The sequence below is a fragment of the Callospermophilus lateralis genome, chromosome 11, assembly GCF_048772815.1.
Source record: "Callospermophilus lateralis isolate mCalLat2 chromosome 11, mCalLat2.hap1, whole genome shotgun sequence".
In the NCBI taxonomy this organism is placed as follows: domain Eukaryota; kingdom Metazoa; phylum Chordata; class Mammalia; order Rodentia; family Sciuridae; genus Callospermophilus; species Callospermophilus lateralis.
The window spans coordinates 40,179,327-40,251,415 of record NC_135315.1 but is presented as its reverse complement, the minus strand read 5'-3'; the positions used below and the strand labels follow the sequence as shown (position 1 = coordinate 40,251,415).

At 40.1% G+C, this 72,089-nt stretch overlaps 3 protein-coding genes across 4 annotated transcripts; 1 reads left to right on the top strand and 2 right to left on the bottom strand.

The window, feature by feature from the left end:
- Positions 1–25,366: 25,366 nt before the first annotated feature.
- Coprs (coordinator of PRMT5 and differentiation stimulator) lies at positions 25,367–31,073 on the bottom strand. Of its 2 annotated transcripts, none has more exons than XM_076870743.1 (4): positions 30,929–31,073; positions 28,398–28,468; positions 26,469–26,683; positions 25,367–25,790 (listed from the first exon to the last, which is right to left on the bottom strand). In XM_076870743.1, the coding sequence occupies exons 1-4, from the start codon at positions 31,025–31,027 to the stop codon at positions 25,621–25,623; spliced, it is 555 nt and encodes a 184-aa protein (XP_076726858.1). In that variant the 5' UTR covers positions 31,028–31,073; the 3' UTR covers positions 25,367–25,620. The 2 variants fall into 2 exon arrangements, with proteins under 2 accessions (XP_076726858.1, XP_076726857.1); XM_076870742.1 differs by having other exon boundaries at positions 26,469–26,639; positions 28,402–28,468.
- A 3,704-nt stretch (positions 31,074–34,777) lies between these two features.
- Positions 34,778–69,803, bottom strand: Utp6 (UTP6 small subunit processome component). Its single transcript, XM_076869775.1, has 19 exons — positions 69,603–69,803; positions 68,207–68,291; positions 62,633–62,674; positions 62,304–62,396; positions 60,867–60,914; positions 60,371–60,434; positions 58,773–58,891; positions 53,686–53,763; positions 50,479–50,560; positions 49,174–49,255; positions 47,906–48,090; positions 47,119–47,198; positions 46,641–46,718; positions 43,245–43,424; positions 42,102–42,182; positions 41,814–41,923; positions 41,005–41,071; positions 37,127–37,199; positions 34,778–35,048 (listed from the first exon to the last, which is right to left on the bottom strand). The coding sequence occupies exons 1-19, from the start codon at positions 69,692–69,694 to the stop codon at positions 34,894–34,896; spliced, it is 1,794 nt and encodes a 597-aa protein (XP_076725890.1). The 5' UTR covers positions 69,695–69,803; the 3' UTR covers positions 34,778–34,893.
- Positions 57,460–57,824, top strand: LOC143410157 (large ribosomal subunit protein eL37-like). Its single transcript, XM_076870870.2, has one exon. It carries the CDS (start codon positions 57,479–57,481, stop codon positions 57,770–57,772), a length of 294 nt encoding a protein of 97 aa, XP_076726985.1. The 5' UTR covers positions 57,460–57,478; the 3' UTR covers positions 57,773–57,824.
- Positions 69,804–72,089: the final 2,286 nt, after the last annotated feature.

Genomic DNA, 72,089 nt, shown 5'->3' with positions numbered 1-72,089 from the left:
GTGTACGTTGATACAGCAGGAGTGGAAGCCGTTTATTGTAGGACAGGAGCAGTATTTATACATTCCACACAGCTTATCTTAATTAACATAAACTAGATACATCAGTCATTTTGCCAGGCGCCATCCAGACTTGTTTACAGACTCTAACAACACACAATTGGGATATTACTCAACCTTAAAAAGGAAGCCAACCTTAATATATACTAAGACAAAGGTAAAATCCGAAGACACTATGCCAAGTAAAAAAAGCCACACACACAAAAGGGCAAGAATTGTATGATCCCATTTACAGGAGGTACCAAATGCTCAAAGTCACAGAGGCAGAACGGTGGTTGCCAAAGGAGGAGGGCAAGTACAGCCGTGGGTACAGGATTTCAGTTTAGGACAATGAAAAAGTTTAGAGGAACAGTGATGATGGTTTCACAACCACATGAAAGTACTTAATGACAATGAACTGTACCCTCAAAAGGTTTAAGACGGTAAATTTTATGTAGATTCTACCAAAATTTTAATAATAAAGGTAATTTTTAAAAACCTCCTTGGAAATGCAGTATTATTATTGTTTCTTACAGAGAAGCAACAGATTGCTTGTTCAATCCACTGCATTTTTCATAAATTATAAAAATAAGAAAGCCACAGTACATAAAATTTTGAAAATAAAGGGGAAAAAACCCTCATAACCACATTTTTACAAAAACACCATAAATAATCTGCTATAAGCAGAAGGGGAGGAAACAAAATTTTAATAATAAAGGTAATAAATAACCTTTACAAGCTTATTTTTAATGGGGCTGGAGGTATAACTCAGTGGTTAGTGGGTTTGATCTCCAACACAAGAGGAAAAAAAAAGAAACAACCTAGTTGTTACCGTAGTATATAAGACACTATGTGTTTTGAGGACAAGTCCCCAAAATGGCTTCCAGAAACCTCTCTGGCAATGCACGGGGACAAGGGGGATATTATGATTCCTCTCAGAAATGTGCTGCACCCCGGGTGGAAAGGGTCCACATTCCTCATAGACGTGAAGGAAGGGTCTATGAGGCTGTGATGGCGGGAACGGAGAAGACTAATGCTGTTTCCTTTATGCTGTTGCCAGGACACACGGACACACACGTGTACACACACAGTCCTCTCCATGCTGAGGTCATATCACCTACTCACTGTGTCGCAAGGAGGAAGAAACTGGTTACAGAGGTGGCCGCAGGCCCTGGACCTTAGAACCATCGGGCTGACAGCTGAGACCCTCTCAGGGAGCCCAGGAATAGGAATGCTGGGGAAAATGAGGCAGAATTATGGCCTCCGTTTCAGTTTGACTCCCACATAGACAACAGAGCAGGAGTCTGGAGCTGGTCACACCTGCTTAAGCAATGGCTTCATGTCTCTGAGCCTCCGTTTCCCTAGCTGGGAAATGGGAATCATATTCCCCACCTCTTCATGGTGTTGTGAGGCCTGTGAGAATCCATGTAAAGTGCCTCTGCACAGAGTACGTGCTCACTACATGGAGGCTCTGTCGGATACTGTAAGGCCCCAGCAGCAACTTCACTGATGCAATCAATGACCAAAGAACATTGCCACTGTGGACCTGTTTGTGAACTCATGTGGTCGAGTGCCCCCAGGTTCAATCCCTGGTACCAAAAAAAAATTTTTTAAACTGACCATCCCAAGTGTTGATAAGGGATGTGGAACAACTAGCACTGTCATACCATGCTGGTGGGGATGTAAAATGATAACTCTTTGGTAAACAGTTTGGAAGATTTTTCATATAAAAAAGATATTTAACTTTTTAAAGGGATAGATACCACTGTACCCAATTATTTCACAATATACGTTTTTTCCTAGAAAAACATGGAACATTTCAGAGATTAAACTAAATTCAGATCTCAACAAACTCCTAAGGACTGGTATTCTATGTAGACCACTTTCTCTGACCACCATAGAATTAAAACTGAAGTCAATTACAAACAGAAACCTAGGGGGAAAAAAAATCCAAGGGTTTAGAAGTGAAGAAGCACATTTTTTAAAGCTATGGGTTACTTATTCAGTGGAGCCGGGTGCAGTGGTGCACACCTGTAATCCCAGCAATGCAGGAGCCTGAAGCTTTTTTTTTTTTTTTTTTTTTTTTTTTGCTGAGACTGGCTTTGAACTTGTGATCTGCCTGCCTCAGCCTCCCAAGCCCCTAGGATTACAAGCATGAGCCAATGTGCCTGGCCAGTTTTTAAATCTGAGCCATTCTAGTGAATGTATAATGCTGCTCATTGTGGTTCTATTTGAATTTCTCTGATAACCAATGATGTTAACCTTTTTGTGTGTGTGTGTGTGTGAGCGCACACGCTAGAGGTGAAACCCAGGACCTCTTGCATGCTAAGCACATGCTCTACTACTGAACCACATCCCCAGTCCTGAGCATCTTTTTATGTGCTTATTTCCAAGTTTGAAGACAGCCTCAGCAACTTAGCAAGACCCTGTCTCAAACACTGAAAAGGGCCAGGGATGTAGCTCAGAGATAAAGCACCCATGGGCTAGATTCTCAGTACTGGAAAAAAAAAAAAAAAGAAAAAGAAAAAGAAAAACACTACTTTATCACTTTTTTTTTTATTATCCAGATTAAAGGAGAGATATTATATCTTAGTAAACAAAAATTTTTAAAATAAATTTTACTATCCATTTATAACAAATAGAAACATAAAAATAAATCCTTAGGAAGCTAAAATAGAATCTCTTACCTCCTAAAGTGTATATCAGCAGCAAAAATTCCAGTTCATGGTGAAGAGTTGAATGTTTTCCCTTTCAGACCAAATAATTCCCCCACTTATAGCCTTTGTATTCAACATTATATTAGATGAGAGAAACAAAGGTATAAGAATTAGAAAAATGAAACAAACATTCATTACTCATATATAATATTGGCTTCATAGAAAATACAAAAATCTATGGAGAAATTATTAGTTTTATTGTGTACTACTTAATAAAAAATAAATATACAAAAATCACTGAATTTATATAAATAGCAACAAATTATTAAATAAACATTTTTAAACATCATCTATTAGTTCTTTCTTTCTTTCTTTCTTTCTTTCTTTCTTTCTTTTTTTTTTTTTTTTTTTTTTGTGGAGGGGAGTTCCAGGGATTGAACTCAGGGGCACCCAACTACTGAGCCAAATCCCCAGCCCTATTTTATATTTTTTATTTGGAGATAGGGTCTGAGTTGCTTAGCACCTCACTGTTGCTGAGCTGGCTTTGAACTCGAAATCCTCCTGTTTCAGCTTCCCAAGCCACTGAGATTACAGGCGTGCACCACTGCACCCAGCTTATTTATTTATTTTTATGTGGTGCTGAGGTTCAAACCCAGTGCCTCACACATGCGAGGCAGGCACTTTACCACTGAGCTACAACCCCATCCCCAAATAAATAATTTTTCTAAAAGATAATCATAGCCAGGAGCCATAGCACACAACTGTAATCCGAGCAGCTCAGGAGGCTGAGGCAGGAGGATCCCAAGTTCATGATCAGCCTTGGCAACTTAGTGAGACCTTGTCTCAAAGAATATAAAGGGCTGAGGATATAGCTCAGCCCCTGAGTTCAGTCCCTAGTACTGAGAGAAGGAAGGAAGACAAGATGGAAAGGAAGGAGGAAGGGAGGAAGAAAGGATAGAAGAGAGAAACAGAGTGAGGTGGAAGGGTGGGGAATAAATAAGCTGAGTTAATGCTGGATTGGACTTCCAGTGCCTAGCTGAAGAGTGTGACATTAGAGCCTGTCAATGTTAAGACTGAATGAGTACCATTAAAAAACACAGCCTTAAATTTCATTGTCTCCTCTGTGTCAGGTGAATGCAGTGAGTACCACTTGTGGCAGGAGACAGTTGGCCAGTGAGGAAGCCCCCAGCACACAATGACCTGATCTTAAGATAGGTGGCTAGGAGTCACGGGGGGAGGAAGATGCGGTGACAAGGAATGAAGGAAGGTGGATGGGGCTTACGACTGACTCGTTGGCTAGCCAATGACAACTAGGTAAGAGAAAGATGAGCAATACTAGAATAGAATCAGGAGTGCACTGCAGCCTTTGAAAAGACTAGTTATGGGGCTAGGGTTGTGGCTCAGCGGTAGAGCACTTGCCTAGCACATTTGAGGTCCTGGGTTCAATTCTCAGCACCACATAAAATAAATTTTAAAAAAATAAAGGTCCATCAACAACCAAAAAATATTTTTTTAAAAAAATGGTAGTTATGAAGGGCTAGGGTTGTGGCTCAGGGGCAGAGCACTTGCCTGGCATGTGTGAGGCACTGGGTTCAATTCTCAGTACCACATATAAATAAATAAAAAATAAAGGTCCATCAATAACTAAAAAAAACACTTTAAAAATGGTAGCTATGAAAACTATAGCAGTATGAGAAAATGCTTATAATATATTTTATATTATAAAGAATATATTTATTTAGGAGCTGGGGTTTGGCTCAGTGGTAGAGCACTCGCCCAGCACCTGCGAGGCCCTGGGTTCAATCCACAGCACCACATAAAAATAAATAAATAAAATAAAGGTATTGTATTGAAGGCCACAGCCGAGTCAGGATGATGCATGGCATTTTTACCAGAAGTAGTGGTTGAGAGGTGACACTAGCGAGCCATTAAGATGATGACTTTTGAGTTCTCGTGGAGTGCCCGTTGAGTTCCCGGTTGAGCTCTCGCGGGAATTCCTGAAGAGTTCGCATTGGTTAGGGAAGTATCGGAGGAGGGATTTCCGGTTGGTGGTTCCTGGAGGAGCCGCGTGGCATTTGGGAGAGTTCCTGGGGAGCGTGTGTAGAGTGTGCTGGTGGAGTTCAGAAATAAAGTTTGTTCCTCTTGAGTGGCTCGTGATTTGTGCCCAGCCAGACTGCAGCAGTATTGCGTCCATCTACAACTAAAAACTTTTTTTAAAAAGAATATATTTAGGGCTGGGGCTATAGCTCAGTGGTAGAGTGCCTGCCTCACATGTGTGAGGCACTGGGTTCTATCCTCAGCACCACATAAAAATAAAATAAAGATGTTGTGTCCACTGAAAACTAAAAAATAAATATTAAAAAATTATCTCTCTCTCAAAAAAAAAAAAAAAAAAAGATGGGGTCCTAGCTTCACAGGCCTGGTGTCTACCACAGAACTAGAAAGAAACACCAGGATTCCTCTCCCACATGACCAGAGGGGGAAAAGGCCATGTGAGGACGAGAAAGCACCATCTGCAAGATGAACGGAAAGGCCTCATCCGAAGCCTGCCGGCACCTTCATCTTGAACGTCCCAGCCTCCAGAATTGTGAGAAACCAAATTTCTGCTGTTCAGGCCCCCATCTGTGGTATTTTGTTATGGCAACATGAGCAGAGGAACACAGTTAGCCAACAGGAATTCTTCCTCTGCAATTCTCCTGCAACCATCGCTCCCTCTCCATTCCATGGCCAGTGTGGCTCAAGATCACCATGTACCCAGATAAATGCAGCAAACGCCCTTCTCTTCTTTAGCTTTGTACTTCCCGACATGCTCCTCATATTCCCAGCAACTGATTCTTACCTTGCTCCAGCCTATCGTCTCAAATACCTGCAATGTTTGAATCCGACAACCGATATTTTCCTCTAATACAAACCCTCGGCTCCCTCTTTCTAGAACTTTCTGTGCTTATCTCTTACATATAAGCTCTCTGGCCCCTCCAGGTGCACTAGAATTTTTCCATTGTAAAGGCAAAATGAAATCCAATTCAGACCAGCATTCATGGCTTGGCATGGAGACCATCCCTTTCCACCTCCCCTGCCACATCTTTGTTTGCTTTTCCTTAGTTTCATAGTCCCAGGCTTCAATTGCAGGTGCAAGTCACTTTTTCCACATGATGGGACTAGAGAAGTACCACAGCTTTCCACCTAAATCATCCCGGTTTACCAAGCTTCATGGGAATATAGCGTATGTCAGCATTCCTAGGTCAAATCCCATGAAGGATTGGGCTGGTCATTCTTGGGTCAAGTGCCCACTCATGAGTCAATCATTCTAGCCAAGAGGAAAAGGGATTTCTAGCCAAAAAGGAAAGGCCAGGGTTAGATCAGGATACAGTAGTTAGAGAGAGAGAGAGAGAGAGAGAGAGAGAGAGAACGAACCCTTGATTACCAGAAGAGGAAAAGAGATGTTGAGAGACAAAATATCTACTCTTCCAGGTAGTACCTGTTCTAACACAGCCCAACACACAGAACTCTTCCCCAAGGCCACCCTCACTGATTTTGTCACATCCCAGTCAGTGAATCAGATGGCAGAGCCCAACACCTGAGCTGCCCCTCCCCTCCACGGCCATGGATAACTCTTCCAACCCATAATCCAGCAGAGAAATACTGAAGCACTTCTTGGAACAATGGCAATGTTTTTCTTCTATACTGATTCATGCAAACTTGGCCATGAGGTTTTACAAACAAAGGAAAATAGAAGTTGACAACTCCAATGCAGAACTCTAAGTCCTTACAGAATAAAGCCAAGCCTCAAATTGATGGGAAGGATTTGGTTTGCAACTCAAAGGGGGAAAAGTCTCCTAGCTTTCAAGGTTAGATTAACACTGGATTAGAGCACGACATAAATCTACAGAAGCTGTATACTGGGAGATTTTTTTTTTAATATGGGAAGCCACTGCTGGCAATGGAAAGTGAATTGAACACATTTCTACATTGTTGGTGGGGTCATAAACTAGCATAAGCCTTAGAGCAATTTGGCACCCTGTCTTTAAAATGCCAAAATTTAAAGTAAAATATGAATGCCCTTTGATCCATAAATTTCATTTCCAAGAATTGTTTCTAAGCAACCAATCCAAAAAATTAGAGGTTTATGCAAAAAGATGTTCACTATAGTATTATTAATAATAAGGAAAATTTAGAAAGAACATAAAAGAATGGCAAGATACACTGTGGTAAGTCCTCTCTACAGAGTATCTTTCAGCAATTACAAATGATGTCTTGTTCAGCTCAGGGTAAACAAAACGCAAGTGGCTTTGAAAGATTTTTTTTCAGCCTTTCTTTTAAGAAAAACTTTCTTTTAAAACAAGATTGAAGCCAGGAATAGTGGCTCACGCCTGTAATCTCAGTGGCTCAGGAGGCTGAAGCAGGAAGATGGGGCATTCAAAGCCAGCCTCAGCAAAACCAAGGCACTAAGCAACTCAGTGAAACCTTGTCTCTAAATAAAACACAAAATAGGGCTAGGGATGTGGCTCAGTGGTCAAGTGCCCCTGAGTTCAATCCCTGGTATCCAAAAAAATAAAAAATAAATAATAGACTATATTATTATATTATTACGTATATATATATATTATTATATATGTCTTTATAATCCAAATGCAGCAAGCAAAATCAGAGAAAATAAGAAGGAAATGCATTGCTCAAGGTCTCTTTGAACTCCATGAGTCTGCATCAATAAAGTTTCTTGTGGTTTCTTAACTCCTCTTTACTTCTTCTGACTGGCAACTGCTCTGATGAAGATGAGACAATGCTCATAAATCAACCCAAAGAAAATGGTGTCTGTAATACCCAATTACCAATGAAGTTGCCACTGAATGAGCAATATTGGGCCTGACTGCATTATAAATGGATACCACCTTTTTGGAAAGCAATTTGCCTATATGATTCTGAAGCTATAAAAAGTAATTTGACCCAGCAATTTGACTTCTGGAATCCTCAGGGGGAAAAAAAAAAGTGAAATAGTGGAGAACTTTATGCATAAAGATCTTAAGAATGGTATGCAGCCATAAAAGATTACAATTATAAATAGCACGTAGAAACATGAGAAAATGTTTATGACACAGCATTTAGTACTAGAGAAAGAATACAAAACTGCATGTATCCTATAATTATGATCTCTTAATAAAATACACGTGAAAAACCTGGGAAGGATACCAACAGGCTACCGGTACTCATGTTTAGATGGTGGGATTGTGAGGGGGTTTCATTTTATCTTCCTTTTCCTTTTCCAAAGTGTTTATAATATATTCTCTTTTAAAAACAATGTTCATGTACTTTAAACTATGAAATCTGGGCTATCCCAAGGAATTGATTCTTTTTTTATATCACTTTGTCTCTATTTCCTTTTTTAGGAAATAAAGCCCCTGCATCTCATATAGAAATACTCACTAATATTTATCAAGCAAACCACTTTTTTGTCTTTTACAACCAAATGAAGTAGAAATCCTTACTGCCATTTGGCAAATAAGGAAAACGTAGGCTTAGACAGATTACATGACACAACTAAGAGGTGGCAGTAGCATGCTTGAAAACCAGGTCTTCCCAGCTCCAAGCCCAGTTCTTTCCACATCACCATAACTATGCAAAACAGTTCTTGATGTCCTACATGTATCAGAAAGAATGCTAACACTTTATACCCATTTTCTCATTTAATAACCCAGTGCATGTATATAGGGCCCATAAGGACACAGCAGCTAAGCTATCAAGTTCACACTAGATGCCCAAGGCAGAAAGAGATAGAACTGAGATTCTAAGCCAGGTGGGTTGGTGTTGTAGCCACTGGTCTGTGTGGGTAGCCATACTGCTGTCCTGATTACCATAAGGAAAAACCCAGAAACTCTGAGCTTGGGACAGAGGGTAGCCAAGATCTAAAAAGGAATGTCCTGGCAGGAAGATGAAGACAATAGGAGGTGGGCTCTGGGGCTGTCCTGAGCCGGGATCTGTACACCAGCACACCTGAGGCCCCGGGCAGGATGAGCTGGCATCACGCACAGAGACGTCCATGTGGCCTGGCCTAGGGCCAGCACAGATGTCATGTCCTCCTGCCAGCACTGACAGTGCCGGTGCTAACCCGCCAAAAGACCTCAAGAAAAGTTGTTAAATCTCTCTTAAGGATTCCTGACTATCAGCAGGGTGGGAAGGGCCAGAAGAGAAGACAGATAACACATCTCCTCTATGGTGGAAAATTCCGATGCTACCTGGCTTAGCATGAGAAAATGATGTCTAACTTCCTTGACCCCCTCAGATCTACAGGGCCCTCCTGGAACCCAGAATTCAGAGCCATGGCGAGAGCTCTGTGCCTGGACCCAGAGCCTCAGCCAACAATCCAATCAAGGGCTCAAACTCTCAGGAAAGCAGGAAGTTCGGGTCAGCCAGGGGTTGGTGTTGGGCTGGCTAAACAAACCAAAGGTACTCGGGACAGAGGCCAAGTGAGGTCTGAGTATGGCCAAGGGCCTCTGAGATATGGACACACACAACAGAGGTGGGACACAGGCCAGCACCAGAGAGCTCTGAAGAGATGGAGTGCTGGGCGTCCCATACACTGCTGGTGGGAGTGCAGATGCCCCATGCCTTTGGAAAACAGTGGGCATTATCAAGTACACACACTCTGTGAGGCACTAATTTTACTCTCCATAATGTACCTAGAGAAGCTCTCCTACCACATAGGCTCAGACGGCTCATAAAAATAAAAACCACAAACAGCTCAAACACTCATGGACATGAGACTGGATTAGAAAATGTATGTTGTATCCAGACCTTGGAATAGCCTGCAGCGGTAAAAGTGAAAGAATACAGTTGCATGAAGGAATCCTACCAACACAATGTTGGTGGAAAAAAAAGCAAATTATGATCTGATATATGCAATGTGATTTCCTTCAATAGAAGCACCCAAACTCTCCAGACTGAACAACGTACTGACATCTGGGACATAAGCCTATGTGGTAAAACTCTAAAGAAAGGCAAGAAAATGACACAGCATTCGGGATAGTGATTACCTGTAAGGGGTGAGGGGAAAAGGAGACATTGGAGGGAGCACGTGGGTTTCTAGGATGATAAACATTGTCTGGGTTGAGTTGAGTTCTGTGCATGGGGATTACATTTTCATTATTCTTCTTTACACTGGCCCCATATATAGGGAAACTGGTGAAGCATATATGGAAACTGTGGCAGTTTCTCAGATTTTTCTCAGTTGTTTCTGTTTTGTTTGATTTTTTTAAAGTGTGGCAAAACAGTCATGACATAAGATTTACCGTGATACTATTTTTAATCGCACATTTCACACTGCTGTGCATCTACTTAATAAAATCTATTAAAATTATGCAGACACATATATATTTTTCAAACAAAGAACAAAGGAGACTAAAGAAAGGAAGGAGGAAGGCAATGATTTCTATCTTTAGGACCCTCCTTTCCAGAGACTGAGTGGAAGATCCTCACCCCACACAGACTCACTGTGTCCAAACTCCTGTTCCCAACTATCAACCCAAAACAGGGACCCTCATGTCATGTGTCACGTCTCTTTTCTCTATGTCCCTCTCCCCCCAGTTGTTTTTAGTTTTGTTTTGTTTTGCAGTAAAAAGGATTGAACCCAGGAGCCCTTCACCAATGAGTTCCACCCCAGCCCTTTATATTTTTTTATTTTGAGACAGGGCTTTGATAAGTTGCCCAGGCTGGCCTTGAACTTGTCATCCTCCTGCTTCAGCTTCTCAAATCTCTGGGATTACAGGTATGTACCACCACACCTGGCTTCCTCTCTCAGATCTTGGGGAATCAATTGTACTTTATTTTATATTTTTTACCTTTCACATTCTAAATCTGCTCTTTCTTCTTTTATTTCTTATTTTGAGACAGGGCTTTGATAAGTTGCTGAGGCTGGCCTTGGACTTGTGATCCTCCTACCTCAGCTTCTGAGTCACTGGGATTACAGGTGTGTGCCACGGTGCCCAGCTGCCATCTCTTCTGAACAAGACGCAGGGCCTGGCATGTCACTGAGAATACCAAAAGGCCACCTGAACTGAGAGTTTTTCCTCACACACGCATAAACTCCATCAAGACAGAGACACGGAAAACCCATAGCCAGGAATCACAGCCTCGTTGAGGCCACCCTATCCCCCAGCCCTCATTTTATCAAGTAGGCAGCTGAAGCCCAGAGGGGACAGGGACTTTCCTAAGACCACAGTTGGTGAAGGCAGAGCTGGGATTGGGGCTGAGTCGTCCTGGACCTGTCCACCTCTCCGGTCACATACTTCCTTCCTCCAGCACACAGTCAATGGACTCCTGTTTCTGACAATAGAACAGTCTGGACACTCTGATCTGTTTCCTGCTGAAAACATTAAAAATGCTGGATGAAAAGTTTCTAATCCTTCACAGCAGCAAATGAGCCAACAGAAGGGTTAAGAATAGTCGCAGGGGGCTGGAATCGTGTGGCTCAGTGGCAGAGCGCTCGCCTAGCATGCATGAAACACTGAATTTGATCCCCGACACCACATAAAAATAAACAAATAAAATAAGGTATTAAAAAAAAGAAGAAGAAAAGAATAGTCACAGGCCAAAAAAGAAGGGAAAGCGGGAACTCAGGAAGGATGTGGAAGCTGGCTTTCTCCCCAAAGAAATGCACCACGGCCAAGTGATCTTGAACTTCAGCATCTGAGGCCTCCGAGCAGATGGGAGAGATGAACCCAAGCCCCACCAAGATGGAGAACCCACCAGGAGAACCCTCCAACAGAGTCAGGACACATCTTCAATAATAGGTCAGAAATAAATGCACATCCTCAAAAAGCATGAGGAAAATGGCCTCTGTCAGACTTTGAAAGTGGAGGAAAGAAAAACATTGGAGCCTCATGCAGACCAAAAGCCAGTTTTCAAGTTCATAGATACTAAGCAGAAATCCTCAAGGCCATTGAGCGGGGCTTTGGGGCAAAGGGATTTAGCTATGAGAAGACCTGGGGGAAGAGTGTCCAGGCAGGCAGCAGAAGAACCACCTTGAAGGGCCTAAGGCAGGGACATGCCTGGCTTGGTCCTGGAACAGGAGAAGGCCCGAGGGTGTGGCGTGAAGAAGCCAAGGAGAAGCAGGAGATAAATACAGGAGGTGGCTGCACAAGGCCTGGTGGGCCATTGCAAACCTCAGTTCCTCCTCTGAAATGTGGAGCCACTGGAGGAAGAGTGAGCAGGGGAAGAAGAGGGCCTTAACACAAAAAGCACCACCTGGCTTCTGGGCTGAAATTCATGACAAGAAGCAGGAAGACCGGACAGTAAGTTATTTCAAAAATCCAGGTGAAAATTGCTGGCGGCTCTGGCATGGAAGGCAGGAGCAGGAAGCAGCCATATTTGGACGTGTTGGAGTACAAGAGCAATTAGGCTCCTGAGATTGGCTGTGAGGTATGAAAAAAAGGGAAGCTCAGGATGACTCCAGGATGACTTTTCTGGAAAAGCTGCCATCAACAGAGACAGGGAGCAGTTTTAGAGGAAGAGAAGTTGTTCTGCCAAATTTGAGATATCTACTGAACATCTGAGGGGACATGTCAAGCTTACAATTATATAAATTGGGGTGATCCCAGTATAGGGATGGTACAAGAAGCCGAGATGCTGTTTGTGATCGCTGGAGGAATGAGCTAGAAAGAAGGAAGATCAGGTCCTGAGCCCTGAGGGTCACCTAACAGTCAGAGGTCAGAAAAGACAACCGTGGAGAAATGGGGTGGCTGAGAAGGAGCAGCCAGTATGGAGAAGGAAGGCCAGGAGAGGGGGCCCTGGGAGCCACGCTGAGGCAGGTGGGTGTGCAAATCTGCTACTGGCTGCAGGTGGTCAGTGAGATGGGGACTGAGCACTGACCACTGGCAAGAGCAGGGGTGCAATGAATGGATGAGGGGAGCACCTGGCTCAAGGTAAACCCAGAGGAGACGACCACGCGCCAACAAAGCTAAGATCAAAAGCAAAGACTGAAAGCCACGTGTTGGCAAAGGTGGGCAGCAAATGTGACTTCCACACACTCCTGTGGGAGTGAAAATAGGAAGGCCTGGGGAAATCCTTTAGTGGTACCTACAAAAGGTAACATGCACAATCTGTGGCCCAGCAATTCCGCTCCTAGGCATCCCTCCAATAGCAAGCTATACCTGGATTCATCAGAAGACACAAAGGAAAACATCCATAGCAGCATTAGCATAGCAGCATAACTCCAAACTGCAAAGAACCCTTCAACAGTAGATTAGCCACGTGTGGTGGGGCACATCTGTAATCCCAGTAGTTTAGGAGGCTGAGGAAGGAGGACTGTGAGTTCAAAGCAGCCTCAACAACTTAGCAAGGCCCTGAGCAACTCAGGGAGACCCTGTCTCTAAATAAAATATAAAATGGGGGTGTGGCTCATTGGTTAAGTGCCCCCAGGTTCAATATCTGGTACCCCCCACACACACAAAAAAAAAAAATAGATTAGCCAAATGGCCACACAGTCATATAGTGACATGAACGAAAATGAACAAACAACTGTTATGTGCAACAACATGGAGGAGTCTCATACAATGATTTTGATATTGGTAGACTATAAAGTCAGACAAAAAAAGAATATAAGAACTTCAATCCTCAGCACATTAAAAAAATAAATAATAAATAAAGGTGTGTCCAATAAAATATTTTTAAAAACTGGACATTAATATTCATAGCAGCACTATTCACAATAGCCAAGGGTCAAAACAATCCAATGTCCATGGATGGATAAATGGTTAAACAAAATATGGTACAATCATACAAGGAATATTATTCAGCCTTAACAAAGCATGGAGTACTGCTACATTCTACAACATGGATGAACCTTGAAAATATGCTGAGTGAAAGAAACCAGACACCGAAGGCCATATATGACATGATTCCATTTATATGAGACATCCAGAATAGGCAAGTCCATAGAAATTCAAAGCAGACTAGTGAGGTTGCAAGAGGTTGAAAAGAATGGGGACTGGAGAATGGCTACAAATAAGTATGGGTTTTCTTTCTCTCTTTTTGCAGGGGTAGGGGGCAGTGCTAAGAATTGAACTTAGGGCTTCATGCAAGCTGCCAGGCAAGTGTTCTACCACTGTGCTACATTTCTAGCATTTTTTTAAATCTTGAGACAGGGTCTCACTTAGTTTCTGAGGCTGGCCTCAAACTTGTGATCCTCCTAACTCAGCCTCCTGAGTACCTGGGATGGCTTGGGTTTTTCTTCTGAAGTGATGAAAACATTCTGAAACTGTGAATGGTAATGGTCGCACAACATTGTAAATGTACAAAACACCAGTAAATTGTACACTTCAGAGTAGCTGAAATGATAAATTTTATGTTATACATTTTTAAAGATATTTTTAGTTGTAGATGGACACAATATCTTTAGTTTATTAGTTTTTTTCATGTGGTGTTGAGGATTGAACCCAGTGCCTCACATGTGCTAGGCAAGCGTTCTACCACTGAGCTACAACCCCAGCCCCATGTGGTACATATTTTACAGTAAAATTAAAAACATAAGCCAAATGTATGGCATAATAAATCAGGATAATAGTTAATTGGGGCATGAAGGGATGTAGAGTTCCTGGGGTACTGGTAATATTCTTTTATAAAATTTGGTAGTATTTATATAGGTATGTTCAATTTGTGAAGATTCACTAAGCAAAAAAAAAAAAAAAAAGATTCACTGAGCTAGAAAAGACAATGAGTACAGATGATTCTTTCAAGCAGTTTTGCTGAGAAAGTGGGGCAGTAGCTAGAGGGGAAAGTAGAATTAAGGGAAAATTATTTTAAGATGGGAAAAATGATAGCATTTTTTAAACATTTCAGAGGCTGGGGGAAGTGGCACACTCCTGTAATCCCAGAGACTTTCAAGGCTGAGGCAGGAGGATTAGAAGTTAGAGGCCACAGCCTGAACAACTTAGCAAGACTCTATCTCAAAACACAAAAAGGGCTGGGTATGTTGCTCAGTGGTAAAGCTTCCCTGGTTAAATCCCCAGCACAAAATAACATAAGTAACTAAGATAAACATCTGAGCACTATCTGGTAGAGAGCTGGTAATAGGTGATGCAGGAGACAGGAAAGTCACTTGTGAAGTCCTGGAGCAAGGAGAGAAAATGAGACCTCATGCATTCACCAGTCTGCAGTTAACCGTACTGTACCGTCTACAGTAACAAGCAGGAAATGGAGTCAGAAGGGTGGCCTGTGCTGGTGGATGGGTAGAGCAGTGGTTAATCTGCATAAATTTCCTTCTGGTTTTCTAACAGATTTATAACCCTCAAAACTACTAATGAGCAATCTCAGACTCACAATCACGAGGCTGGAGCAGGAAGTACACCTCAAGTTCACCTCTCCACCCTGTAAAACAGCGCTTTCTATTGTTTGCCCTAAAACAACTTCTCAAACTTTTAGAAGTACCTCTCTGAGCTTCTAAGAACCCTGGGATCTGGTGAACAAGTCTGTTCCGCCTTGCCAGGATGTGTTAGCATACAGAGGACTTGGATTACATTCCCTCCTCAGCCTGCACAATTCTATCTGGAGCGCCTGCCCTCATGGTCAAAGCCCTTCATCACTCCAGCGGCTGGCCCTTTTCCAGTTCTATTACGTCTTTCTTGGAATGCAGAGGCCATAACAAAAGAAACCACACTGGCTTCCATTTTGAAGAGCCTTTTGCAAGGACAAGGGCCCATTTATATTCAAACTGATGGTCAGCAAAGCGGTGGCTTGTCCAAGGTCACTCAGAGTACCAACGTAGAGCCCAACACTTCCGGGCTCTTGCCACCATCTCTCGACCACACTCAACAGCCTGTAGGCAGGACTCCAGATGGACACTGTGTGTCAATTAGGGCACATTCAGCAGCTAGTGATGGGGTGGGCAGGGGTCAAACTGTGTCAAATTGGATCAAAGCAAGAAAGAGGGTTTGCTGACTTCTGTTACAGAAAGCTTAGGAGCAAGCCATCCTCTGGACTGGGGCTCAACAACGTCATCCTGGTTGCAATTTTGTTGTTCTGCCATTTAGAGGCAACATTATGCTACCTTCCCACCTCTGGGAAGTGAGTGTGACCTTTTTTTGAAATGCCATTAAGGCTCTTGAGAAAAGACTATCGTAGATTAATCTAGTGAGTTCTAAATCTAATCCCAAGCATTCTTATAAGAAAGAAAAGAGAGTGGAAAGCCATGTGAACACTGGCAATCACCGGAAAGAGCAGCCAGTCACAAGCCAAGGAATGCTGACCGTCACCAGAAGATAGACAAGGCACAGACTTGAGAGAAGTCAGCTGACACCCTGATTTCAGACTTCTGCCCCTCCCCCTCCAGCACTGACGATGAACATATTTCTGCAGCCTTAAGCCACTAACTTTTTGGTAATTTGCTTTGGCAAATCTAAGATATAATGGCCAAAGAATGCAATTATAAGCACTAAGTTAGGCCTGAAACTATGCCCAGCTCTTATATTGGAGGATGGGATGAGCTTTTCCCAAAGCCCACAGGCTTTATGGGTAAGGTCTAGTCACCAAAAAAAGGAGAAAGGGTGTAAAGGAGGCACCTGGGGTGTCCACTGCAGGCGCCCTGTGCAAGGCAGGCACCATGCTGAGTGTCTGCTCTAAGAGAAAAGAGAGCACAGGGCAAGCAGAGGGTTCCCTGGAGGCATGACATTCACATCTTAGGGTGCAGGGCTACAGAGTCCTGAGAGACCCCAAACTCTGAGAACACAGATGTGCGTCTGAAATGTTGAACACCGTCCTCTTGAACTAATGGCTGTAGAAGTGCTTTTGAATGATGAAGATCACTCACACTTAACAGATTGTTCCATCCACCTGGCTGCAGAAGCTAGGGTCTTGAGGTCGTCCCAGAGGCTCCTCCCCTTGCCCCCACTCTCACCGGCAATCCATTCCCACTCCTGTCAGCCCTACCTTCTCTACGGAGTCCCAACCATCCCACTTCCCTCCACCTCCATCACTGTCCTCTCTTGCTGGACAACTGACAGTCCCCACCAGCCTGGCCTCCCTGCCTTCAGCCTCCTACCACTTCTCCCCACCAGAAACTAGAAAAATCTTCTTGAAGTGAAAATTTGTCTGTGTTGCCTTCCTACTAAGAAACCTTCAAGCTGTTGGCATAAAGTTCAAGGTCCCTTGCTTACGGGACTTCATCCCCCACTCTGTACCTTGCCAGTTCTCCCTAATACGTCAAGTCTTCTCATACCTGAGGTCTTTGTACACACTGCTCCCTCAGGCTGGGTGACGTCCCCACCACCACTTGCCTGACCAAGTCCTTAAGGACTAGCTTAGGGGCTGTCTCCCTTGAGGGGTCTCCTTGACCTCCCAGCCCTTCCTCTGAGTTTACTATTATCATGGTCCTTCCACAGTATTTTAAGGGCCTTTGTGTGTGCTATCACCTTCCCCTCTAGAGTCTGAACTCCCTAAAAGCAAGAACTAGGTGGGGCCTCTGCCTCTTCACCCTGAGTACACAGTATATAGCAGAAGTTCAGAAGTAAATGAATGAATAAAGGCCAAATCTACAAACAAGTCCTTTTGCTTTGTGTGTAAGTCCTAGACTTCTGCTAAATCTAAATGTTTCCCACTTTGGCAGCACAAATGCACAAGCCCAAAAACTTAGCATCAGAAAACTTTGAGTTCCATCTTATCGAACCTTTGCGACCTTGGGCTAGCTATCTGGCCTTCCCCAAGCCTCTGTGAAACCTGCTTCATTAGAACAAGCACCTAGCATATAATGTGGTAGAGGAATACAGAGCAATACGTTTACCATTCTTTGCATCTGCACACCTTTGAAGTCAGAATTGAAGGTAGGTATTGGAGGCAGGGTATCTGATGTCCCTTACCTAAGATCTCACAGTAACCTTTTCTGAGAACACTTAGGTATAAAATCTGGAGTAAATACTAAGAATGCACAGGTGAGTCTGTCAACTAGCAAGAAACTGACTAAACCGGGAAGTAAACTTGAGCTGGCCTAAATTTCCCCATAGGACACTCTGGAGACTGTGGGGTCAGTGGGTCTTTAGTGCCACCTGCTGGATGAGTGGAATAAAACCAGAGGCCGCAGCCAGGAGAAATTCAGGCCCCAGCCTGGAGTTGCCAAACACATGGCTCTAACTTATATCTGCCACATTTGTTCAACAGCTAATGAAAAGTTGTCAGAGGAGATTGCTTTTGAAATCAAAACCACCTCACCAGAAAAAAAATAAAGAAAGAAAAGGAAAACCTACTACACCTTGCAATGGTCAGGAAGTGGAAGCTTGCCCCTGGGATAAATTCCGATTCACAGGAAAGAAGAACCAGAGAAGCCTGTGAGGTGCAGGGAAGGATCTTCCTTAGAAGAAAACACAGCCCTATTTTACCCCCCAGGTCATCACCAAGTACAAATCCTGGTGGAATTCTCCAAACCTGAGTGCTCTGGAACCCAGATGAACGTCAACAAGGCAGAATCTAGCTCAGTCTGGGAACCAGCTCAAAAGAAACTGCCGGAAGCAGGGAGGCCATTCTTTCCAAAGGCCTTGGCTTTGCAGTCAGACTTGCTAAGTCAACAAAGTGGGAGCCAGCCCTGCCCTTGCCTTCCTGTTACACCCTCCAACTACTTCTCCCTCCAAGCTGGTTCTCCTTGGTCTGCCACGCTCACACCAGGACACACACGTGCTTACACACAGAGTACTCCAGATTCACCTTTCCCAGTTGTCTGGAAGAACTGTGCAGGGGGCACACATGAGCTGCAGCCAGGGTTAGTTTTTCTCTTTCTCCATATTCCAACCATCCTGGGAAAACAATGCAAACTTCAGAAAACCAAGGGCAGAGCAGCACCAAGTATTTACTTAGCCAATGAGTTTGCTTCCTACTCCCAGAGAGGCAGTCTCAGATTTCCTTGGGACAGCAGCACTTGAAGGAGTCTAGCCAGTTGCTTCCGTACCTGAAGAATGGTCTACACAGCCTCTACAATTAACTTTTTTTAAAATATTTATTTTCTGGTTAGATACAATACCTTTATTTTGTTTATTTATTTATTTTTATGTGGTGTTGAGGATCGAACCCAGGGCCTTGCGCGTGCTAGGCGAGCGCTCTACCACTGAGCCACAACCCCAGCCCTACAAGTAGAGGAGAGGGGAAAGGCTCCTCTAGACCCAGGCACAGAAGTCTGGGAGTGAAGGCAGGGGAAGCCCTGTCCTGCGCAACCTCCTATACAAGGGTCTCATGATGCCCAGACAACCATGGTAACACAGCAACAAACTAAGGGATGGGGTGAAGGGGTACATTCCCCCAGAACCACCCCAAAACAAGAAAGCCATAAGACAGAAACAAGTGGGAGCCATGAAACATACACAAAATTACCTATACAAATTGGAAACAGCCAGGGCTGGAGTGTAGCTCAATCGTATCGAGTGTATGCTTAGCATGAGTGAAGTCCTGAGTTCAATCTACAGCACACACCCCTCAAAAAATTGTGACTAGCACAATTCTGTTTGTCCTATCACAGAACAAAAATTGCAAGTTTCTCATCAAGATAGAAAATAAAAATAATAAAGACTTAGGAGCACCTTGGTATCAATCAACCAATGATGATACCTCAAATACACCATTTCTAACTCCTTGATGATTTGTCCCCAGGCCCCTGGCAGAAATGAGTTTACATCCGGGCTTCTGTAACTTTGCATCTCTTACATCCTGGGGATCAAGAAGCAAAACTGTCATTCTTTCCAATCATCCTAATTTCCTGTCCCCAGCTCCCACTCACTGTCTATAGAGTTGTCACAGCCTTAGAGCTGTGCCAGGGCCTCATGCAGTGAGGCACATGCAGGTGGACAACAGGTCCTCCAATGTTCATCTTCAAAGGTCCGCCATATTCTCAGGGCCCATCTGGGTCCATCAGGTTCTTGGAAAGTTCAAGGAATGAGCTCTCTTGAAAGATGTCCTGCTGTCCAGAGGTATCAAAGCCTAGCCCTCCCAGAGGACTTGAATCCCCAGAGGCTTTTTTTCCTTTGCCCTACGGAAAACACTATCCCTCCAAGTCTCCTCAAGAAGCACAAAGCCTGGGGAACAATGTGGTCAAGTTATACAGTGATATTGTTTGCATGTACAGATATACCACAATGAATCTGACCTTTATGTACAACTCTGATGCACCAATAAAAGAATGGGAAAAAAAGTTAAAGAGGATACACAAAACCCTAAATAAATCCCTTTTGTAAAAGATTTCTTGGTATTCTGTACCCTGCCACATGCCTCTGCACAACGCCCACTGGTCTGCTTGCACAGGGAAATGGACAAACAACAGAAGATAAGCAATGGCTCATCTCCAATGTCATCCAGACACACTTGATGAACATATATCTACTCTCCCTTCCTTTATCCAAGACTTTGGCCACAGTCAGTGGTGGGTCTTTTTCTTCTTTGGTACTGGGGATTGAACTCAGGGGCACTCACCCACGGAGCTGCATCCCCAGCCTCATTTTGTATTTTATTTAGAGACAGGGCTCACTGAGTTGCTTGGCACCTCACTTTTGCTAAGGCTGGCTTGGAACTCACCATCCCCCTGCCTCAGCCTCCCGAGCCACTGGGATTACAGGCATGTGCCACCACCCCTAGCCAGTTTCTTTCTTGATAAAACGATATTATTTGAAAGAAGTAACAGAATAAATGTTTCTCATTTGTTCTTCTCGGCCCCTAAGTACCTATATTTTTCAGGAGCCGCTGTCCACTTTTGTCCCTCTCTCTATTCCCTCCTTCTCTCTCCCCTCACACTTTCTGAGAAAAACTGGCCAGAAGTCACCACTGCCCCAGTCAAGACCTTGAGATAACAGTGCCACAGGCAGCAGCTCAGTGGTCACACAAATGCCGTGGCTCCAATCATCACATCATGTGAACATTCTGATTCCCATGTCCAAAAAGGACTTTTAGGCTTCGTCTCCCTTGGCTTCCTCTTCCTTAAGACTCTCTTATTAGATTTGGGAAGAGTGGCACCTACTCTCACCTGGTTTTCACCCTCTGCTGCCACTATGGCCCTCGAGGTCAGGTCCTTCCTCCTACTCAAGTTCAGCTCTCTTCCTCAACATACCCAGCCTCACACAACAATGTCAACCTCCCTCAGTGCTGAAACCTACAGAAACCTCCAAAACTCCCAGATTTGCACCTTCAGCATCTCCTCTCTCCCCTCACTATTTCAAATACAGAAAATAAACAGCCAGAGAGAAGAGAAGATTGCTAATTTCCAGTACTTGAGAGAGTGTCAGGACCACAGAGCTGACCAGGGTCAAGTGGGTAGAGAGCAGCTCAATGCAAGACTTGTAACAAATAGCACAAAAGGATTTGCAGACAGTGTTAAGGCTAGTAAGCAAAAGCCACGTTCCTCAATTCTGAGACTGAGGCTTCTTAGCTTAGTGTTATGGTGTGGATATGAGGTGTCCCCCAAAAACTCACGTGAGACAATGGAAGAAAGTTCAGGAAAATGATTGAGTTATGAAAGCCTTGGCCAGTCAGTGAATTAATCACCTAATGGGATTAATTGAGTGGTAATTAAAGGCAGGTGGAGCATGGCTTTGGGGTATATGTTTTTATCTGACAAGTGGAGATCTGCTTGAGCTGCTTCCCTCTGCCACACTCTTCTGCCATGATGCTCAGCCTCAGCTTGAGCCCTAAGGAGTGAAGTCTGCTGCCTATGGATTGAGACCTCTGAAACCGTGAGCCCCCAAATAAACTCTTTTTTAAATATTTATTTCTTAGTTGTAGTTGGACACCATACCTCTATTTTATTTATATGTGGTGCTGAGGATTGAACCCATGGCCTCCCAAGTGCTCTCCCACTGAGCCACAACCCCAGCCCCCAAATAAACTTTTCCTCCTCTAAAATTGCTCTGATCAGGTCCTACAGTCACAGCAGCGAAAAAGCCAACTAAAACACTTAGTACCAGAAATTCAGATAAACAGAAGATTTTTTTTCATTTTTGTTGAATGACTAAAATTGTAAGTCTTCATTATAAAAAGCTGATTAGAAAACATTGTGGTATTTCCTTTAATTCGACTCTGTGTGTGTGTGTGAGGGATTGTGCATGCTAAGCACATACTCTACCACTAAGCTATACCCCCATACCTAATTTTTTTATATATATATTTTTTGGTTATACATGAACACAATATCTTTATTTTTATATGATGCTGAGGATCGAACTCAGTGCCTCACATGTGAGACACAAGCTCTCTGCCACTGAGCCACAACCACAGCCCCCCAATTCTTTTTTTTTTAATGTATTTATTTATTTCTTTATGTATTTATTTCTTTAATTTGGTGCTGAGGATAGAACCCAGGACCTCATTGTTGTGAGGCAAGTGCTCTACCCCTGAGCCACAACCCCAGCCACCCCCGCCAATTATTTTTTAAATAACCATGATTTGTTATTTATCAAATACATAATCTCCTTTACAAATTCATGTCTTCTCAGACATATACTGGTTTTAGAGAACAAAGTTTACTTATTTTGAATCAAAGGTTTGCAGATTAAAGTAGAGCTGTAAACTCACCATTTCTGGACATCTCTCTCTTCTGCTCCTATATATTGATTTTCTGGGATTTAGATTTTTGGTACCAGGGATTGAACCCAGATGTGCTTTACCACTGAGCCACATCCCAGCCCTTTTTGAAATAGGGCCTAAATTGCAGAGGGCCTCACTAAGCTGCTGAAGATGGTTTTGAACTTATAATCCTCCTGCCTCAGCCTCCCAAGCTGCTGAGATTATAGGAGTGTACCATACACCTGGACCTATCTATGTACTGTTTTTTAAATGGTAAATTAAATAAGAATTCCAACTAATCCTAATCTAAATAATCTAATCAAATTAGATTAATCTTAATCTAATTTGAGCACACAAAGACTTCTTAAAGGTTCTTGCCATGTTCGGTGGCCCACACCCACAAATCCCAAGGACTCATGAGGCCAAGGCAGGAGGTTCAAGGCTGGCCTAACCAACTTAGTGAGACCCTGCCTCCAAAAATATTTTTAAAAAGGGGCTTGGGATATAGCTCAGTGATAAAGCATCCCTGGGTTCAATTTCCAGTACCAAAAAATAATAACAACAAAAAAACTGATTCCTTTCCATCACCAGTCTGGTATATGATCAGACAAGGCAAATATTGTACACATTACTGAAAGGAACTGAGTTTGGAACAATATTAACTGAACATTGTCATGCTTGGCCAAGAAAGAGATGCTGAGATGTGAGCCATGGTCCTGACCTCAAAGAGGGAGGCAGACCATAGACCAAGCACCGAGGCAGAGTAAGGCAAGTTTCCTAATTAGTCAGAAAAGGAAGACTCGACATAGGACACATTCTGCTCTAGAATAACATCTTGTGTCTGCTTTAAATATCTGAATGTAAAATCTATATTAAAATAACAATATATAAAAGCAGTGGCTGGGGGTATAGCTCAACAGAAGAGCAAGTGCTGAGCATACACAAGGCTCTAGCCTCAATCTTCAAAATATCCTCCGACAAAAAAAAGCAGAAAAATATTATGTATAAGAGCAAACTTGCCTACACATTCATCACCTAATCAAATTGTTTCCTTTGTTCATTATTACCTTTGAAGTTTTATCACTTGCTCACGTAATTATATATGATCTTCTCAGAGTAGTTTTAGTCTACATTGGCACTGATCATGTCATTAGTATTTTTCCACTTCCAACTCCATACTTCTTTTTCTTCATTCCTGCCTCTGTGATTACTGATGTTCTCTACATCTTTCTCTATGTTACATGGTGGACACCAAAACAATATTTAAATCAGATTTGAAAAATGTTTAGCTGGGTGTGGTGGCACATGCCTATAATACCAGCAACATGGGAGGCTGAGGCAGGAGGATTCCAAGTTTGAGGCCAGCCTGGGAAAATGAGACCCTGTCTCAAAACAGAAAATAAAAGGGTCTGGGGTTGGGGTTGTGGCTCAGTGGCACAGTGCTTGCCTGGCATGCATGAGGCACTGGGTTTGATCCCACATAAAAATAAATAAATAAAGGTATTGTGTCCATCTACAACTAAAAGGAAAAAACTTTAAAATAAATAAATAAATAAAAAATAAAAGGGTCTGGTGATATAGCTCAACAGAAGAACACCCCTGGGTTCAATCCCCAGTACTACAAAAAAGAAAAAGAAAAAAAAAAAGGAAAGAAAAATAATTCAGGGTTCAGGGCCTGGGGTTGTGGCTTAGTAGCAGATTTGTTATTTATCATGATTTGTTATTTATCATGATTTGTTATTTATCAAATAAATACTCACAGTGTCTTGCACATGTGAGGCACTGGGTTCAATCCTCAGCACCACATAAAAAAAAATAAATAAGCCAAATACAGTCATGTTTAATTAACTGCTTTGATATTTACTTCAATTTTAGATCTCAAACTTCTCCTTGATTCAGTTTCGATGAGACAGATGAGAAACAATCCTAGGTGGGGCCCAGACTCCACTGCTACATTCTCACATATGCCAGGCCGGTGAGGAGAACAGACTGTGTGCATCTGGGTCCCTGTTAGGCCACTCAAGACCTCTTAGGGAGGTCTTGCATCCTCAACTCTGAAATGAGATAAATTTTAAAAATTAAAAAAAAAAGTTATATGTCTGTGTGTTGGGGGGTAACTTCATATAATTAAAAGGTTAAAGATTAAATGGAGGGCTGGGGTTGTGGCTCAGTGACAGAGCGTTTGCCTAGAATGTGTGAGGCACTGGGTTTGATCCTCAGCACCACATGAAAATAAATAAACAAAATAAAGGTATTGTGTCCAACTATAACTAAAAATTAATATTAAAAAAAAAAAGATTAAATAGAGGGGCTGGGGTTGTGGCTCAGTGACAGAGTGCTTGCCTAGCATGTGTGAGGCACTGGGTTCGATCCTCAGCACCACACATAATAAAATACAGGCCCATTGACAACTAAATAAAAAATAATTTAGGGGCTGGGGATGTGGCTCAAGCGGTAGCGCGCTTGCCTGGCATGCGTGCAGCCCGGGTTCGATCCTCAGCACCACATACAAAGATGTTGTATCCGCCGAAAACTGAAAAATAAATATTAAAAAAAAAAATTCTCTCTTTTAAAAAAAATAATAATTTAAAAAGAAAGATTAAATGAAAAACAAAATTTTCTGCCAATTAAGGATCATACAATTGCTGGCTTACTTAGTTTACCATTTAGTTTCTCAGCCTACAGAAAATCCTTATAAACTAAGTTGGTGTTCCATTTTCCCAACTAATGGGAACAGAAATCAGCTGCAAAGTCACAATGTCTCTTGGATTCCAATCACTCCAATCACTCGTCAAAATTGTCAGATCTAGGGGCTGGGGTTGTGGCTCAGTGGTAGAGTGCTCGCCTCGCACACACGAGGTTCTGGGTTCGATCCTCAACACCACATAAAAATAAATAAGTGAAATAAAGGTATTGTGTCCAACTACACAATAATAAAGGTATTGTATCCAACTGCAAAATAATTTTTTTTTTTTTAAAAAGTGTCAGATCTACAGAAGCAAAACTAAAATTCTTTTTCTTTCCTAGAGTAGTTTTAAGTTCTCTGATAGTCAATCCTTAAAATGTCTTTTGGGGACTTCAAATAAAGTGAGTAGGGCCTTGCTCAGGAGCACCTAATTAAAAGGAAGAAAGGAAACAAAGCATATTGACTTTTTTCCTACCTTTATTTAAAAAGAACACAAGTCCTCCTGACACAGACACGAAAACGCACACATCCCAAGGAGGAGTCTTACAAACAACAACAGAAACAACAGAGCTGGGGAGAACAGTGGGACCTTATTTCATACCAGTCTGCGTACCCCAGGCTCAGGAACCATTGGGAACATTGTCTCAATTAGGACATCTCACCTCAAAGACAGGAAGAGAGATCTTGATTGAGAGGACCCACCTACCCATAAGGCAGAAAGCTCCACATTCAATCTTCGGCATCATCAAACTGTCCCGTTTCAAAGACCATCTTGGAATAGTGGGGTATTAGTGGAGGTGGATGGTGCCAACTGGGGTCATAGATCATGTCTCCTTGTGGGGCACAGCATACCCAAGGTTTGATCTCTTGAGAAATGCTCCCCTGGATGTCGTCAGCATCTGCAGACAGTTTAAAAAAACAGACTAAGGGCTGGGTTGTGGTTCAGTGGTAGAGTGCTTGCCTAGCACGTGTAAGGCACTGGGTTTAATCCTCAGCACCACATATAAATAAATAAATAAATAAATAAAGGTATTGTGTCCATCTACAGCAACTCAGGAGGCTAAGGCTAGCCTCAGCAACTTAGCAAGGCCTTAAGCAACTTAGTGACACGCTGTCTCAAAATATAAATAAAAAATAAAAGGGGTTGAGGATGTGGCTCAGTGGTTCAATCCCCAGTACCAAAAGAAAATAATCCAGACTGAAGGAAAGAGGGAGGGTCAAAACAAATTAAAAAAAAAAAAAAAATGCCTAGGGGGCAGACACTTGATTTGTTTTCTGTAATAACACGTAAGTGCAGACACACACACACACGCACCCTTCTGAATAAGTGCACCCATGGTCATTCTGAACAATCCATGATTGTGCTTCTCAGAAAAGGTTCTAAGCAGTGGAGAGGAAGCAAATAAATATGTGAAAATAAAGTGCTATATTATAGAGTCCACTGAAAAATTAGGGGGGTAGTTGATATAAAAAAGCAGCTATCACAAAAATTTCAGACCTGTAACAAATCAGAGACAGAATTCTTACACATGGACTCCTCTTTTAAACTGTTAACACCCCAGAAACTCCACACCTACCATAAGGATTTCCTTGATCCGCTTTCAACTCCAAGTCCCAGTCCTCATTGAAAAGATCAGCCGTCTGCTCCTTGGGCTGACAGTGTGCTCCTTCTGACAGCTCCCAGGTATTCAGTTCCCCATCAGACTCCTCCTCCTCCACAGCAAAGCCTTCCTCTTCAGAATGTGTGCCTTCAATATGGGTAGGAATGTCATTAGGGATGCTCTGTGCTCCACTGGCTAAGAAATACACAAAAGGAAGGTCTTAAAATTGATAAACCAGAGAAGACCTGCTCATGAGCTTGAAAAATGTTTGGCAGACTTACTAAGAGGGCAGTAAAACAAGTGTACGGGGCTCTTTAATCACCTGGGAACCTACAAAAATATTATTCTGTTTATGTTTTTAGAAGCAGAGTCAATGTTTTGTCTTCAACAAGACCATCAGGGCTCTGCAGTTGGTACAGGGGGCTGAGCACAGTTCACAGTAGCAGGTGGTGGACATGTCACCACACCAAAGTAACTCTGGCAAATGATACGCTTTCACAATACAAGCTTACATTGAATTTTGCTTTTCAATTCCTCCCCTCAGCCTCAAAGAGCATGGCAGGGGTGAGTGCAGGTATAAGGGGCACTGGGGAAATGCAGGCAGAAAAGCAGAACCCATCCCAGTGGCAGCTGGTAGAGTGCTTGCCTTGCATGCACAAGGCCCTGGGTTCAATCTCCAGCATAAAAAAAAAAAGAAAGAAAATAAAGGTATTGTGTGTCCATTTACAACTAAATATATATGCAATAAATAAATAAAGAACAACTGCTAAAAGCAACAAGGTAATATTCACAATATGGCATCTGGAGCCATTCTGCCTGGGCTCAAATCTCATCTGCCAATTCCTAAATGTGTAACTGAGCCAAAATGTATTTAGCTGATTCCTCAATAACAGAGAATTATCATATGATCCAGCAATTCCACACTTAAATATATACCCCAAAGGACTGAAAACAGGTTTTAAACAAAACAAGAATGTTCACAGCACCACGGTTCACAATCACCAAAAGGTAGACAGCACCCCACATGTGCACCAACGGACGATGATACATGAATGTGGTATTATCCATGCGTGCAACTATTCAGCCATAAAGAGGACTGAGGTGCTGATACATGCTGTGACACGAACAAGCCTTGAAAATATTATGATGCGTTGACAGAAGCCAGACACCAAAAACCACATGTTCTGTGATTCCATTTATAGTTGACTCACATTTGCCTATCCATAATAGGTAAATTGATAGAGACAGAAAGCAGATTAATGGTTTGGGACTCAGAAAAGGGAAGAATAGAGACTGACTATTCAATGGCTACAGGATTTCCTTTTGGGGTGATGAAATGTTCTGGAACTAGACAATGGTAATGACTGTACAACACTGTCACTGTGCTAAATGTGAATATACATGTTATGAGCTCGATCTAGATCAACAGCATCCACCAGAACTTTCTTCATTGATGGAAATGTTTTATTATCTGTGCTGCTCAACAGCACTACTCACATGTGACTACTATGCACGTGAAATGTGCCCAGTGTACATAAGGAACCGAATTTCTCATTTATTTAATTTACCTTCACCGAGCATCAGTGGCCAGTGAACTATATTAGACAGGACAGTTTGGGATCCTCTCCCCACTCCTCAGAATACCCTAGGTGGTAGATACTATTAGCCCCATTTTAAAGATGAAGAGAGGCTCAGTGACATATTTAAGGACACAGAACTTGAGAAGCTTCCCTCATGGAAGCTCTAGTAATAGCTTCCAAATGAGGACACTGCTGAAACACTGGGCAGAGAAGGCAACTCAATGGCCCACAGGACCGGCTAACAGGAAAGGCAAACGAGACACAACGAACTGTCCTCTCTCCTTTGTTCCCTCTCTCCCGACATCCACCCATCTCTGCTGTCTACTTGCCTAGTCGATCCATGGCTGCATCAGTCTCTCTCTCCTGATCAGGGTGGTCCACTGTGCCAAAGCCAGCCTGAGGAAGAAGAAATAATTACCAGGGAGTTGGGTATCTGGACATGCCCAGTAGAAAGCCACCCCCTCCCAGCTCCAAAGTCACCCTCCAATAATCCCCGCCTTGGTGTAGGGCTGGGACCTTCAACCCACATTTCTGCTTTATCCTGGTACACTCAGCAGGGATGGCAAGAGAAGCACCTTGTTTCTCCCCTGGCAGTGGGAGTGCCAGCCCAAAACAGCCACTGAATCCGGCTGCCAGTTTTGCCAGGTTTGCAGAGCCAGCCTCATCCCAAGACCTCTCCTTCAAGCTCAGGGACTCTAGCACCAGCTGAAGCAATGCCCCATGACCAAAGGCTGGCATTGCAGCTCTGCAAAGCCTATCCTCTAGGCCGGGTGGTGCACGCCTATAATCCCAGCGGGTTGGGAGGCTAAAGCAGGAGGATCACAGGTTCAAAGCCAACCTCAGCAAAAGCAAGGCACTAAGCAACTCAGTGAAACCCTGTCTCTAAATAAAATTCAAAACAGTGCTGGGGATGTGGCTCAGTGGTCGAGTGCCCCTGAGCTCAATCCCCAGTACCCACTCCCCAAAAAGTCTATCCTCTAAACTTAATTTTAATCTTCGACTTTATCCCTGTTCCCTCAGTCACAGGGTTGGCAGCTATTTCCTGCAGTTGCTGCTTCTCTGTGCACTTTTTACCTTTTACCTTTTCAAATACTTAAAATACTTCACATCTAGTTAACAATTCCTTCTATCAAACTCCTGTCTCCTCACGATTCTTCTACCACTGAGCTATATTCCCAGCACTTTTTTTTAATTTTTTGAGACAGGGTCTTACTAAATTGCCAAGGCTGGCCTCGAAGTTCTGATCCTCTGCCTTAGTCTCCCAAGGAGCTGAGACTACAGGCACGTACCACCACACCTGGCTTCCAAGACTGCTTTCTAATGAAACAAGAAATATTGGGCTGGGGATGTGGCTCAAGCGGTAGCAGGCTCGCCTGGCATGCGCGGGGCGCTGGGTTCAATCCTCAATACCACATAAAAATAAAAAATAAAGATATTGTGTCCACCTAAAAACTAAAAAATAAATATTAAAAAAAAGAAATGTTCACAACCTCTATAATTAGACTTGATTTCAATCCTAGCTCCACCATTCATTCAGAATATGACCCCTAGAAATTGGGGGTCACTGTTCTGACCCTGCAGGGGGCTTACAATAATGACATAACATTTATACAAACACCATGTTGTAGAAATGTAACATTTCTTGAATTTAAATTCACCTTTTATCCTACACCCAAATTGCACTTGGCACTTGCCCCAACTAGCATTTACTACCTATGTCTAGGTTTAATAATTCAATTTCACCTCCTATGGTCAGTGACAACCATTGGTCACTGTTGCTCAAGGAGTTGGACCTCTCACCTAAACCACTGCCACAGTCTCCTAACTACCTCTGAACCCACCCAGCTTGCCCAGCTTTACAGAGTTAATCACAATTAAACCTTCAACAGCCCTCCACTGCAGAGCACAAGATCAGCCATGACATTCACACCCCCCCTCTCCTCCCCACCATGGACTTGTTGAACATAGTTCTCTACCTGCTCTGCGACCCAAGTTCCAACCATTTGTCCTGCACCTCCTCATTCCCAGGCCTTTGCAGGCACCACTATCCTCTCATCTTTGAGAGAAAATGCACATCTTTTCCTACTTTGTCTTGACAAAATTAAAATTAGTCTCATTCTATTCTGTAATCCAAAGTAATCTGCTGTATGTCTATGGCTATATTTTTCATATCTTTGGTTAAATACCACCTTTGATGCTTAGATAAGCATTCCATTCATCCATCCAATTAATATACGTTTGTATGTTCCAGGCACAAGGCTAGTTGCTTGGGTAAATAGCCCTAAAGAGAGGGTTCCTACCCTCAAAAAGCAGGTGATACCTATAAGAATGGTCTTGGGAAAAAAACGGTGCTTTCTGGCGCGCACGTGAAAACAAGTTTCTGGAAAACCTGCGTCAAACGGGCCTTTTGATTTCATTAAATAGAAAAAAAGAGTGCCATGTGACATCATCTGGTGCTTCGGTTAGCTGAGCATTCCCACCAATGGACAGAGGTTCCCAAGGTAAAGCCCCTCTCCTCCTTGTCCTCACCAGATCCTGGCCCAGGCCCCCGGCGGCGGGCCCCAGCTCTCGTTCATCAGCATCACCTCCCATTTACCAAGTATACGAAGGCGCCCCGAAGCCCACAGCCTTCCCAGCCCTGCGACGCGCCCACCCACGCCCTGGGGTTCCCCGCCCGCCAGCCAGTCCACCGGCCGTTTCCAGCCCCAGCGCGCGCCCAAACGGCGCTCAGCCTTCACGAGCGCCGGAGGCGCTTCCCAGGCTCCGCAGTCGCGCCCGGCACCGCCCCGCGAACCCCGCAACATCCCGCCCCGGGCCGCTGGCAGTAGCTGCGTCCGGTCCCGGCGGGGAGCTCACCTCCGAGCTGGGGGGAGCCTCCTGCGCGTTCTGCAGCTGGGGGCCCCGCGGCGGCCCAGCGGCCCCCAGAACCTGGGACCCGGCCGCCTGAAGGTCCATGCCCGGCTGCCCGCGGCTCGGCGCCCGGGACGCGGCGCGGCCACGTGATGCGCCGGCCCGACTGCCAGCTCCAGGATACGCCGCAGAGGGGCCAATCAGCCGCGGGTGTTCTCGACCGGGGCGGGACAGGGGTCACCAGGAAGCCAGGGGCGGGGCGGCGCAAGGGGCGGGGCCCGCCGCGGGGGTAGACACTGCCCACCTACCCCACGCGGAGCCAGAAACAGTCCAATCTCGGGTGCAGATTCTGGGAACAACTAGCCGGGATGGATGACTAGCTGGGTCCGACATGGCAAGTGTTATCCCTGCCCAACCATGCTGGATGTATTTCAGCTTCAACACCTCCATTCCCGTTAGAACACGAAATTACCAGATAGGACATAGAGCCCAGCTGTCAAAACACTTAATGCTATTGATGGGCTGGGGTTGCAGCTCAGTTGTGCAAGGCCCTAGGTTCAATCCCCAGTACCAAAAAAAAAAAAAAAAAAAAAAAAACCCACAACCTGCTAATGCCAAGGAGGCTCACATTTCACTCCATATCCCTTCACAGGTCTCCCCTAGACTTCAGGCTAGAATTGTACTGTCACCTATCCATCCACAAATAAATAAGGCAATTCAACAGCCCAGTAAGTCCTCACTTGGAATTTAGTCAATAAAGCTAATCCATTACAAACCAGGATAGATGATCAAAACAACAAATTCCTACAATGTTTGGACCCAGTAGAGGCTCGAAAACCCTAGACCGTCTCCTGTTGACAGCAGAATCTGACAGGAAGTCCTATCTTTTAATGCCCAAAGTCTGGTAGTCTACAGTCTATTTCCCTTGAGCAAATAAGGTGGTATTCGGCAACGGGCAAGGCCTGACATCCCCCCCCCCCCCCCCGCAAAACCCAACTATAAAGCAGCCTTCACTGGGACCCACACACACACGCCCTGCCCCCCCCCCCAGCAATGACTAAATTCTAACAAATCAATGCAAGGAGTGATCACATTACCAGTCAACATGAAAATTGGATTCCTTGCTCTTTTTTTTTTTTTTTTTTTGGTACTAGGGATTGAACTCAGGGGCGCTAAATCACTGAGCTAAGTCCCCCAGTGTTTTCTATTTTTTGAGAAATGATCCCACTAGGTTGCCAAGGTTGGCCTCAACTTGCGATCCTCCTGCCACAGCCTCCCAAGTCACTGGATCAGGCATGTGCCACCACACCCAGCTCAGTTACCAGGCAACATTATGACAGTCTTTGGGGACATTTGCCTTTCTTCATCCCTCTCAATGTTTGTAAGTGACATAAAACATTTGAAAAAACTTAAAATTGACACATAATATTCAATATTATTTTATATACTTTCCTATAGAAAAGGAAATGCAACTAATCAACACATGTTCTGTTCTGATGACCCATGAGTCTGCACAGGCTCTAGTCAGCAATGCTCAACAGCATCTTCTGCATGGTAGAAATTACTAAGCTCCTGAAATGTAGCCTGTATGGGGCTGGGGTTGTGGCTCTGTGGTAGAGTGCTCACCTAGCACACGTGAGGCACTGGGTTCGATCCTCAGCACCACATAAGAATGAACTAAAAATATTGTGTCCACCTACAACTGAAAAATAAATATATAAAAAAAGGAAAGACATGGCCAGTATGAATGAGAATCTGAATTACTTTGTCACACATGGCCACCACACCTACATACAATTCTAGGTGAACTAGCATTTTCATAACCAGCAACACTGAGAGCCATATACAAAGATGTTATGATCCCAGGGTAACCCAACTTCTTTTTTCCCTATCTTATGGGTTAGCATGTCTCTCTCTTAAAATAAGGATGCCATGTAAAATTTAGAAAGTTAAACTTCCCAGGACTTGAGAAATAAATTTTTCTTAAAGGAAATGACAAGCAAACAACATGTAAGAGCACAAAAGCCCAAAATAAATATGTCCAAAAACACTCTAATAGGCATAGAAATTCAATATATACTAAAGGTAGTATCAGAAATCAGCAGAGAGAAAAATGGCCAAACAGCACTGGAAAACTAGTTAAACGCATTTCTAAAACAACAGAACTGCACATAAAATTATTTGCAACAAAGAACAAAGGAAAGATTGGCATTCAACATATTAAAAAACTTATAAGTTAGGGCTGGGGTTGTGGCTCAGTGGAAGAGTGCTTGTCTAGCATGTTCGAGGCACTGGGTTCGATTCTCAGCACCACATAAAAATAAATAAAATAAAGGTCCGTGAACAACGAATAAAAATATTTCTTAAACTTATAAATTAGTTAGAAAAAGTAATTTTAAAATATTATGAAAGATGAGAAAGACATTAACTTCATTAATCTCAGAAAAACTCATGTCAAAACTATCACTTTTCAAAATGGCAAAAATACAAATTATAATATCTAGTGCAAACAAGGACATTGCCACTTTCATACTGCTTGAAAGGACCAAAATGGCAATACATATCAATATTCTCTACAATATATCCTTTGATCCAGAAATTCCACTCATACCAGAAATTCAGTCTCTTAAAGAAAACAATCATGGATGTGAACAAAGAATGACAAAAATCTCTATCAGAAGCATTTATAATTTATATATACATTATATATATAAAATGACAAGGTCCAACCAGAGGATTAATAAAATAAATCAGGGCTATTTTTATAATGGAATGTTACAAATTAATTAAAATGTTTTAAGGGTATTTAATGACATAGGCTAATAATGTACTATTAAGTGAGACTGCACTGAATGCTTCTCCCAGTGATATCACAACGTCAAGTTAAATGATATAATTCAAACAATTCTCTCCCCTGTTCCCAAAATGCCCTTTTCTGCCCAAAGCCGTCTTTCCAGGTCTCCCCAGTGAGATACTTCTCTGCCACTCTAATCCACTACCCTGCCCTTTGGTTGCCTCCCCAATACAAATACAAACAATTCTCTGCTTATCTATCCTTAGGACAGATAAAACATGTTTATAGTTTTTAACCTTCTTAAAGGACTTCCCCCTGCCCCACTCAAATTCCAGCACCTTCATCTCTGCTGCTCCAACCAGCTCTCTTTGGATATGCTTTTTTCCAACCCTTACCTCTATCCCCCACAGCCTTCCTTCTTTTGTGCAAATGATAAGCACTCAAATACTTCTGGAATGATCTAAAAATATAAATCCAATTCTGAAAAAGAAAATCAAATTACTAAATCCAACTTAAGCTGGATTACAGGAGGTTTTTCAACTTCTCACTATCCTATTTCATCCATATTTCAAATGTGTATCACATATAGTTTCACAGTAAAGAGAGAACAGATAAAACCATATGTCCTCTTTCATTTTAACTGGCTGCTAGGTCTAGATTAGGAGTATGTCTGCTTGACCTGGAATAATAAATACAATGCAGTGCAGGATTTCCATATATTTTGAAAAACATTTAAGAACTATGGTTGCCAGGCATCTTGGCACATGTTTGTAATCCCAGCTACTCAGCATCCTGGCTGAGGTAGTTGAATCACCAATTTTATGTCAGCCTGAGCAATTTGGTGAAATCCTGTCTCAATTTTTGTTTAAAAAGGGAGGGAAATGGGCTCAGAATGTGGCTCAGTGGTAGAGTATCTCTCCCACCCCACCCCACCCCACCCCCCGCCCAGTTCAATCCCCAGTACAGGAGGAAGGAGGAAAAAAAAAAAAAACTAGTAGGTTTGGCCTCAACCAATAGTCATTCTTTTTCCTGAAACTAAAGAGTAACACACACAAAACATCTCAAAATCAATCAGCCATTTTATCTGTCACCTGAATTTACAGACTGATTCATAATACAAAAGTGTCCAGGAGGCTTGCAAGAGGATTTTACAAAGTTCCTTGTATTCTTCTCTTCACTAATGTCCAGCCTGATGCATAGCATGTTTGGCTACAAACAACTCTGCTGACTCTCCCTGCAACATCTTCATAGCTCGCCAATAGATCTGCCCACAATTCTCAGGTCTACCAAGTGGGTGATTCAATTCTTCTTTGATGTAGTCCATCCAAAGATCTTTAAAAGGAATGAAAAAAATTACTGTAAACATAGTTAGACAACTAATAAGGCTTTTTAGGCAATTATTTAATATTAATTCAAAATTTGTAAGAAACTTAACTCCTGTTATTTCCCTAGAGCCCTATATGAAGCAATACTTCTCATGGCTTTTTTTACATGAAGGTATAGGAAAAGGGTTTTCTGGTTAATAGAAAACCTTCCCATTAATCATGACAGCCTATGTTATTTAATCAACTAAAAATACTAAGATTTTTTAAAAGGGAAGATTTTGTTGAAGTCTCTTTCAAGGCAAAAGTAACCTCAATCAATTCACAAATAACCTTGTCACTGTGCTTAATAAAATTTGTTTGTGTTAGCAAAAAATGCTGCTTTCATCTATTTCACCACTTATAGTCTATTGAAAACCAGCAGGAATTGTTGGTGAGATTGTAAATTAGTACAACCACTATGGAAATCAATATGAAGGTTCCTCAAATCACCATATGACCCAGCTACACCACTACCCGGTATTTATCCTAAAGAATTAAAGTCAGCATATTACAGCAATACCTGCATAACCATGTTTATAGCAGCACAATCCACAAGAGCCAAACTATGAAACCAACTAGCCTAAGAGTCCATCAATAGACAAATGAATAAAGAAAATACACACACACACACAATGGAGTTTTACTCAGTCATAAAGAAAAATTAAATTATGTCATTTGCTGGAAAATGAATGGAACTAGAAACCATGAATTTAAGCAAAATAAGTCAAACTTAAGGTCAAGGGTCATGTTTTCCCTCATATGGGGAAGCTGGAGAGGAAAAAGAAAAAGAAAAGTTGGTGGAATCTCATGAAAATTGAAGTGAGATCAGCAGAAGAAAGGAAAGGGACTTGAGAAGGGAAGAAAAGAGAAAGGGGAAATACGGGGGAATGATATTGGCCAAATTATACTGTCATATCATGTGCATATATGAATACGTAACAACAAATTGCACCATTATGTACAACTATAATGCACCAATAAAAAATGGAGGAAGACTTTAAAAAAGAAAACCAGTAGGAGCTAATGTGTTTTTTAAAATGTGAGTTTAATAACTATACTTGTCAGTATTTATAAATAAAGCCCCATATTCTACATGACAAAACTATGCCCAGAAGTATGTTGTGCAATTCTTACAAATGGGCAGTGTAGTTGACAGCCATGTTACCATCAGCTCTAACTCCCACACCTTTTTGTTCTTCTGACAAGTTATTTAACTTTAAAATTTTAAACAAATAGATATGTAAAAACTGTATATATTAATGGGGTAATAGAACATTTGATACATGCATACATTGTACAATGTTTAAATGAGGTTATACATATCTTCTCAAACATTTGTCTTGTCTTTATGGTGAAAACTTTCAATATTGTTTCTTCTAGCTTTTTGAAATATGTGGTACATTACTATTATCTATAGTCACCCTACTGTGCAACAGCACATCAGAACTTCTTGCTCCAATCAAACTGTAACTTAGTACCCATTGATCAATCTTGCCCTATCCTCCCTCCCCACTACTATGGCCTACTATGACTAATCACCTCCATTATGAACTTATTCCTTATAAATAAGTATTCCTTACCCCTCCCCCCACCTTTTTTGTTCCTAGCACTGGGGGGTGAACCCAGGGGCATTTTATCCTTGAGCTATATCCCCAGCCCTCTTTTTTTTAAGAGACAGAGACTCACCAAGTAACAAGGCAATCCTCCTCCTCAACCTCCCAAGTGATTGGAATTACAGACATGGATCACTATACCCCACTACAATGTTTTTTTTTTTTAAGAAAATCTAACCAAGCATATCTTTCTCTAACCCAGAGTTCTTAAGAGAAGAACTTATGGATTCTTGGAAACTTAAAATTTTAAGTAAAACTATGTGTCCAATAAGTTTTTGTACACAAGACAAGGGAGAAGACAGGAGAAGGAATCAAGTGCTATTCAAAGGCCATGATACAAAAAAGCTAAACACTGTTGTAACCTATTCACAGGTCACAGACTGCAGAAGCCAACACTTCTTCAGTTATGTGTCCATAACTGAAGCTTACTTACCAGAATCTACAGATCCAAACTCTCTCAAAGCTCTCTCATAATATTCTCTTAAGTTTGCCATCTTGCAGGATTCCTAACAAAAACAATCAGACAATTTTGCCACAAAAGCCTGGTTATAAAATCACAAGTTCATTTCAAACTTAGAGTTAACAACTACCATCTGTTAGATATTTGAAGGGGAAGGAGGGTCAGGGTATAAGACAAATCAGCCTAGTTGTCAACCTACCCAGAAAAAAGGCAAATGCACTACCCACCAGAGTGAGGTCAATGTCAATTCGTAAACACACCTTGCTCTGATGGCATGGAAAAAAGTCTAATAAATTTTCAGTAAGGGATTAAACAAAGAGGAATGAAGAGAAAGGAGTGGGGTTGGGCATAGGAAAGACAACAGAATGAACCGGACATAACTGTCCTATGTTCATAAATGAATACATGACCAGTGTAACTCTACATCATGTACAACCATAAGAAGGGGAAATTAGGGCTGGGGTTGTTGCTCAGCAGTAGAGTGCTGGCCTCACACGTGTGATCCTGGGTTTGATACTCAGCACCACATAAAAGATAAATGAATAAAATAAAGGTATTGTGTCCAACTACAACTAAAAAATAAATATTAAAAAAAAAAAAGAATGGGAAGTTATATGATATGTCAAAATATATTCTACTCGAGGCTTGGGTTGTGGTTCAGTGATAGAGCACTCGCCTAGTACATGGGTTCGATCCTCAGCACCACATAAAAATAAATAAAGGTACTGTGTCCAACTACAATTGAAAAATAAATATTAAAAACAAATAAATAAATAAATGTGTATATATATATATATATATATATATATATATATATTCATTCTACTGTCATATATAACTAAAAAGAACAAAAAAAATTAATGGGAAACATGAAAGGCTTCTCAGGAAACATTTGAAAGGCTTGGGGGGATGAATAAGAGTAAAATAAAGAAACAAATTTATATGACCCTTGGCAAGTTTTGGGGTTTTTTTTTTTGTGTGTTTTTTTGGGTTTTTTTTTTTTTTTTTGTATGAGGATTTTTGAACCCAGGGGTGCTTTATCACTGAGTCAAATCCCCAGTCCTTTTTATTTTTTATTTTGAGATAGGGGCTCATTAAGTTGCTGAGACTGGCCTCAAATTTATAATCCTCTTGCTTCAGCTGATTTCCCTGGTTGCCCAGCTTATAGGCATGTACCACCATACCTGGCTAACCTTCAACAAGTGTTTTAAACCCTCTGTCAATATTTTCTCACATGGAAAACAAGGTTTGTACTTCTTAGTGCAACTATTAAAGTAATGATTAATGATGAACCTAATGATAAGTATTAAAGTAATGATTAATGATGAACCGCTAATTTTAGACAATCAATAAAACTGCTAATTCTTGGGCTGGGGATGTGGCTCAAGTGGTAGTGCGCTCGCCTGGCGTGCGTGCGTGCGGCCCGGGTTGGATCCTCAGCACCACATACAAACAAAGATGTTGTGTCCACCGAGAACTAAAAAATAAATATTAAAAAAAAAAAAAAAACTGCTAATTCTTCACCTATTTTTAAAAATACATTCCCTTTTGCTTTCTTTTCACAGTAGACTTGACATCTTCAGTTTAAAAATCCTTTTGTATAATAAAATAACTACTTCCTAAGCTGGGGACTTACCTCAGGGGCACAGCACTTGTCTAGCATGTACAGTTAGATTCCTAGCAGCACAGAAAAAAACCAAAATCTTCCTAATTCAAATCTCAATTCACTGAGATTGTATTATATTACAGGAAGTCAATTTAACCTCATATGCTTTAAAAAAAAAAAAAAAAAAACCAGAATCACACTTTGCTGAGGGTTCCTAATGGTCAAGGCACTATGCAAAGTCCTTTCTACATAGTATCCCAATTAGGCCCTATAACTCTCATACCACTGAAAAAGGTATAAGGACCTTTTTATAGATGAGGATGTGAGGATTAGAACTAAGCGGTCTGCCCAAGGCACATGTTAATACAAAGTCTGGCTGTTTGATGATATTAAACTATCTCTAGTATTATAAGACTGTACTATACTGTAGAACATGAATAGACACTTGACTCAGACAACAATGGTCAAACTATGAAAAAGGAGTTCAACCGCACTAGTAACTTTTTTTGGGGGGGTGGGGGGTGCCAGGGATTGAACCTAGGGGAACTGAACCACATCCCTAGCCCTTATATTTTATTTAGAGTCAAGGTCTTGCTAAGTCGCTGAGGCTGGCTTTGAACTCTTGATCCTCCTGCCTTAGCCTCCCAAGTGGCTGGGATTATAGGCATGTACCATCATGCCCAGGTAACTTTGAAAAAGCAAATTAAAAAAACACCAAGTGAAGTACCAAATTAAAGAGAAAAAGCAAAACTGGATACTTGGAGAAGCTAAAAGGAAACAAGGATACAGTATATCTTATTATAAATAAGCCTAATAAGCCTAATTATTCTTTTTTTTTTTTTTTTGTAGTTATAGATGGATAGAATGCTTTACTTTACTTGCTTATTTTTATGTGGTGCTGAGAATCGAACCCAGTGCCTCACACATGCTAGGCAAGCACTCTACCACTGAGCCACAACCCAGCCCAAGCCTAATTCTTTTGGAGAACTATAATATGGCAATATAATAAAACCATACAAAATATGCCCCCAATCCAGAAATTTATATCAGTAACTCAAAAGAAAAAAGCTACATAAAGACAATCTCTGCAGCAGTGTTTTCAATATACAAAAAAAAAAAAAAGAGGTAAGACTCTATATATAATTGAATAGATACGAAAATTACAGGTTTAAGAATTACATTAGAGCTGGGCACAGCATTACATGCCTATAATCCCAGCTGCTCAGGAGCCTCAGACAGGATTGCAAGTTCAAAGAAAGCCTCAGCACCAGGGCACAGGTAGCACAAACCTGTAATCCCAACAGTTCAGGAGGCTGAAGAGAGAGGATCACAAGTTTAGAACCAGCCTCAGCATTTTAGTGAGGCCCTAAGCAACTCAGTGAGACCCTGTCTCAAGATAAAATATAAAAAAGAGCTGGGGATGTGACTCAGTGGTTAAGCACCCATGTGTTCAATACCCAGTAATAAAAGAAAAAAGGAAAAAAAAAAAAAAGGGATTACAATCATTAAAAATGTGATAAACATATAAAAACACAGGAATGTGTCTATAAAAAGAGATCTCTCATTTGACACCTAAGTCCAAAATATAACAGTACAAAACCAAGTGCATATGAATTAAAATATTAAATAATAGTAGGCTATATTAATGTGATGAGATTACAGATACATTAGGATTTTTGTGAATTATTTTTTAAATGCGACTCTCCTATCCTTTCTCCTGGCTCACAAGTTCCATTTAAAAACACCAGAAATAGTAATTGAGTCTTCACTCTGTACCTCACCATCCACACTACGAAAGCAAAGCAGAAGCAGTCCCTCATCCAGATGGTAGGTAAGGCTTCCTGTCAGAGGTGACGGCAAAGTTTTCTACTCTCCAAACAGGTACTTTCTCCTCTGCTGATACCATTCCTACTAGCTCTATAGAAAATGAGTTGGACCAAGAAACCAGAAATATCTTTTCTTCCTCCACAGTACTGAAGATTAAATCCAGGAGTGCCCCACCACTGATCTACATCATTTTTTATTTTGACACAGGGTCTCCCTAAAGTTGTCCAGGCTAGCCTCAAATTTGCAATCCCCCTGCCTCAGCCTCCCAAGTAGCTAGGACTACAAGTATGCACCACCATACCCAGTGGAACCAGAAATTTATACTGTATTATAATAAGTTTTTAAAACAATGAGATGCTGCCATAGATTAGTAACTACTAGCCCATTTTCCCAGGCAAGTCATGCTTAGAATACTTACTTGCTCCTTTTCAAACTGGATCATTTTCCTGAAAAAATCTACTGAAAATGGCCGGTTTTCCTGTAAACTAAAATAGAATGTAAAAATGTCATCTTCCACAGTGATAGGATGCCTGTTACTTCTTATAAATAAAAATAAATACCCAGGGTAGTGCCTCCAAAAGAGGGGGTTTAACAAAGACTTTGCTATAATTCCATGCAAGGTCTAGACCCAATGACTACTCTCAACCTTTAGTGACTTCCCCTTCACCAAAGTCTTTTCTACTCACTTTTCTTTCTGCTTTCCTCTTTCTCACATTTGGAGTCTAAAGTTTCCCAAACTATATCTTAAGATCTTTTTGGAGGCCAACAGTTCCATTTCTAAGACTACATCCTAAGGAAATAATTTCCCTTATGGACAAATACTACTGCCAAGGAAATGTTCATCAAGCAGTATTACCATGGCCAAAGAAATTATACCAAATCCACAGGGTGGTTTTTAATAAATGTTAATGAAGAATGTATACTGAAAGAGGAAAAGGTGGAACACAAAACTATGATTATAGTTTAACCTCAACTACATAAGAAACAAATTCTAAAATATATTAACAGTGGTTTTACTTTTGATGGGATTACAATGAATCACCTGTTGATTTTCTCTGCCAAAGAGGCTTAATTGCTTTTATTGTTCAAAAGCAGTAAAAGGAAGCATTACTTTTTTAAAAAGTCCCTTGGATTACTTTCTCAGATACTATTTGTGATACATACAATTTGGCTATGATGGGCCATGGAGTAGAGAGAGTAGAAACGGCTATAAAAGTTTGTGAGTACCTTTTAAACACAGTTTTGGCCTTTTTATTGCCACCAATTCGATATGCCCAATCCAAGTATTTATCCTTCAGAGTTACTGAGCTGGTACCTGTGATAGCTAAAATAGCTTTCTACAATGTAAAAGAAAAAAGAAACAAGTTGTATGAGGAAATTTATAGATAACAAAACAAATTTTCCCAGAACCACCCCAGGCTACTTAATAGGGCTTTAGGACATATGCTGATGAAAGAACCTTCCAACTAGTGAGCCTATTCCCCAAACCACAAGACTTAGAAAATGGAACTATACCTTATAGATTGCTTCTGTGTCTTCATGGCTTTGAGTACCTTCACTCCACTCTGCCCATGAAATCCATAAGGGCAAACAAACCTGCTCCCAATTTAAAAAAAAAAAAAAAAAAAAAAAGTTAGAAAATGATCGTTTAGCACTATGCTCTGAAAATTTATCACTATAAAGATGGGCTCCTCCCAAGACAATCAATATGCAAACTATGGATTCATTTCTAGTCTGGCCTAACAATGAGGGAATTCTCATTGCCCAGCAGGAATTGGCATGTCAGAACACAGACAGCCTTCTAAGTCATCCAGAGCAATCCTCTCCTGCTAATTTTAGTTCCCTTCTGTTGGGGAATACTTCCTGTAGTTGTCATCAGTTACTTAAACCATTAACAGCAGACAGCCAGCCCAACCCACAGCTACCCAGGCCATGGCTCTGCTGTCTAGGACCCACAACACAAGAACTAACTAATCAAGGCTGATTTTTCACTCACTTGCCAAAAGCAAACACAAATGAGCAGTAAAATAGTGTTTTTCCCATTTTACCTTCTGGAGTACATTTTCCTCACTGATATAAAAAGATTTACTGTATAGTTTTAAGTTTTGATCTTTAAAGATTAGAAATATATTTTCAATTAAAATTCAGGTCAATGTTCAGCTTTAGATGCAAGTGAGAATAATATTGTATCAAATTTATCATTTGTTCCAAGATATCTAAACAGAATAGAAAGTTTTATACAATATAGCCAATTTTCAAATAAGGGTTAGAAATAAGCTGTTGAAGCTGGGCATGGTGGCAGGCGCACACCTATAATCCCAAAAGTTCAGGAACTTGAGGCAGGAGGATGGCAAGTTCAAAGCCAGCCTCAGAAACTCAGCAAGGCCCTAAACAACTTAGGACCCTGTCTCCAAATAAAATTCAAAAAAGTGATGGGGATGTGCCCCTGGGTTCAATCCCCGGTATTTAAAAAAAAAAAAAAAGAAAGAAAGAAAGAAATGAAATGAATTCTACTACTGATCCCTCAAACCATCACCACTTTACAATAAATGTCACTCTAGGGTCAGCTCTCAGCAAATATGTATTCAAAGGAGCTTTGGCTAAAGTCTTCACAGGTTTCCCAAACAGAATGAAACATGAAAGACCCAACTCACAGACCTGGGGTTTGAGGTACACAAAGGCTTCTTCAACAAACATGGCTATGTCAGGGCTCTTTGAGGCAATCAGCACCTGCAGCTTCATCTGCCACATTGTCACAGAGTCCTTGAACAATTCAATCCCAGCTTCTGCCACCTCCAGAGCTTCCATAAAGAAGTCACGGGGCAGCAACAACTCAATCTAAGAAAAAGTTAATTACTGAAAAGTTAATTACTGAAACATAAATAACATATATAAATAGAGACAAAGACCTCATGTGAGACAATAATTTCAACAGCCTTTCCACTAAAATTTTTACCCTGGCTGCTGAATAGGCCCAAAGAGAACACTTTGGAATTCCTCTTCCTTTTCCTACTCCAATACATAAGGACAATCAAGAAAACCAGGAACAGGGGTTGTAGCTCAGTGGTAGAGCACCTTCCTGGCATATGTGAGATACTGGGTTCAATTCTTAGCACTGCATATAAATAAATAAAGGTCTATCAACAACTTAAAAAATATTTAAAAAAAAAAAACAAGGACAAAAGCTGGTGTGCAGGAGCATATTCCTGTAATCCCAGCTACTAGGATGGGCGAGTCAGAAGGATCATAAGTTTGAAGCCAGCATGGGCAACTTAGCAAGACCCTATCTCAAAATAAAAAATTAAAAACGGCTGAGGTTTAGCTCAGTTGTAGAGTACCCCTGGGTTCAAACCCCAGTACACACACACACAAACACAAATTAGGCCATCATGACTTAATTCCAAAGACTTATCAAATAAAGTCGGGGGGCAGCTGGGGAACTGGATGTACTTCAGTGGTGTAACTCCCTCAGGTTCAATCCCTAGCATGGCATGGGGCAGGGATTTAGACTGGTGCCCACACCCACCAGAATATAAAAGTCAATAAAGATAAAATAAGTATTTGGGGCACAGTAATTAAATAGATGTATTCAATCAAATGGAGTTGGATACACTACATTACAATTTTTCTAAAATGTAATTTAGCACTGTGTAACAAGTCATAGAAGTTTTCATCTTTTAAAAGTTTTGAACTTTATCAAATATGGCCTGACAAATAAAAGAAGGAAACCTTATCTGTTCAAAGATTTATATCCACACTAGTTGGCTTTATATTTTTGTTTTTGTAGTACCATAGATTGAAAGCAGGGGCGCTCTACCACTGCACTATATTCCTAGCACTTACTTATTTTGAGACACAATCTCACTAAACTGCCCAGGCTGGCCTCAAATTTGTGATCGTCTTGTCTCACTGTCCCAAGGAGCTGAGATTTTAGGTATATACTACTGCACCCTAGCTTCCACAGTTTTAATAGAGGAAAAAAACTGCTAAGTGCAGTGGCACACACCTGTAATCCCAGCAGCTCAGGATGCTCAGGTAGGAGGATCACAGGTTCAAAACCAGCCTCAGCAACTTAGCAAGGCCTTGTCTCAAAATAAAAGATAAGAAAAGGGCTGGGGATGTGGCTCAGCGGTTCAAAGCCCTGGGATCAATCCCAGATACCAAAAAAAGAGAGAGAGAGAAAAAAAACAAACCCAAAAACAATTCCAACTTTACAGAACTATGAAAAAGTGAGTAAATGGGAATAAACAGTTCACCCATATAATATGCTACATTTAATTTATACTCCTACTGCCTACAGAGAGACTACCTAAAAAAGACAGCCTACCAAAAGAGACAGTTTGACATGTGCCATGACAAAAAGAATCACCTGCTACACGAGTACAAACCAGAAACACCAACTAGAACTTTGGCAATTACCAGAGAGGACTCAGAAAAGGAGCATTTAAGCCAAGACTTAAAACAGAAATACGTACTAACCAAATGAACACAAGACCTCCAGAAAAAGAGAAGGCTTTCCCAACTAGCAAGAGGCCAGAGATGGCTCAGATGAAAGGAAATCCAAGTTCAGTATGACTGGAGGGTAGGACACACACCAGAGGATTGGAAGATGAGTCTGGAAATACTGGCAGGGTTAAAGAGTAGAGATTAAAGAGTAGAGATTCTGTGGAGAACAATCTGGAAAAAGGATGGGTGTAGAATTAGCTGGGCATTTAACTTTTAGGCAGTATGCTAAGGGATTCTCTTTAAAAGTAAGGTCATCAATGATGGCTGAGGTGGTAGTATTAGGAAAGGCAATTTCAGAGATTTGAGTATTATAAGAATGTTTGAAAAAGCCAGAGTTGTAAACAACATAAGAAAGATGGTAACAGAAGAACAGGACTGCCAAGGTAATATTCAAAGGCCACCTGAATTTATGCATTGTGAATGACTTTCAAACACTTAATAACTCCAGCCCTGGGATTTTCCTGAGTAGTTGCCTTAAAAGGAGAAGAGTATCTCAGCCTTGGAATAATATAACAGGTTATACTACCTAGTATCTTGGGGGAAATATTAATGCAAAAATAATAGAACACAATACAAAATAGAATATAATACAAAATAGTAAAACATTCATTACAATTACATAAAAATAATATTGATCAAAAGGAGCAAGCCAGGTGTGTTGGCACACTCCTATAATCCCAGTGGCTTGGGAAACTGAGGCAGGAGGATCGTGAATTCAAAGCCAGTCTCAGCAAAAGCGAGACAGTAAGCAACTCAGTGAGACCTGGTCTCGAAATAAAATACAAAATAGGACTGGGGATGTGGTCAGTGGTTGAGTGGCCCTGAGTTCAATCCTTGGTATGGTGCCCCATCCTTGGAGGCAGAAGTCATATAAATAAAAAACTCAATAAATATAAAAATTTTTGTTTTTCCCCCCGCTGAACAGTAATTTAACACATTCACTACTTTATGCAATGCTCTCAACGACTTTGTGAGGTGGCAAAAACAAAGATGACTATTTTAAAACCAAATAAACTCAGCAAAGTTAAGTGGTTTTTCTAAGTCATCTAGCTAATGATCTAAAACTATGTATTTCCACAGTACATTATTCTGGACTTTCTTTACCCTCAACTCAAATTATAGAGGGTTAATGTGCCTCTTACTAGAATGTCGGCTTTTGAAATACAGGAACATATCTCATTGTCTTTAATGGTTACTCAGGAAAAAAATGTTCATTAAAAGATGGATGAATGGGGTTGGGGTGAGGTTCAGAGGAAGAGAACCTGCCTAGCATGCACAAGGCCCTGGATTTGATCACCAGCATCACAAATAAATAAAGGATGGGTGAATAAACAAACTCAGACTCTCTGTTCAAGTACTTTCCACTGTATAATACCCTTCTCCTTTTTGGTATATCCCAAATACAACCACACGTAAATACCATCTTATAAATGGCCACAGTTGTGTAAGATAGATTAGTCCATACATACAACACACATTGAAAACAGCACAAAACAACAAAAATAAAGTATATGTAACTGACAGTGAATGTGCTCTCAATGTTCTTACCCACTGCTTATACTGGGATTCTGAAAGGAGCTTGAGTTCGTGTGCCTTCCTGAATGAAATCATGGTTCTTTCCAGTCTCTAAAATCAGAAAAATTCCTCAGTTTATTACCAAGATCTCATCAGAGGCCTCTGTCCACTGATATAAACAAAAACAATTTTGCATATTTCTAACAATTCAGAGAAAGGACTGGTTGCTCCTGCATCATGGTGTCACTCATCATTAGAGGAGGTTACCATGTGTATGGGGCACAGCCCAGTAAGAAGAGGGCCCCTCCTACCCTGGTGTGCAGTATAAAGGCAAACCAAATCAGACCTTGAAAATGACAGGCCACCCTCCTGGCTGTCAGGAGAAAGTGGTTAAGCTTGAAGTTCCAAAAGCTGGCCCAGACCCTCCCGCAAAATGCTGTGCTTCTATTCTTCTTTTAGAAGATAGGCACTTTCTAATCAGTCACTGTAACCATGAAATACAAGCCCTTACCTTCCCTCTGAGGAACTCACTACTTGTCTTCTTAGAAAATCTTTCCAAGCAAAAATTGATGTAACATTTCCACATGCCCTCTGGGAAAAAAAAAAAAAAATCACATTACATTGATAAGATCACCAATTCTCTTAGTTCAACAATCATCACAAAAATGTGTTTTCTTCAAAGGGAAAAAGCCTCTGAAGAAAAGTTTTAACTAGCTTAATGGAAAATTATTCGGGAGCTGAGGTTGTGGCTCAGTGGTAGAGCGTTTGCCCGGCACACGTGAGGCACTAGGCTCAATCCTCAGCACCACACAAAAATAAATAAATAAAATAAAGGTACTGTGTCCATCTACAACTAAAAAAATATTGAGAAAAAAAAAAAGTTATTCGAATTACAGCCAAACATTTCAAATACTGGGGGAAAGCATCTGAGTAATAATAGAAACATAAAATTCAAAAGCTTTATCCAGGTTTTAGATCCTCACCAACTTTATTCTCCAATATTATAAAAGAAGTTGAATCTCTAGCAAAAGATAACTAAAGAATCTACTGAATTATCATTTCCTAAGTATCAATTCCTCCAAACAAATGAACATAAAGACCGAAAAGATAGAGGAAGTATACAAAAGCTCCAACTTCCACCATCAGAGACAAAGAACAAGCTGGAAAACCAGGTACATTGCGAACTGTACTATAAAGAGATTTCCAGTGCCAATTTTGGTAACAGGAAGGGGAGTGAATGTCTGCTCACACTTGGATACTGTTACTTCTACATGACATGGAGGTTTAAAGAAGTTTACCTGTAGGCAGAGTCTTCACTGCCTCTTCATATACAGCACAGCACCTCTCCTCCCTCCGGCCCACCTCCGCTGCTTTGGCTTGTTTTGTCAGAGGCTGCTCATCTCCTGGTTGTGACTGGATCTCTAATTCTCGGCGTGCCACATAATCCCAAGTGAGAGGGTCATCTGTGTGCATAGCCTGAAGGCTGAAAAATACAGTTTATTGGCATTTGTTCCACAAAAAGGAACTCGGAATTCCCAGAGAGACAGTTCCACATGGTCTAAAAATGTCCACAAGACACCTTTACAACTTTACAACTTAAGAGCCACTTCCCAATCTGCTCTCCAGAGTACCTTCACTCACTATATAATCAGTGGAACAAAGCTGTCACAGATTTATTGTCTCATAATATTTCAGACATCACTGACAAATGTTAACATTCGAGTTAACTCAAGTCAAATCAACAGTTATCTGTAACCACACAAGCCTCCAAGAGCTCTTGACAACTTTATATCCTAACTCTGGATTTCCTGTTATTATAATGGAAGCAGAGAAAAAGCACAACCTAATCCTCTACCAAAACTCTACAGATCTAAAGGACAAACTGATCCACATTTCATCTTATAGCCTAGGAAAGCACAGGGTGCTACCTAAGAATGGAAGTACATATAAAGTAGGCACAAATAAAAAATTCTTAGACAATATAATCAGGCATTGAAGAATAAAATTACTTGCAACATCCCAGTAAGAACAGTTATGAATACGACTCTTGTTTTATGAACAAAAGAAATGCCAGCACAACAGAACACAGGTTTTCTTGTTTTTCTTTTGGTACTAAGGATTGAAACCAGGGACTCACACAGTCTAACTCTACCACTGAGCTACAATCCCAGCTAGCCTCAAACTTATGATGCTCCTGCCTCAGCCTCCTGACCAGCTTGACTTACAGCAATGTGCCACATGCCAGCAGGATATAGGATTTTTATATAAGCCTTAGGATATATTTGTTATTGAATATAGACAAATTATTTCCAAAAGGAAGTCAATAAATAAGGTCAAAGAATTCTCTAAAAACATACTCTTTGAATATGTAAAACATACAAATTTTTCTTAAAACTTAGTCTTTGTATAAAGTCAATAATAAAAGAAAAAAAAAAAAACAAAAAACTTAGCCTTTCTTCCAAGGATCTAGTATGGTATCTTTTTCCTCCCTTACAAATAACCAAACTCAAATTTTTATCATATGATCAGAAATAGATATAATTCACTTTTCTACCATTTTACTTACTCATCATAAATTTCTTTTTGTAGATCTTTGGCAAAATCAAACAGCTGTGCAACTGAGAGAAGTGACACATGAAATTCTGCACCTAAGATTTAAAAAGCAGGGGAGGACAAATTCTTCACAACGGGCACTCTACCACCGAGCTACACTCCCATTTCCTTTTTTTTTCCCCCTTGAAACAGGGTCTCACCAAGTTGCCGGGGCTGGTCCGAAACTTACATCTGAATACTAGTTCTTTTTTTTTTTTTTTTTTTTGGGGGGGGTGGGGAGTGGCAGGGTAGAGGTCTGGGGATTGAATCCAGGGATTCACACATGCTAAACACCTTCTACTGCAGACCTACACACCCCTCCAACTGAAGGAAGCTTATTTTGGTTGTGGATTTTCTTTATTTTTTTTTCTTTTTGAGAATGAGAAAAAAAATGGGCTGGGGGAGATCCTATAGTCCCCATAAACAAGCAAAGCCATTATTAATATTATGGGATATTCATAAGCACTTCTAACTTTCATTCCAAACTTGAGGGCATAAGGAAACAAACTAAGTTTTCTACTTCTTTTCAATATCTAAATAAGTTAAGTATTCGAAAAATAGTTCCTAAAGCCGGGCACGATTGTACATGCCTGTAATCCCAGTGGCTGGGGAGGCTGAGGCAGGAGGATCACGAGTTCAAACCAGCCTCAACAAAAGCAAGGCACTAAGCAACTCAGCAAGACTCTGTCTCTAAATAAAATACAAAATAAGGTTGGGGATGTGGCTCAGTGATTAAGTGGCCCTGACTTCAATCCCTGGTACCCCAACAACAACAACAACAACAACAACAACAAAACACTTCCTGAAAAATGTCCAATTATAGTCTAGAAGAAATAAGCATTTTCAAAAAGATACAGGACTCTGGACTAGACTTGTGGTTCAGTGGTAGAGTGCTTGCCTGGAATGTGTGAGGCCCTCCCTCAGCACCGCATATAAATAAATAAATAAATAAAAGATCCATCCATTGACAAAAAAGTATTTTAAAAGTAAAAGATACAGGACATTATCCCTACAATCACAGTTTTATACATATTACAGTGGAAATTTTCAAAATTAGCTAACAAAATTAGCTCAATATGAGAGTGCTCCACTTTCCTACCACAAATAAATGTTCAAAAGATACCTACCATTTTTTAATATTTATTTTTTAGCTGTATTTGAACACAATACCTTTATTTATTTATTTTTAGGTGGTGCTGAGGACCAAACCTAGGGCCTCACATGCAATAGGCAAGCACTCTACCATTTTGCCACAACCCCAGCACCAAAAGACACCTACCTTTAATCTTGCTTATAGAATTTTTGTAGATGATCCGTGCCAACTCGCCATTAAGGATTTCTTCAGAATGATCAAAACTCCCCTATAAAGTGTTACATTAAGCACAATAAGTAGGGTCAGTAAGTTTAAAAAAAAAAAAAAAAGCACTAGGATGGAAATTAACAGTCTTAGACAACCACTACCTGTACAAGTCATGTCTCTGTGTGTCTGTCTTCCCCGCTCCCCTATTCTCAACCAATTCCCTCTCTTGTAAAATGTGAAACGGAAACAAGATCACTCATCTCCCAGCTCTGTTCTCTCAGGATCCTGGAGTGGTAGGAAGATCACACAATTTAAGGCCTCAATCTCTATTTTTAACAAGTTCTAATTATCCTTCTGTTTTAAGATTTTATTTGGATAAAAAAAGTTCTGAGTTGGAAACCACAATAACAGACAAAAGCAAAGTTCCTTTTTTAGCTAACATTCTAAATCTTCTTTAAGGTATTCTATCATGTTAAAAAATCACATAAAAAGTAAAAGAAGTAGGCACAGGGGCTGGGGTTGTAGATTACTGGGGGAGTGCTTTTGCCTGGCATGTGTGTCACACTGGGTTCAATTTTCAGCATCACGTACAAACAAATAAATAAAATAAAGGTCCATCAATAACTAAAAAACATATTTAAAAAAAAAGTAGATTTCTGTAGATCAGTGACAAATCCTCTGAGAAGGAAATGAGGAAACTGCCCCATTCACAATATCCTCAAGAAAAATAAGATACTTGGGAATGGACTTAACAAAAGAGGTGAAGAATCTATACAATGAAAACTATAGAACACTAAAGAGAAAAATCAAAGAAGACCCTAGAATATGGAAAGATCTATCTTGCTCATGGATAGGCAGAATTAATATTATTAAAATGACCATACTACCAAAAGCACTATACAGGTTAAATGCAATTCCGATGAAAATCCCAATGGCATTCCTCATAGAAATAGAAAAAACAATCATGAAATTCATCTGGAAATACCCAAAATAGGTAAAGCAATTCTAAGCAGGAAGAGTGAAACAGGTGGTATCGCTATACCAGACCTTAAACTATACTACAGAGAAATAGAAACAGCATGGTATTGGCACCAAAACAGGCTGGTAGACCAATGGTACAGAATAGAGGACACAGAGACTAACCCACAAAATTACATCTATCTTATATTAGACAAAGGTGCCAAAAGCATGCACTGGAAAAAAGACAGCATCTTCAACAAATGGTGCTGGGAAAACTGGAAATCCATATGCAACAAAATGAAATTGAATCCCTATCTCTCAACATGCATAAAAGTTAACTCAAAATGGATCAAGGATCTAGGAATTAAACCAGAGATTCTGCATCTAATAGAAGAAAAAGTAGGTCCTGATCTTCATCACGTGGGACTAGGCCCCAACTTCCTTAATAAGACTCCTATAGCACAAGAATTAAAACCAAGAATCAACAAATGGGATGGATTCAAACTAAAAAGTTTTTTCTCAGCAAAGAAACAATCTGTGAGGTGAACAGAGAGCCTACATCCTGGGAGCAAATTTTTACCCCTCACACATCAGATAGAGCACTAATCTCTAGGGTATATAAAGAACTCAACAAGCTAAGCAACCCAAAAACAAATAATCCAATCAATAAATGGGCCAAGGACCTGGACAGACACTTCTAAGAGGTGGTATATATGTATATTAAGAATTGTAATGCAAAAACAAAGAAGAAGAAGTAGGCGTGATGGCACACGACTGTATTTGATATACAATCACAATCACAATAAATATATGAAAAAATGCTCATCATCTCTAGCACAGAGAAATGCAAATCAAAACTACTCTAAGATACCATCTCACTCCAGTCAGAAATGGCAGCTATTATGAAGACAAACAACAAGTGTTGACAAGGATGTGGGGAAAAAGGTAAACTCATATATTGCTGGTGGGACTGCAAACTGGTGCAGCCAATTTGGAAAGCAGTATGGAGATTCCTTGGAAATCTGGGAATGGAACCACCTTTTGACCCAACTATACTCAAAGGACCTAAAAACAGCATACTACAGAGACACAGCCACGTCAATGTTTATAGCAGCACAATTCACAATAGCTAACTGTGGAGCCAACCTAAGTGTCCTTCAGTGGATGAATGGATTAAAAAAAAAAAAAGTGGCATTTATACATAATGGAATATTATGCAGCACTAAAAAAGAACAAAATCATGGCATTTGCAGGTAAATGGATGGTGTTACAGAAGATAATGCTAACTGAAGTTAGCCAATCCCAAAAAAACAAATGCCGAATATTTTCTCTGATATAAGGGGGGTGACTCAAAGTGGGATAGGGAGGGAGAACATGGGAAGATTATTTCTAGATAGGGAAGAGGCTCGGGAGGGAAAGGGAGGGGGAAGGGGATTAGCAAGGATGGTGGAATGTGATAGTCATCATTATACAAAATACATGTAGAGATTTGAATTTGGTGTCAACATACCTTATATACAAACAGAGATATGAAAAATTGTGGTATATATGTGTATTAAGAATTGTAATGCAAAAAAAAAAAAAAGAAGTAGGTATGGTGACACATGACTGTATTCCCAGCTACTCAGGAGGTTGAGACAGGAAGACTGCAAGTTCAAGGCTGGCCTCTGCAACTTGGCTAGACCTTGGATCAATATAAAAATTAAGAAGTGGTAGTACACTGAGTGGTAGTACAGTCCTGAATTCAATCCCCAGTACCTATCATAAAAAAAAGAAAAAAGAAACTAGAAACCTTGCATTCCACAATCTTTCTCAGGCGTCTTGAACCCATTAATATACCACTTACTAAAATCATACAGCATTAAAGAACAGCATTTAACCATAACATCAGTTATAACTTCAATTACTCTAAATATCTATCTTTATTTTTATTTTATTTTTACACAAAACAATGCCTTTATTTATTTATTTTATGTGGTGCTGAGGATCGAACCCGGGTCCCGCCCGTGCTAGGCAAGTACTCTACGGCTGAGCCACAATCCCAGCCCCTAAATATCTATCTTTAAAGCAGAAAATCTTATTTCTTTTATTACTAACCCCATTTAATTAAACCAACTTTTCATTCATCTTCAAGTTTTAAAATATAGTAACATTAAATTAGAAAGAAAAATATATTAAGTGATCTATCTCTTAAGCAGACTCAGTGACAATACAATAGGATCTCACCATATCCATGTCAGCCTTTTCAAATTCTTGTTTTTCCTTCCTCAGTTTCTCAGCATGCATCAGTTCCATCCTGAAGTACTACAGAAGAGAAATAATGGCCTGAAAATCTTTAAAGATACTTTCTTAAATTCAAGATATATAATACACCTTGTTTTTATACATAATTTTCAGATGTGGGAAAATCTAGGAGGAGTATTATATTTTCCTTTGTTAACAAACTAGCTAACATCGACAAGGTAAGGTGAAAATATTATTTTATGCTATTCTAAAAGCAATCTAGAGGTATGAATCAAAAACTTTAAAAATGCTTTTATATCCTTGATTATCACTTCACAATTAAATAAACCATAAAGTCTAGCCCTACATTGTCAAAAGAAGCAACAAACTTAATACTTAATATTGAAGGTTTCTGTGAGTAATTTTACTTATGATTTCATCCATGTATATGAAAAGTGTCAACAGAGGCCAAGTAGGGAATTTGGACTTCTATCCTCTTCAGTCTTCCTCTCCTCTATTTAGCAGTAAATAGGCAGAACAGTATCAAAAGAGTTCTACTATCCGGGAGCAGTGGCACATGCCTGTAATCCCAGCTGCTCAGGAGGCTGAGATAGGCGGATCACAAGTTCAAAGCCAGCTTCAGCAAAAAAAGCAAGGTGCTAAGCAACTCAGTGAGACCCTCCCTGTCTCTAAATAAAATTGAAAAGGTCTGGGGATATAGCCCAGTGGTTAAGTGCCCCAGGGTTCAATTTCTAGTACCAAGAAGAAGAAAAAAGTTCTACTAGCCAGAAAATTTAACTCCCAGAGTCTCATAAAATAACCAAAAGGCCTAAAATCAATCATAAAAAGAACCAGGAGGGGCTGGGGTTGTGGCTCAGTGGTAGAGCGTTCCCCTCACATGCGTGAAGCACTAGGATCAATCCTCAGCACCACATAAAAATAGATAAATAAAATAAAGGTATTGTGTCTGTCTACAATTTAAAAAATATTAAAAAAAAAAAGCAGGAAGGGGGCTAGGGTTGTAGATCAATTGGTAGGGTGTTTGCCTTGCATGTGTGAGGCACTGGTTTCAATCCTCAGAACCACATTTAAATAAATAAATCAAATAAACATATGTGTATGTGTGTGTGTGTGTGTGTGTGTGTATGTGTATGTGTGTGTATATATATATAAAGAACCAGGAATATCACAACTTGAATGAAGATAATCCAAAGACACCAACAACAGAGATGACATATGTTAGAATTATCCAACAAGGATTTAAAATCAGTAAAAAATGCTTTAATGAGCAATTATAAATACATTTGAAACAAATGAAACAATAGTAAGTATCAGCAAACAGAAAACATAAAGAAGAACCAAATAGAAATTTGAGAACTGAAACTAATAACTCAGTGAATGGACTCAAAAGCAACATGAACAAAACAGAGGAAAGAACCAGTGATCCTGAAAATAACTATAAAAATTACCCCATCTGAACAACAGAGAAAACAGGTTGAAAACAATGAACAGGGCCTCAGAAACCGGTGAGACAATGATAAATGATCCCGAATGTGTCATTGGAGTTGCAGAGGAAAGAAAAAGGAGAAAAGCTGAAAATTTTTCTTAAAAAATTACGACTTGGTGCTGGGGGTTTAGCTCAGTGGTTGAGCACTTGCCTGGCAGCACAGTAGCCCACAACATCAGTTATAATTTTACAGAGTCCTGTGTTCAATCCCCAGCACCAAATAAGAAAAAGAAAAAAGTGCCTCATGATTTTCCAAATTCAGCAAAAAACATAAACCTATAGATTCAAGAAGCTGACAGAACCATTGGTGAACCCAAATAAATCATGATAAAACCCACCATAATCAAACCTATGAAAAATAATGACAAAAAAACTTGAAAGCAGTGAGAGATATGACATCCTACCTAAAAGAGAAAAACAATTCAAACTGTTTTCATCTAACAGTAAAAAAAGCAGAACAGTGTCAGAAGAGGTCTACTAAACAAAACTTAAATATCCTAGAGTTGCTGGCAGATTTCTCATCAGAAAACAAGGAGGCCAAAAGGAAGTAGTGACACAATATTTTCAAATGCTACAAGAAAAGATGTGTTACCCCAGAAATATCTGGCAAAAATATAATTCAAAAAAGAAGGGAGCTGGGTAAAGTGGTACATGTCTGTAATCCTAGCAGCTCAGTAGGCTGAGGCAAGAGGATTGTGAGTTCACAGCCAGCCTCAGCAATTCAGCAAGGCTCTAAGCAACTCAGCAAGAACCCTGTCTCTAAATAAAATGTAAAAAAGGGCTGGGATGTGGCTCAGTGCTTGATCATGTCCGAGTATAAACCCTGGTACCAAAAAAAAAAAAAAAAAAAGAAGAAGGAAAAAGAGCCAGGCATGGTAGAGAACACCCAAAATCCCAGCAATTAGGGAGGCTGAGACAGGAGGAATAAAAGTTCAAAGTCAGCCTTAGCAACCTAGCAAGGCCCTAAGCAATTTAGTAAGATTCTGTCTGTCTCAAAATAAATTTTAAAGGCTATACTGGAGTATAGCATAATTCAGTAGTAAAGTGCCTCTAGGTTCAGTGCCCAATGCCAAAGGGGAAATAAGGGAAAATTAGGGCACACAATGATACATACTTTGGAGGCAGAAGCAGAAGAATTATAAAACTAGAGGCCAGCCTTGGTAATTTAGCAAGACTCAGTCTCAACATAAAAAAATAAAAAGGGCTGGGGATAGGACTCAGTGATAGAATGCCTCTGGGTTCAATCCCCACTACAAACACACAAAAAAAAGCAAAAGAGATCAAAAGACATTCTCAGATAAAGTGAAACTAAGAATTTGTGTTAAAAGACCCATCATAAAAAAACATAAAGCTCTCAAAATAGAAGAAATTATTGCTTAAAAAGGATTCTGGAACATTAGGAAGACAGAAAAATGGAAAGAGTAAAAATATGGGTTACGCAATGGGGACGTGGCTCAATGGTAAAATGCTTGCCTAGCATGTGCAAGGTCACAGTTTCAATCCCCAGCATCACAAATATTTAAGTTGTTTGGTACATAAAGCAAAAATTCTAACACTGTCTGATGTGGTTCCTCGGTCTTATCAAACAGGAGATAGAATACCCTAAGTGAAATTTTAAAAACAAAACAATAAGTAAAACTGAATTAAACAAATCAACAAAATGAAAAAATGATAAAGGACAAATTTCCTAGTTTTGGTGTTGTACTACAGTTTTATAAAATGTAACTACTGGGAGGAATTAGGTTGAAGGGTACACAGTACATTATTGTATTACCTTTGTGTCTTCTAGTGAACCAGAATAATTTCAAAATAAAATTAATGGTAATGGGCTGGGGATGTAGCTCAGTTGGTAGAGTGCTTGCCTCGCATGCACAAGACCCTGGGTTCAATCCCCAGCACACACACAAAAAAACAAAATTAATGGTAAACTGATGCATGCCTATAATCCCAGCAACTTGGGAGGATAAAGCAGGAGAATGCTAAGTTTGAGGTCCACTTCAATCAGCAAATTCAAAGCCCTATCTCAAAATAAAAACCACAAAAGGTCAGTGGTAAAGCACTGCTGGGTTCAATCTCTAGTACTACCAAAAAAAAAAAAAAAAAAAAATCAATGACAAATGTAATATCAAACTCTATAAAAGTCATGGTATCATTATAGGTCTATGAAGATAAATTAATGCATGATTAACATCTACTAAAAAATTTGTGCCAATTTTTGAATACTCGAAATTTTATTTTACTTTTTTTTTTTTTAAATATTTATTTTTCGGATTCGGCGGCCGACGCGAGATGACGAAGGGAACGTCATCCTTCGGGAAGCAATGTAATAAGACGCACACATTGTGCCGCCACTGTGGCTCTAAGGCCTACCACCTTCAGAAGTCGACCTGTGGCAAATGTGGCTATCCTGCCAAGCGCAAGAGAAAGTATAACTGGAGTGACAAGGCTAAAAGACGAAATACCACCAGGACTGGTAGAATGAGGCACCTAAAAATTGTATACCGCATTTTCAGGCATGGATTCCGTGAAGGAACAACTCCTAAACCCAAGAGGGCAGCTGTTTCAGCCTCCAGTTCATCTTGAGAGTTCCAACAATTAGCCACTCAATAAATGTACTGGTTTTTAAAAAAAAAAAAAAAAATTATTTTTCAGTGGACACAACATTTTAATTTTTTATTTTTTTTATATGGTGCTGAGGATCGAACCCAGTGCCAAGCGCATGCTGGGTGAGCACGTTACCGCTTGAGCCACATCGCCAGTCCTTGAAATTTTATAAGATATGGGCTGGGATGTGGCTCAAGCGGTAGCACACTTGCCTGGCATGCATGCAGCCTGGGTTCGATCCTCAGCACCACATACAAACAAAGATGTTATGTCCGCCGAAAACTAAAAAATAAGCATTAAAATTCTCTCTTTAAAAAAAAAAAAAAGAAATTTTATAAGACATTACAAATGAAGGGGTTTTTTTTAATTATTATGTTTAACCTTTTAAGTCAGTAATTCTGCTTCTAGGAATAAATCATAAGGAAATAACGGGCACAGGGGCACATGCCTGTAATCTCAGCAGCTAGGAAGGCTGAGGCAGGAGGATCATGAGTTCAAAGCCAGCCTTTGTAATTTATGGAGGCCCCGGACAACTCAGTGAGACCCTGTCTCTAAATAAAATACAAAAAGAGATAGGGATGTGGCTCAGTGCTTAAGCATCCCTGGGTTCAACCCCTGGTACAAAAAAAAAAAAAAATTATAAGGAAAAAAAATCTTTGTATTTTCACATACAAAGGTGAAGAGCAAATACTGGAACAATCTAAATGCTCAACAATAGGGAAAATGAAACAGACAATGTGCCATTTTTTAAATAGTATTTGCCCTCAATCAGTCATGTTGAGACATCACTCTCACTCTATGTGCACACACACTTTTTTTTTTTTAATATTTACTTTTTTTAGTTTTGGGTGGACATAATATCTTTATTTATTTATTTATTTATTTATTTTTAATGTGGTGCTGAGAATCGATCCCAGTGCCTCACGCATGCTAGGCAAACGCGCTACCACTTGAGCCACATCCCCAACCCCACACTTACTTCTTGATAGAGTTTTGGACACTCTGGATGAAAGCGCAGAGCCCGAAGAAACAGTTGCCTGGCACTTTCAGAAGATAAGCGATCTTCCATTTCCCATTTGGCCGCCATAATCCACAAAGCTATAAATGATAAAACACCAGACTTCCATTTCAGTAAATTAATCAAGTTAGGTAAGACACTACGAGTGCACCAAACTGAATACTCAAATGAAAAAAAAATTTTTTTTAATCTTAACAAAAAGGAAAAGGCAAAGACAGAGGGAATTTCTAACGGCAAAGTTTTGTTGTTCTTTCTAAAGTTAGAAAGAATAGCCAGACAGAGTGGCACATGCCAGTAATCCTTGCAAGAGTTTGTCTCAAAATAGAAAATAAAAAGAACTGGAAATATATAGCTCAATGGTAGCGTGCTCGAGTTCAATCCCAAGTACCGCAAAAATAAATATATAAACAAAACTAGAAAAAGTCTTCTAAGCAAAGAGGTAAATGCTAATATATTCATCCTGGATGTGGGATACATAAGGGCCTATGACCATATTTAATCAGCTCTAAAGGTACGATTGTTGTAAGTGACAAATTTTAAAGGTATTAAAAGTTGGGAAAAAGTTTGTATTTTAGAATCAACAAATTAATATATTTTGTACTCTTCTCTACATTTAGAATAGAACATAATTTTTGAAAAAAAATTTTTGTTGTTTTTCTTCATGGGAAATTAACCCCAAGTTACTACTCCAACTATTTCCTTACAGATTCAATAAAGGTTAACCATCATACCAAGCAAGGCTGCTCCTGATAAAAAATGACCCATGGTTGCTATCCATATGGACTTTGTCGGAAGGCCACAAATGGCGGCGAGCTATTGCTTTGAGATTTCTTGAGCATGTGACTCCTGAAATTGAGCATGGACCGTCCTGGGATCTCATCATTAGTACTTCCACTTAGAAAGTTCTTCTACCCACTCCTGTGGTCTCGTCACCTTACAAATGAACTCTCACTTTGGGGACCAGAGACTGCCCTCCAAACTGATAAGAGCACTTTGCTGAAAAAAAATGCCACAAGTTGTCTTCTGTCTCTGAGCAAGCAGGTGACAAATGTAGCCTATTGTGCAGTACAAAATGTCTGCTTGAGCCTAATACCCTGAGAACTGGTACTGGAGCACCTCCAGTACAGAATAACACACCATCCACTCCTTACTCACAAGAAAAGTCTTTCTCTTATAAAACATGAGTACCTACTCTGTGCCAGTCAACATTCTAAAATCTGTGTTAATATTTTCCCCTTTAAACTGAAATCCCTCATATTTCACTGCCTCCAAATTAAATGTCCCTCAAAGGATTGTACAGATTTTATTTTCCATCAACTAAAAAGAAACATAATCCTTCTTGTCCACAGATAGAACACCTGGTAGAGTAACTATCAGTACACAGTAGCCAGAGATAAACTAAGAGGCAGCTTCAGGAATAAAAACTGCTGCAGCCAATTGCCTAATAAGCTTAAGTCCTCAAGATAATTTCTCTCAAGTTCACCAAGCACAATAAGTTCCAAAATGACTTTAGTCTAAATAAAATAGAGAAAAAGAACACGAGAAGGACTTCACCATACCTGGCTTATTTGAATGAATAGCCAACATGGCAGAGAATACCTTGCTAAGTTGAGCTTTGGTAGCCTGTAAAAAGAGGAAGAAATTTTTTCTATTTCCTGCACAGAGATATCATCACTATTAATCTATAAACAGTATCTGCTGAGCCCTTACCAACTATAAATTTAATAGGGCAAGATCTTGCTAGGGACATATCAATAAGTAAAGACACATTCATTTTCTTCTTGAACTACTAAACATACACATTCTAAATTTATAATGTTTTAAGGTTTTTGTGAATATGCACAAAAATTATTTTTTTCAACTGATGTGGAAGCAAATTAAATAGGCATTCAGATATACAAGAGTTACAATGAAGTACAGCTTCAGCCTTCTGGGGTTCTTTTCCCATTCGTTAATCCTACACCTTTGGGGAAAATATGGAGCTCAGTAATAAGTAAGAAGTTTAAAAGGTAGACAAATAGAAAGTAAAAAGAGGAGCAAGACTGCTTTACTCACCCATTTCTTACAAAACACGACATAGGACAGCCAAAGTTGAACATCATCCTACAAGAAAAGCAATGCAGTAAGCTGCCTTGATCTTTATATATAATACATTTTTGCAATAATTAACTTTATTGGAAACAGGAATTTCAGAAGATCCAATGTATTAAGCACATTCTTCAGTCCTTGAATCTTCCTTCACTGAGGTCTTGGATTTCTTAACCATAATTGAGTGAGATTCTCCCCTTCCACCCATCATGCTCCAAAACAAAACAAGTTGTCCATCCAATTTGTTCAATGCAGTTCTGAAATGGCCTCAAATATAGAAATACAAAGTTTATCATTCCCAGGAATCCAAAGTACTTCCAATGAAACATGGCCATTCCCAGGACGAACTCGAAGAATATCAAGTTACTGAACTCCAGCCAGCACCTAATCATTTATCTCCCACCTCCACGTCTTCCATGCTCTTCACTTAAGAAATACATCCAAACATCACCCAGGTAATTTTATCATTTTTAATGTATCAAATAACACTGTTTTTAGCACCTTCCTCAAAGAAAAACAAGAAGGTATAAAGACCGTCACAGTTGCACACACCTATAACCCCAGCAACTCAGGAGGTAGAGATGGGACCACAAGTTTGAGGCTACTCTCAGCAACTTAGTAAAACCCTGTCTCAAAATAAACAATAAAATGGGTTAAGGATGCAGCTTAAAGTGACCCTGGGTTCAATCCCCAGTATCAAAAAAAGGTTTCAGAGATCAATTTCTTTCCCTATTTTTGGTACCAGGAATTGAACCCAGAGGTGCTTAACCACTGAGTCACGTCCCCAGCTCTTTTTTATGTTTTGAGACAGGGTCTCGCTGAGTTGCTTAGGGCCTCACTACATTGCTGAGGCTGGCCTTTGAACTCGTGATCCTCCTGTCTTAGACTCCGAGTCACTGGGATTATAGGCATGTACCAGTGCACCCAGCTGAAAATGCTTCCATCAGTAATACCATCATTAGAGGGTTGGGGATATAGCTCAGTTGGATAGTGCTTGCCTCACAAGTACCAGGCCCTGGGTTCAATCCTCAGCACCACAAAATAATAATAGTAATAATAATAGTGATAATACCATCATTAAAATAAATATTAAGACACTCAAGTTAAGTTGGGCACAGTTGCACACACCTGTAATCCCAGTGGCTCAGGAGGCTGAGACAGGAGGATGGCAAGTTCAAAGTCAGCCTTAGCAAAAAGCAAGACCCTGTCTCTAAATCAAATACAAAACAGGGCTGGGGATGTGGCTCAGTGGCCAAGTGCCCCTGGGTTCAATCCCTGGTACCTCCCCCACAAAAAAGGACACCTAAGTAAAGACTGGAGAACAATGCATTGGAATATTCAACTCAGTTAGGTATAATACACATCTTCAAAGCTCTTAGAGTCAAGGATGCATTTATCACATACTTTCCACTTTGCTGAAGCACGTCGGAAGACACCTTGTATCCGGTGAACAATAGAATGCTCAATCTCATCCTTCTTAAATGAATATTTAATGCGCTGAAAGGGGACATAAGAAACAAAGCCTCAGTTTACTTACATTTACAAAGTAGTATTACTACTTGAGCATTTAACAGTATTAGTGAAGACAGCAAATAATTACAAATATCCAGTTTAATCCAGGCACATTAAACAATTTTATCAACATTACCTGTCGCCCAAACATAAGCTCTAGCTAAGCAGCCACACTACTTAATTCTGTATTTTTTCCAATTTCAAAAAAATCATCAACTTACTGTTCTTCTTCTCTGGATCAATTCCAAAAGATTAATTTCATACTGGGAAAGAAAACATACACAAAAAAAGGAGAAAAAAATTATAACCTTTTAAATATAGGAAATACATTAAAATTATGAAAGATAAAATATCAAAGAAATACGAAAATGTAAAATAGAAAAATTTTGCTATCAATGAAAATAACTTGTAATAAAATGACTATAATTCACTGAAAATTCATTTAACTTTATTAAAATGAATTCTTCATGGGTGTGATGGTATACACCTGTAATCCCAATTTCTTGGGAGGCTGAGACAGGGAGGATCACAAGTTCGAGACCAACTTAGTGAGACACTGTCTCAAAATTTAAAAAATTAAAAAAGCTGGGGAATGTAGCCCATTTAGCACCTCTGGGCAAATTCCCAATACTTCCAAAAAAAAAAAAAACACTTGTAAGTCTGAGCTGACACATAAGTAAAGCAGATAAAGAGGTTGTACTAGCTGAAACAGGTGTGACAAGCCTAATGGGCTTCTCCAACCACCACCTCTAAAATACCACTTACAAATCCCAAAGATCTCAGAAAAGCACTACTATATAATCACTCTCTAAGCCACAACTGGAAAAATACTGCAGACAGAAAGCTGAGAATCTCACAAGATTGCAAGTTCATTTAAAAACTGTTTTACCTGGAGCTAAGATTATAGCTCAGTGGTAGAACACTTGCCAAGCTTGAGTGAGACACTATATTCAAATTCCAAAAGAGGGGGAAAAAAAAAACTTTGAGAAAAATATTTCAAACACAAAAACTCCCATGCAACTATCACACAGTAACACCAAAGCCTATATTTGCTTCAAGTACTCTTCAAAAATAAAATGTTTCAACTGGGAATAGTGGTGCACGCCTATAATCCCAACAGCTCAGGAGGCTGAGGAAGGAGGATCACAAGTTTAAAGCCAGTCTCAGGCTGGGGATGTGGCTCAAGCGGTAGCGCGCTCGCCTGGCATGCGTGCAGCCCGGGTTGGATCCTCAACACCACATACAAACAAAGATGTTGTGTCCGCCAAAAACTAAAAAATAAATATTAAAAATTCTCTCTCCCTCTCTCTTTAAAAAAATAAAATAAAGCCAGTCTCAGCAATTTAGCAAGGCCATAAGCAACTTAGTAAGACCCTATCTCAAAATAAAAAATCAAAAGGGCTGGGGATGTGGCTCAGGGGTAAAGTAAAGGGTCCCTGGGTTCAATCCCCAGTACTAAAAAAGAAATAGAACATTTCAAATAAACATAATGCCCCTTATGTGCTAATCTTTGATTCCATTCTCACTCTCCAGTACTAGCAACCATCCTGAGTTTATCATTTCCAAGAATGATCCTGAACTTCATTATAATGCTTTTTTTTTTTTTTTTTGAATACTAGGAACTGAACTTGGAGGCATTTTACCAATAATGTATTTCCCAGCCATTTTTATTTTAAGACAGTCTTGCTAAATTGCTCAAGCTGGTCTCAAACTTGTCATTCTCTTGCCTCAGTCTCCCAAATCACTGAGATTACAGGCGTGTGCCATGGCACCCAGCTATAATGCTTTAATTGTCTATAAATGATATCACACTACATTCATCACTCCATATTTTTTTTCAACGTGACTTATGTGTGTGTGCTCATGAACATGTGGTGAAGATAGAATCCAGGGCCTTGTACATGTTAGCCAAGCTGTCTACCACTGAGACCTGACCTCAAAATGACTTCAGGTATATCCTTGTACAAACCCAAAATTCAAGGTCATGTTATATAATATTCCATGTTCAATATGGAATTTGCCTTTTTTCTTGCTGTTCCATAATCTGTTTCTAATTTTTCTCTATTACAAAAAGCTGCTATTTATATTCTTGTACATATCTTCTTATGAATACAGGAAATTTTCTCCAGAGTATACACTATCTACCAACACTAACATGCAATCATGAGGCAATGACTTTTCTCCATTTAAACTGATTCCCTGTACACAACTGGACTGGATCAGTGCCATGTACATAGCAGGCCCTCAATATTTACTCTATAAATGAATAAATGAAATTGCTGGATCACAGGTATATATGCATTTCAATTTTATGGATCATTAAAACCTGCATTCAAAAGGGATTGTACCAGTTATTTTTAAAATGTTTACTATTGTGATGAACATAAGGCAGACTATGCCCTGGTCTTAATTTATTTACCTGATTACTTGCATTGAGGCTTGCAGTGTTTCCTAAGTTTAACTATGAAATGATGTTCTCTCTTTGGGAATTGCATGTTAACAAGATCTGCCCACTTTTCTTTGTGGTCCTTTGTTACTTTCTCTTTTTTTTCTTTAGTTGTAGTTGGACATAATACCTTTATTCTATTTATTTATTTTTATGTGGTGTTGAGGATCAAAACCCAGCACCTCACACATGCTAGGCGAGTGCTCTACCACTGAGCCACAGCCCCAACCCATGTTACTTTCTTCTTGATTTGTAGTTATTCACATGTGCATATGTCATTCTTACTATATGTCTTATGAATATTTTTTCCCACTTTGTGGCTTACCTTTTCACATTAATTGTGGTATTTTTTTTGCATAAACTATTTCATTGTTTTTAACATCTCCTCTCAAAATGAGTTGTGGGTTTCATAGTCTCCTCTATTTTATCTTTCCCTACCTGAACTCATTCTTTCATAGATTTTGTAAAATACTTAAAAGTTTTCTCCCACATTAAAACTTTCATTTTGGGCTGAGGATGTAGCTCAAGTGGTAGCACGCTCGCCTGGCATGTGCACGGATCTGGGTTCTATCCTCAGCACCACATACAAATAAAGATGTGTCCGTTGAAAAATAAATAAATAAATAAATATTTAAAAAACTTCTCTCTCTCTTTGAAAAAAAAAACTTTCAATTCATCAGGAATTTATTTTCAGGTATGTGAAGACAGGATCTAACTGAAACTTAAACTTCATTGATTTAAAAATGCCATTTGTGGGCTGGGGAATGTGACTCAAGCGGTAGTGCACTCGCCTGGCATGTGTGAGGCCCGGGTTCAATCCTCAGCACCACACACAAACAAAAATGTTATGTCCGCCGAAAACTAAAATAAATATTAAAAATTTAAAAATAAATAAATAAATAAATAAAATAAAAATGCCATTTGTACCAGCCACAATGGTGCATGCCTGTAATCCCAGTCACTTGGGAGGCTAAAGCAGGAGGATTACAAGTTCAAGGCCAAACTCAGCAATTTAGGGAGACCCTAAGCAACACAGCAAGACCCTGTCTCAAAAAATAAAAGGTGTAAGGGATGCATTTGTGGTTCCGTGGTAGAGTGTTTGCCTAGCATGTGTGAGACACTGGGTTCAATCCTCATAAAAATAAATAAATAAAAATAAAATAAATATAAAAATAAATAAAGGTATTGTATCCATCTACAATTAGAAATTTTTTAAAAAGGGGGGGAATGTAGCTCAGTGGTACAGCATTGCTGGGTTCAATCCCCAATACCAAAAAATAAAACAAATAAATGTCACAAATTTATACAACTGTGTACAGGCAAGAAAATATATATATAAAAGAATGTGCAGGTAGGTGTATATGTATGTGTGTATACTTTTTAATGTGTTTATTTCAGTTATACTCTCTGAAACTAATCCAACTAATCCACAGGTAACTCAAGTATTTAAAGAGTGAGATCATTTGTCACACATCTCCTTAAGCATCTCTAGTGCTTTCAATGACTGCTCCAATAACAAGGTTTCCCAATTTGTTGCCTTTGAACCAATCTCTGTAAGAGTCCTTCTTAAAATGTAGTTTTGAGGCTGGGGGTATGGCTCAAGTAGTAGCGCGCTCGCCTGGCATGCATGAGGCACTAGGTTCAATCCTCAGCACCACATAAAAATAAAATTTAAAAATATTGTGTCCACCTAAAGCTAAAAATATTTTTAAAATATAAAATAATTTTAAAAATGTAGTCTTGAGCCTAATACAATACTACAGATATGGATTGATTAGCACAACACATTATCTTTCAAGTCAACATGTTTTCAGTGCCTACTTGCCAATGTCCTTTGCAATTTTACCCAGCACACTATTTTTGTCAATCTTGTTCGGTTATAGAGTTGATACAATATGCTCTTGACTTTTTGGGGGGACACTACTAGTGATCAAACCTAGGGCCTTGTGTGCATGCTACACAAATACACTTACTACTGGGCAACATTCCCAGCCCCCATGGCTTATTCTGCATTAGCAATGTACTACAAACCCTAGGACCACTCCAAAACAAAACAACATTCTCTAATATTTAAGACACATATTAACCAAAACATAATTCCACATACAATTTTCTTTCACAGGCAAAAACTAAAGTATCATGTAGTATTTGTTCAACTATTTGTTTTTTTGTAATCAATCTCAATTTTTTTTAATATTTATTTTTTAATTTTAGGTGGACACAATATCTTTATTTTATTTTTATGTGGTGCCTCATGCATGCTAGGCTAGCGCTCTTCCTCTGAGCCACAACCCCAGCCCTTCAATCTCAAATTTTTAAGTCCTATAACATTTCATCGTTTTTGTGTGTGGTTCTGGGGATTGAACCCAGGAGTGCTCTACCACTGAGCTACATCCCCAGTTCTTTGTCATTTTTTTTTTTTTTATTTTGAGGCAGGGTCTCACTGAATTTCCCAGGCTGGCCTTCAACTTGTGATCCTCCTGCCTCAGCCTCCTGAGTTGCTGGGATCACAGGTGTTCACCATTACACCAAAATAAACATTTTTGTCTTATTTATTCTTTCTAATCCTGATTCTGTCATCTGACATATCAGCTATTCTCCCCCATCTAAAAAGTGATTTGGCCTATATGTCTTATCTTCAAACTTTCTACCTATTTAGAAAATGGAAGTAATCACTGGGCACAGTGGCACATGCCTGTATTCCCAAAACCTCAGGAGGCTAAGGCAGGAGAATCACAAGTTCAAAGCCAGCCTCAGCATCTCAGGAAGACCCTGTCTCAAAATAAAAAATAAAAAAGGGCTGGGATACAGCTCTAGGTGGTTAAGTGTCCCTGAGTTCAATTCGTGGTACCAAGAAAGAAAGGGAGGGAGGGAGGGAAGGAAGAAGTTCCTGTCTCAAAATAAAAAATAAAGAGGGCTGGCAATGTGCATCAGTGGTAGAATGCCCCTAGGTTCAATCCCAAGTACCAAAAAAAAAAAAAAAAGAATCTTGCCGCATACTTCTTTACAAATTGACATACTTACACTTTCTGGCTATCCACTATTATCACATTCACATCCCCGTCTTGCCTACTAAGAGATAGATCTCTTGCTGAAATCCTGATACACATTGTCTCTCTGATCTACTAACTCAATAGAAAGAAAAAGAGAGGAAAAAAAAGTTCAGTTTCTCGAGGACTAAAGCCTCAGCAGATGATACAACTCCCAATAATCACCTCTAATTCTGTTCAAAAATATCAATCTAATTGCAATTCTGGAATTTGGGCAAAAAACTAATGATAATCTCACCATTCTCTAATTGACTTAAAGTTTGTAAGGAGATTAAAAAATAAGGAAATTATTCACTTACTTGAATATAATTGATAAAGTCTTCCTTAAAAAGGGCTCTTCGCTGTATTTTGTATTCTAGATCAGAAGCCTTCTTAATGATAGCCCTGAAGAGAAAATTATTTAAACTGCAACACTTGAAAAAAATAAAACTTAAGTAATTTTAGGTTTAAAAGAATTTTTTTTAATTACCTTGGATATATTTAAGACACATATTAACCAAAACATAATTCCCATATACAATTTTCTTTCACAGGCAAATAATATCTTACACAATTACTTCTGTATTTCTAAGATTAGGATATATTTTAAAATTTTCAGGATAGTCATCATAGTTGATTGCCAGGGTATTTGATATTCCTACAAGCAAAACTAATATTAAATGTTTTATGCTGTTTACATATAGTATTAATAAAGACTTATTTTCCTCTAAATTAAGGTTATTAGGTGTTTATTTCTTGTAGACCAGAATTAAACCCAGGGGCTTACACATGCTAGGCAAGGATTCTGCCAAGAAGCTACATCCTAGCCCTCCACACTTAGGTTTTTATAATAATCAAATGTCTATACTAAAATCCTCTTATTCCTATATGTTCAACGTGTAAAACTTTTTTAGAAACCTGTATTGTCTCTATCTAAAAAGGCTTATTACTATTAGGGATCTATGGGAGAAGAGTCACCGTTCCTTAGTTAAGGACTAAATATACAACATGTGTATATTAGGAAAATTTAATGCAAGGTGTGCAGAATATTTACGTTTAGTAAAAAAATAACATTTACTGAACACTAAGAGTCCCCAGTGCTATATTCTGTTTCATTAACAAATACTTTTAGACTCCCAATCACATGACTGCATCTAGAGTCATTGTCTACCAAAGAAATAGTCACGGAAAACCACTAAAACTACTAAAAGTGATTAACAGATTATTGAATGCCAAATCTGTGTGTCGGGCGCTGTGGCTAGGATTGGGAGTACATAGGAAACGAAATCAAATGATCCCCCTCGGCCAAGTCTTCCACTCCCGGGCTCTTGCAGCACTCTGCTGACATCTCTACAGAAGTACATTCTGCACACCGATTTAAACTGTAACCGAGATGTTTCATTTGCCTGAAATTCTCCCACCATCCAAAGTGCCTTGTTAGCTCCCGGTGGATAGGGATTTCGGTTTATCACCTTTATATCCCCAAAACCCTGCTCCATGAGGGGCTGTCAGTATATCCGGTGGGAAAATGGACCGACGGAACACCTTGTAAAGGATAAGAATTTAATTCTGGTCATCCCCAAAGCCCGGCACTGGGTTTTATACCACGTTAGGAAAAATAAACACAACCAAAGCATCTCCAGCCCGGCCCGGGCCACACGCACGCCCAACCTCCCCTCAGCCCGCTCCAGCCCTTCCCATTCCCACCCCGCGTACTTAATCTCCGCACGACTAAACAGTCCAACGCGCTCCAGCTGTTCCAATTCCGGGATTCGATCTTCTATGCGTTCCTGGATTATCTCCGCCATGAGGTCTGCACCGTACGGCCCCGCAGGAAAAACTCAGCAGGCAACAGGCGCAGGAAGCGCCCACCTTCTACTTTCCAGTCCCAACCTTAAAGCCCGCACGTACCGACGAAACGTGCTTCCTACGTCCCGCCTCTTCCGCTTCCGCCGTTAGAAAAGATCCTTCGGCTCTTGCGGCCGCTGTCACCCCCTTGTGGCTTACGGTGGAATTGCAGCGAGAGACCCCGCGGTCTAGGGCAGGACTCAAGCGGAGGAGGGGCGGGGCGAGGCTGGAGGTGGGACCCAATGCGCGCGCAGCCAGACTCCCGCAGGGATGGAAAAAAGCGCCTCCGGGTCTGGGTGATTTACCTGGCGACGGCCCCGCGGGTCCAGGATATTGTCTGGTTTTAACGTGCTCCCATCCCATGGCCTTACTTCCCAACACCAAGGTCCTGAAAAATAATTTTTAAAAAAGCTCATAGAGGAAGATATTATGTAAAGAACGTAAGCATTTCAAAAAAAATCAGTCATGAAAATCGTAGGGGACTGCTAAGGCTGACCCCGCCACCCAAAAGACTGAGTCCTAGCTTTCTGCTAGATTGTAAAATAGTGTGATAACAGTTATTACACTGGGCTCTCACGTGCCACTGAGAATCCGACTGGGTGATTAAAAAGGAAAGAAATGTCTTATTTAAATATCTTAGCTCTGTAGACACGATCTTTTAAAACACGTGACCCTGCGTAGATCAGACACTATAATTTGTTTTAGGAAAGGGGGTTTTGGTATTGAGACACAGACCCTCCTTACACCACCTCCCAAGCAATTTAGCATTTCTAAGAAAACCATCAGGCAACCCAGCTTGGAAGCCATATTGTTGGTGTAATTACTAAACCTAATAATAATAATAATAATAATAATAATAACTGCATGGCTTAATTCTTTTTAAGTTCTGGAAGATGATAAAAAAAAAAGCAGGAATTCTTGCTAAACCTGTTTATTTCAACATTCGCATTAGTACCTTGATCTTCTGTGAATTATGAAAGGGGAATAGATTTAGCAATTAACCAGTTTCCTTCCTTTTTTTCATTTCACATTTTACCCCCTGGTCTCAGAAATGAGACAAAGGTTGGCTTGGGCTTCATGGTTTCTTAATTCAGTTGTAATATTTGAGGGAAATTAAAGGAATTATGGGTGAAAAACAAAGATGCAGCCAGCCATAGGTGGTTCACACCTGTAATCCCAGCAACTGGGGAGGCCCTGAGAGGGGAGGATTGCAAGTTCAACCCTGCGCTTAGGGCTGGAGTTGTAGCACAACGGTAGAAAGCTTGCCTAACATGTGTGAGGCATTGGGTTCCATTCTCAGCGCTGCATATAAATAAAATAAAGGTCTATTGACAACTTTATTTAAAAAAAAAAAAAGACTGGCCTGGACAATTTAGGGAGACTTTGTCAAAAAATAAAAAGGGATGGGGAGGTAGCTCACCAGTAAAGTATCCCTGGGTGCAGTCCCCATTACAAAGAAAAAAAAATTTTAAAAGACCAAGATGCAATGTGTTTGGAATAGTAAAATCTCTGGGTTCCGTGTTAACAGTAGGAGTTGGGATAAACTACATAGTAAGTTAAATTATTTTCCCCCTATTTTCCTCGCTGGAAATGATAGAGCAATGTCTAGCATTTAATAATTACTAAATTAAAAATGTATGAGAATAAGAAAACGCACTTACAAAGTTTCTTTAAGTGCAAGGAAGATTGCAAGCTCTATCAAATTGTAATATTTCATTTCAAGGCAAATTTGATAGCGACCTTAAGAAGTTAACTATGTTTTGTTTTGTTTAAGGTATTGGGCAACTTAGCACTGAACTACATACATCCCCAGTCCTAATTTTTTTTTTTTGAGACAGGCTGGCTTAACTCTTGGAGACTGGCCTTTAACTTGCAATTCTCCTGCCTCAGCCTCTTGAGTAACTGAAATTACAGGTGTGGGCCACTGCACTTGGCTAACTATGATTTTTAAGCCAACCTAACTATAAATACTCACCTCCCTTATTTGAAATTTAGGTTTTATGTTTATATTGCTCTAAGAATTATAATGGAAATAGCAAACTTCCTTTTCACTTCTTCATCTCATAATAATAGTTAACAATTCTCAAGGGCTTACTATATGCCTAGCTACTATGTGCTCTAAGTTCTTTATTTATTAACCCTCCTAATCACATTACACAGATATTTTAAAATATCAACACAAGGAGCTCATGAAAAAGTAAAAAGTACCCACTAAGGGCTGCTGGTCTAGCTCAGTGGTAGAGAGTTCTTAGTGTGCTCAAGGACCTGGGTTCCATCCTCAGCACTCAAAAAAATAAATAAATAAAATAAAAATCACCTGCTAGAGAAAGCCCAAGACAGCAGAGGAAACCATTT

Coding starts and splice junctions, on each gene's coding strand:
- Utp6 (XM_076869775.1), bottom strand. CDS start 69,694: ATGGCGGAGATAATCCAGGAACGCATAGAAGATCGAATCCCGGAATTG. Junction 62,675..68,206: donor ACTTTATCAATTATATTCAA/GTAAGTGAATAA, acceptor TTTCTTTCCCAG/TATGAAATTAATCTTTTGGA. Junction 46,719..47,118: donor GTGAGTTCCTCAGAGGGAAG/GTAAGGGCTTGT, acceptor TTCTGATTTTAG/AGACTGGAAAGAACCATGAT.
- Coprs (XM_076870743.1), bottom strand. CDS start 31,027: ATGGACCTTCAGGCGGCCGGGTCCCAGGTTCTGGGGGCCGCTGGGCCG. Junction 26,684..28,397: donor GCCATGGATCGACTAGGCAA/GTAGACAGCAGA, acceptor TTTCTTAGCCAG/TGGAGCACAGAGCATCCCTA. Junction 25,791..26,468: donor GGATCAAGGAAATCCTTATG/GTAGGTGTGGAG, acceptor AACTGTCTGCAG/ATGCTGACGACATCCAGGGG.
- LOC143410157 (XM_076870870.2), top strand. CDS start 57,479: ATGACGAAGGGAACGTCATCCTTCGGGAAGCAATGTAATAAGACGCAC.